Source organism: Ixodes scapularis, unplaced genomic scaffold (assembly GCF_016920785.2).
Source record: "Ixodes scapularis isolate PalLabHiFi unplaced genomic scaffold, ASM1692078v2 PGA_scaffold6__148_contigs__length_123643588, whole genome shotgun sequence".
Classification (NCBI taxonomy): domain Eukaryota; kingdom Metazoa; phylum Arthropoda; class Arachnida; order Ixodida; family Ixodidae; genus Ixodes; species Ixodes scapularis.
In genome coordinates, this window is record NW_024609881.1 from 16,424,301 (window position 1) to 16,496,389 (window position 72,089).

The 72,089-nt window shown below is 44.4% G+C and overlaps 2 protein-coding genes, 2 long non-coding RNA genes and 2 pseudogenes across 4 annotated transcripts in view; 2 read left to right on the forward strand and 4 right to left on the reverse strand.

Moving 5' to 3' along the window:
* LOC8027826 overlaps positions 1 to 22 on the reverse strand; it is an 8,040-nt gene extending 8,018 nt beyond the window's left edge. The window contains exon 1 of the mRNA XM_040214529.1: positions 1 to 22. This exon is cut by the window's left edge and continues 146 nt beyond it. The gene's annotated coding sequence lies outside the window, so the exon portion shown is untranslated.
* A 7,422-nt stretch (positions 23 to 7,444) lies between these two features.
* On the forward strand, positions 7,445 to 12,587 carry LOC120843226 (the record flags this gene model as incomplete). The annotated part of the gene is made up of 4 exons (XM_040214512.1): positions 7,445 to 7,567; positions 7,749 to 7,759; positions 7,930 to 8,048; positions 12,517 to 12,587. Coding segments are annotated over 4 exons (324 nt in total), but the record flags the coding sequence as incomplete, so codon positions are not given.
* A 6,973-nt stretch (positions 12,588 to 19,560) lies between these two features.
* On the reverse strand, positions 19,561 to 21,023 carry LOC115311873 (annotated as a pseudogene).
* A 344-nt stretch (positions 21,024 to 21,367) lies between these two features.
* Positions 21,368 to 23,002, reverse strand: LOC115311878. Its single transcript, XR_005716122.3, has 3 exons — positions 22,939 to 23,002; positions 21,630 to 21,689; positions 21,368 to 21,448 (listed from the first exon to the last, which is right to left on the reverse strand). It is a non-coding gene; the product is annotated as an uncharacterized LOC115311878 (long non-coding RNA).
* Positions 23,003 to 23,108: 106 nt separating this feature from the next.
* LOC120843239 lies at positions 23,109 to 23,913 on the reverse strand. The gene is made up of 3 exons (XR_005716121.1): positions 23,839 to 23,913; positions 23,277 to 23,357; positions 23,109 to 23,184 (listed from the first exon to the last, which is right to left on the reverse strand). It is a non-coding gene; the product is annotated as an uncharacterized LOC120843239 (long non-coding RNA).
* Positions 23,914 to 26,632: 2,719 nt separating this feature from the next.
* On the forward strand, positions 26,633 to 32,236 carry LOC115326639 (annotated as a pseudogene).
* The last annotated feature ends 39,853 nt before the right edge of the window (positions 32,237 to 72,089 follow it).

A 72,089-nucleotide genomic window follows, 5' to 3' on the forward strand; every position in this document is an offset into this window, starting at 1 on the left:
CTCGGCGGTGGGGACGTGCAGTGTGCCGAGCGCCCGCGTGCATTGATCGAAGGGGCCGGACTATATCGGTCGCCAGTGACCGGTCCGGTTGCCAAGACGCAAAGCGGGACCTTGTGTTCCTGACCTGGCAACTGGCACGCGCCTGTTTACGGGCAGCGGCCTTGCACAAGGGCTGCCGCCGCGCGGATCTTTGCGGAGTACTCGCCGTCGACGTTCGGAGCTTTTCGGACGGTCTATATTTACCGCTGCTTCCTCGGAGAGAAGCAAAACAGAAAAGTGTTTTGGTTTCTTGAGGATGTACTTTACGGGGGTTTCTTAGCGATTTATTGATTTATTTATAGCATCCGTTTGCGACTTGCTACAAGTTTAGATACGTTGGAAGCTCGCAACATATCGCTTTGCTCTGTCGCGATCTGTTAATAACTCTGGAGGGCCCAAAAACGTTTCCGGCGATTTCAGATGAAGCTTCAGATTACCAGAAATAATGATTTTAAGCCACTTTGTAACGACACTTAAGCCACCTTAGCTGTGTGTGGACTCACGACTATCGGGAAACACATCCGCGGGACCGATTTTTCGCGGTATTTGCAAGTCACGAAAGTCGCGAAAATTAGGTCTTAGCGAAAATTAAGCCGCTTACGGTATTTAGTGGCTCTACTGTACGCAAAGGGCATGCTCTACATCCCCAAGATTTTGGGTCATTCGCTTCCCCAGAAAAACCTCGTAAATATTGATTTCCACTAGGGGGATTGGCGATCAAGTGCGCTAAATGACCTCTGAAAACGGCAACATCGATAATTCCGTATTGTTTGAAACTTCTAGAAAAGATCCCCGCACTCTGTCCGGTAGCGGCTAATGGCGTACCTACGGCCTAACTACGGCCGATGTAGGCGCGACATTCAACATATTTTGACATGACAAAAGAGTGACCTTGACAGTATTTGTGACATCCTGGCATTTTACCAACTCCTTAGATTACTTAGGCGTTAAAATAGCACACAAAGCCGTGACATTAGGAGCTCCATCGACGTTACAATCTGGTCGTCACACTGGTTATGTAGCCCATATAAAACGAGTTACGCCTAAATTTAAAAGAGAAAAATAATATATACAAAATTTTGAGTTCGAGTCGCACCCGAGGCCGTTGAGGGGCGACCGGAGTGCCGTTGAGGAACCCTCCGGTTCGAACTGCGCGTCCTCCACCGCAGAGGATTTCCATGTGCGCAGTTCGTACCAGAGGGCCCATCGTATCGTATCGGATGTGCGAAAACCGTTCCCTAAAACTCCCTATTGTCATTGCTGCGATGGCTAACCCACAGTGTGCACCGCTTTCTCTGCGGGTCTTGTTGACCTGGCAGGCCTGCCGCGAGTGTGCTCAATCGAGGCTCTCTGTTAGTCTAGCGTGAACGGTGACAAGACTGCGCGCATTAGGAAAGAAGCTTCCATTATTTTATTTTTATTTTTAAAAGGAGAGGAAAAGGGGGAGGGGGTATTAAGTCACGGTTTCTCTTTTTTTTCACAACGCAAAGCCGCGCGACGTAAAGCCCCTCTATCCTGGGAAAAGTGGCGCCATTCATTGTTGTAGACATGCTCGAGGCACGTGCTGCGTGCCACTTCTGGGAAATTCATGGCGTCGGAAATCCAGCTCAGTGCTGCGCTGTGCCGCCATAAGGGCTGCACGTTGCACGTGCCTCGTGCATTCATGCCCCTTGCGCTACTTTTGCGCGACGGAGTCTCGGACCCGGTGTTTCGTCATTGTTTCCAAGCAAGCAAAAAGATTTTTCTTTTTTTTTTTTTTTTTTTTGTAGCTGGATCAATTTTCTTCTTGACGTTTAACCGCAGTGTTTGATTCGCTATTATAACGCTTGGTCCCTCCGTAAAAATATTTAACATATACCACCGAATAGGGCTTACGGGGTATTCACTGGGCGCCCTATTTGAGCGTGATGTTTAGAGCGCATGCCGAGAACGAGCTCGCATTAATAGGCAGCTAAAACAGGCAATCATGATGGGGCGGAATGCACGTTGCAAAAGAACTCTGGAAGCTCGCGGTAAGCAAGCGTTCAGTAGTTGCGCACACAGCTATGGCCGCAAGGGAATACAACCTATAGAAGAGGAGATTGTCTTCATCTTATTATCAACTAACAGCAGTCGCGCACACAGCTATGGCCGCAAGTGGTACAACCTATTCACCGATGTTTGTTTGCAAACAAGCTCACTACCACCCCCTATCGGCGGACCCCTGCGCGCTTCCGGTTTTCCTCTTCTTTTGCATTTGTCTCTCCGCCTTTTGTTATTTGCACTACTTTGTACAATGCACTAATGTTCTTACAAACATACTACAGAAACTTCTCTGAAGGAAACTCTTCTTACCCGACTGCTGTGCGTTGCTGAAGAATAAATAAATACACTACCGGAAGTCTACTGGGGCACCAAATACTGTGGCGCCCTCGTGGTATCAACTCCCACCGAATGTGGTGAATAGAGGAGGAGATTGTCTTCATCTTATTATCAACTAACAGCAGTCGCACACACAGCTATGGCTGCAAGTGAATACAACCTATAGAAGAGGAAATTGTCTTCATCTTATTATCCAACTAAGTACGAGTAAATAAAGAATCAGCTCGGTGGGAACATGTGAAAGTGGCATTTTCGGCTTACATGGTTCGGTAGTAGAAATGGGCGTGCAGAGTTTAGGGTTCGACCGATTCGTTTCAAAATTTTTACGATGTGTAGATTAAGAGTTTTTGCTTTGCATATCGTGGCCCTTTTTTATTTTCATCTTTGTTTTACTTATATCTTCTGCAAAATAGGCTTCGCGGAAGGAAATTCATGACCAATTTCTATGACAACTGTTCGGTTTCTGGGTTGGAATCTTGCATCAGTTATTGATGAAAATAGTTTCGAAAGGTGTGCTGACGTTCATAAAGTGTAGTTCTCGAAGCATTTTGTAATGCTAGTATGAAAATAGAAGAAACGAACAAAAATAGGAAATCGTTGTTTCGTAGTAGAAATCCACTGCCGTTACGTGTCGTCACAAGGTATCCGAACTTCTGGCTGGCAAACTTCAATATATGCTGGTTTGCATAACCTGTCCCTTTTTCAAATTTCGCATTTATATTTTTTGTGCAACTGTTTTAATATGCATAAAAAATTTCATCTTAGGACAAAAAAGGTACATTTAATGCATTTTCACCAGGTCATAGATTATATTAGTGCAAAGAGGAATGATTATTATCGCCTATACAAAGTAGCAGCTTCTGATTTCAGTAAATGTTGCTCAGTTTTGTGTAACGGCAACAAAAAATATAATGGCAGGATCTTTTATTAGTTTTTATTTCCGCTTGTGCCACCTGTTGAGTTGTGATAAAAATGAAAGAACTACTTGTTAAAAAAATTTCTAGGGTGGTGCTGATTTTGTTCTTCGCATATCTGCGCTTATAAATGGGCACAGCCATAACTGACCTTCACTTTGCTTTACCTTACTATTGTGGTGGCGAGACAGGTTATTGAGTCCTACAGACAGCAGTGTTATGTCGAAAACGTTTTCTTGGAATTAATTCGTTACTACCTATTTTAGCGGTTGGACATCTCTGTGAGGTAACAGAAAGCCCGCTGCTGCGACTTAAATCTCACGTTCGGCACTGACCGGACATGGGCGGCTTGAATAAAGTTTTTTTCTCTCTCTTTCTCTCTCTTTGACGCTCAGCAAAACGGTCTAATGAACCCCTTTCCTGCGAAAACAAAATCAGTGCGTGTATGTTTATACAGCCGGAAGTTAGTTTGCCCCCTGGTGTCTCAAGTGGATGAGCAATTTAGCCAGTGCAGTACAACCGCTAGCTTAGGGCCTTGTAAGGTGCACCACGCGGTAATGGTACACAACCACACGCCGGTACGAAGCTCATCCAGGTCGAAGCGGGCAGGGGCAACAAAAAGGCAGGGGTGGGGATTGAAACCAAGATTCCTGGGTTCTGCAGCGCGAGCTTTCGCTCCACGTGCTCCGAGCTGGTGTGCGCTAGCCCACTCGGCCACCGGGTCCCGGCTGAGTACAGGAGTCAGCAATATCCGTAATGTGGCATACGTGGCCTCGAATCGTGATGAGGTTTTCTCCTTTCTGTGGAAGAGATCTCCGTCGTTCAAGTACACCATTGGCTGCTTCACCATGAGAGGTATACATGGTGGCGTAGAATAGGCGGTTCTCGCATGCAGTGCTGCGCAAAACTAAATTCGATTTGTCCGAGATTTAGCGTGACATTCCCCCCAAACTGCCGCATTTACACGCCGACATTGTTCAGACAAAGTTGGCTTTTATTCGGGTAAGTTAGGTAACTCGACATGTTGGGTTGTGATAGGCGAGTCAAGACTTCACCACGCAGTTCGACCAGTACGCCCAGGAATATCTAAAAAATGCTAACAACGAACGATCTCGTGGCAGCATTAAATTAACTGAGCACCGCACTCTCCTAGGGTACGCAAGTTTTCAATTACAAGGCACCGAAATGAAGATGAGAAGCCTTAAACAAACCATTAGGCTTAGCGTGCGTGGAGAAGGCGCGCTTGGAAAAGTCCAGACTTTCGAGCTAGGCTTCTCGGCGCATCGATAATTCCTATATTACCCCATGTGCCCTGGTATCCTGCATTAGACTTTAAGAGGGTAATATTTATAAGCTTTTTATTGTTATAAGGCAATTTTAGGAGACGAATTGTTTTTATCTCAATTCAAACACATGTGTGGGGTCGAATTTTTTTTTTTATTATTATTTTCTTTTGCCCAAAAATACATGTTATTGGGGAATTCTTTAACTGAAACGGCAAGCATGGCAGATTTTTTTTGTTTGAAAGTTATTGATTATTAGAGCGGCAAAAGCGAAAACCAGCGTTTCTCCCACCAGTCGGAAATGGCATGTTTGACACTCCCTATGCATTCAATTCTCACACTAAAAAGCACTAGAACTCTTCAACACTTTCAAGGATACAAATTATGATGCTTAATAAATTAAAAAAAAACTAGTATTTCAACATAATTTAAAAAATGGCCGAACTTTATTCCTTTGAGGTCTTACCAGTTCTTACATATGACCTCGCCGAAAAGCTGAAACCTAGCTCTTTTAGAAGATATAAATTCAATAACATAGGTATAAAATGAAATGTGCTATACAGGGAATGCCCCCCCCCCCCCCAAACTAAAAATAAAAAAACTACAGTTTTCTTTTTTGTTCTTTCCTTCTCCTTTCTAAAGCGAAAATAAATACGCCTTGCCGGACGCTCTTTTTTTTTTTTTTTTTTTTTGAACAAACGTAGTGCTGGCGATCCGAATCAGACACCAAAGGGAAACCAGAAACCGTTATTTTATTCAAAAGTTATACGAAATTTTCTGAACTCTTTAATAGGAAAAAACCACCGACAGATCTTTTGAATACCTGGAGCTTTGTAGGGCCAATTACTTAAAATGGGCGCCATTTTCCCATTGGAATTTCCAGAAAATCAGTTATTCGCGACTCCAGCAGCCTATAAAAAGCGCCACCAAAAAAAAAAAACAACGGTTTATCCGGGTTGCTTGGACGGGTGGCGCCTTCAATTTAGCAGGTTTTCTTTTGTTTAGTGCCCTATCTTATAAGTATATGCGCTGCGACGGTTAAGTGTAGCCGGTGTACATAAACTTGCAGAGAACAGTTTTGTTTTACCGGTTCTTTTTGTTCTTTTCATGTCAAACTTTTGTTTCGGAGATTCCGTTCAAAACCGAAACTAAGGCTCCGGTGAGACGGTAATAAACTCTAATCAGTTTTTATCATCTAAGGAAAGTGGCGACGGCTACAGAATTGTTCCACCGAGAGTAATGTTCAGCTAACTCGCATGCCTCGACCAGGCAACTTTTCTTTCCGCGAGATCGAGCTTTTTTGCGTATCTGCGTTTAAGAAACTGCTCCAGTCGTCTGCTTGGTCAACAACACAGGCTGCAGGAAAATCACCAAAAAATTAAGAAAGCCCTTCTTGAGCCAAGCAGCATGTTAACGGATATTCGTATTTCAATTCAGATTTTAGTAGCATTGGAGAAGTCATTTTGACGAATATGAGGGTCATGCATTATATTACGTACTATGTCCCACTAAAGCGATATTAGTATATTCTTCGGGTTGAAATATGAGCTTAGTTGACTAGCTAGGTGAACTGCTCAATGAAACTATATTTGACAGACAGAGAGATACTACTTAAACTAAGCCAAATGGTTCTAGCCGGCAGCACAGAGACGAATGCGAACAAACTGAAGAGAGTCTTCATCGCAGGTTCACGCAAAACCCCTCTGCATTGAACTTGACTTCGAATGCTGAACGGAGAAATTTAGTATTTTTTGTGGCCAGACAACGTGAGCAATGTAGACGCATATCGCTGCAGGCTTTTACGGGGGTATAATATAAATACTGGAGGCGCGATAGATCATAATGTTGTGACAACTTCTAACTTTTGCGAGTCGCGTCCCCCATCTTTTAAAAGCAGACAATTTCCCTCATTAATCGTACGCAGCGAGCAGGCTTTTCGGAATCAAGTAATTGCGAAATCAGCCCAACTCCTTCGGCGTGGTCCAGAGGTATTTTCGGCGAAAAGCAGCCAAGATGAATAGCCAACGCACTCACTGGCGTGGTTGGCTCAATCTTCCAAGCTAATAGAACACAACCAAACTCAAGAAAAGCAGCTATCAAACCTTCCCATTCACTTGAATGCAACATGGGTGTTCCCTCCAGTGAAATACTTCGCCTGTCGTCCTCGGTCCACTGTTCTACATTCCTATAAAGAAACCACTTATCAGTTACCAAGTAGTCGTAATATTGAATGTCATTCCAGACAGACAAGAAATCAAAACGTTTTTCCGTCCCCATCCAAGAAATCGAAAGCACGCGACCGTGCGTTGTGGAGTAAACGGGCTTTGGAACACGTGATCAAAGGAAACAATCTACTCAGGCTTCACCGCAATAATTAATACTCAAGCAAACTCAAGAAATATTCGGACCCTCATCAAACTACATCGTTCGCCACCACGCCGACTTCACTTGTCCGCGTGACATGGTACCGTTGGAGTACTGACTACTTTCTGCTCCCGGGATATTCCCATTTCAACTTAAATAGAGAAAACAGACAAGGTGGGTTGTATTGCTATGTTGGCAAAGAACGAAGTAAGGTGTGAGCTCTTAGAATCATTCTGTAAAATCACTGACTTCTATGAAGTTGTAACTGTGCGTTTCGGAAATACGTTGCTCTCTGTTGTATATAGGCCCCCTAGTTCGCCTGTCATGCCGTTTCTAAATTTTGTGGAGACCTTGTTTAATTTTGTGAATGATAAAAATTACAAGTCAATTTTGGGTGGTGATTTCAATATCGATATAAGTGCTGACTGTAGCTCGAGAAATTCTTTTTCAAACCTCATAGAGTCATGTGGATTATCAAATGTTATAAAGCACCCCACAAGAATGACTAACACGTCATCCTCTTTGCTTGATCTGTTCATAACCAACTACGAAGACTCGATGGTGACATCGGGGGTTCTTTCAACTGATATAAGTGATCATCTTCCCATTTATTTTTGCTTGCAAAATAAACATTCCAATAAAAACCGTAGCGACTGCGTTCCTGTGGCTAGAGTTCAGCCGATCTCCTCTGACCAGTTGCGCCGTTTTTGAGAAGACATTGAACGTACATCTTGGCAACAAATTTTTTCTACAAATTCAGTTAATTCCGCATATAATTTATTTCTAGATATATTTAGTGCAATATATACTAAACATTTCCCTTTTGTCAACCTCAAAGCCACTAAAAAGTCGCGTAGACCTTGGATCACGCCTATCCTATTATCGATGACACGAAAAAAGAATTTTTTATATAATAATTTTTTAAAAACTAGAGAAAATAGTCGACTTGTAATCTTTAAATCTTATAGAAATAAATTAACGAGTCAGCTAAGGACTGCTAAGCGTGACTATTACAACATACTTTTTGATCCATTAGAAACATTGAAACCTGATATTATGTGGAAGAGAATTCCATCTTTAATAAGCCGTAAGCCACCCCAAAACGTACCTCGTGAGGTAACAGGAAGTGGCGCTCAAATAACAGACGTCACCATGGCAAACGCGTTTAATGATTTCTTTGTAAATGTTGGTAAGTCAACGTGTGTGTCATCCTCCTGTACAAAAGAAGCCCTAGAGTTCATGAAATCGTCGCAGACGAATACAATGTTTTTGTTCCCCACTGATGAGACAGAAGTCTGCTCAACCATCATGAATCTTAAAAATAGTAAAAGTATTGACGCCGATAACATGCCGATAAAATCTATGAAATATGTTATTGATAGAATTGCACCATATCTGACATATATATATATAACCTTGCTCTTGAAACCGGGGTTTTCCCACTTAAAATGCAGGTAACAAAAGTTAGTGTCCTACATAAAGGCGGTGATATGTAGTATGCAACTATAGGCCCATTTCAATTCTTCCTGTCTTTTCTAAACCACTCGAGAAACTTCTACATCAACGACTCCTAACGCATCTTAATAAACGTGCTTTAATTTCTTAATCACAATTCGGATATTAAAATCATCGATCTACTGAAATAGCATTGCTGAATCAAAAAGAACTCATTTTATAAGCATTCGACGCAAAAAAGATAACATTGGGCGTTTTTCTCGATTACTCAAAAGCATTTGATTCAATTAATCATGATATTTTACTTTCAAAATTACCATTTTATGGAATAAGAGGCATAGCGCATGATATTTTGAAACCTACTTATTAAATAGAAATCAGTACGTGGCTTTTCCAAATTTTCATTCAGATAGGCTACGGAGTTCCCCAGGGCAGCATCTTAGGCCCATTGTTATTCATTTTGTACATCAACGACATCGCAAACGTGGCTCAAAACACTGATGTAAAACTGGCAATTTACGCGGACGATACCAGCACTTTTTCTTCCCGTGACCATATCCGCACTTCCATTTCCGCAATGCAAGAGGTGTTAGAACAAATTACTGCCTGGACACTAAACAAAAATTAAAGTTAAATTGTAGCAAGACCAAGGCTATTTTGTTTAAACCTAGAAATAAAAGTATAAACGATCCACTTTGTCTTAAAATCAGTGATGAACAAATTGAATTTGTAAACTGTATTAAAATACTGGGTTGTTGTTTCCACAAGACATGAGTTGGAATGCTCACATCGATTATGTCCAAGCAAAGCTATCCCAGAGCGTTGGCTTAATAACAAAGTATAAAACAATACTTTCTACTCATATTAAATTAACTATTTATAAATCGTTCGTTTGTTCCCATTTAAATTACTGCAACCTTATTTGGGGCACCACAACCAAAACAAGTTTCACCTTTTACAAAAAAGGGATGTACGTGCAATATCTTCTGTTCCCTCTCTCCATCCTACTGCATCATTATTTAAGGCCCTAAAAGTAAAAACAATTCAGCAAATATATACGTTTAAACTTTTAACAATGCATCGTAGGGCTGTTCAGCAAAACAACGTTCATTACATTCACTTAGCTAACCTAAAACATCGCCTCATCCTGCGCGACCTTAGGCAAAATCAGCCCTGGGTAATCCGTCCATCCCGCACAAACTACCTTGATCAGACGCTTCATTTTAATTTGTCCACCATACTAAACACTCTGTACAAAAATAGTATAAATTTAGAGGCACTTTCACATAAAGGGTTAGGAAATTTGGTTTTTTCTCTATGACTTTTTGAATACTGGCGTTGTTTTTATCCTGTTTGCTTTCTTTGGTTATTTGCTGACCGCTCTTGTGGTTTATTGCCGGGTATCGTGTTTTTTTTTCTCTTCTTTTTTTTTCTAAAGTGCTTATTACATAAAACATTTGTACAAGATGTGTCTACATTTATGTAATATTTAGTTGTTTTTTTGTGTGTTCTTTCTTTCTATTTACCTTTTTGCTGTTCTGAACTGCACGGGGGCTGGGACCTTCGTCAAGCTGCTACCCAGCAGCTTTTTCTCCCAAGTCCCCTGTTGTCATGTAACGAGATGTGGCAACAAATAAAACTTGATTTGATTTGATTTGATTTGATTTGAAACGTCTGTGCGTCGTCGCGACCGCGACGCTGTCGGCCATGCTGATTTGATCGTAAGAAGTGCGTAAGACAGCTTCGGAGCTGTCGTAGGATTTCGTCGGAACCTGCGCGAAACTTACAAAAATTTCGTTTCGTAAATACAAATGTGTTCTTAAGTTTTGTCTTACGCACATTTTTGGCGTAAGATCGTTTCGTGAATCTGGCCTCTGCACTTCCGAAAGTCGCACGAAAGGTAAGACAGGCGCAGACGACGTTGCAAAGGGGCAGACGACGCTCAGATAGGAGGTCGCGATCAGCCAATCAGGGCTCGGCGTTCTGACGTCACCGCTACCCCCTGCGCAAGAAGCAGACGAACTTGCCCTCCGCATAGATGAGGCTATGGTTGAAGTTAAAATGCGACTCGCGGCGCAAATAGTGGGTTATTTTAACAAACTGCACTTTGTGATACAACTGACAGATTAAGTGGCGCACAACATTTTTTTGCCTGAGCATGTTTATCTTACAAAATCCATTTTTATGCGCGTTTTTTATCGCACTTTAATTTTATGTGCATCTTCCAGCTGCAAGGCCAGTCCTTATATTACATGCAAGGACCAGCCTTGCAGCCGTCGAACGGACAGGAAAGTACCATATCACATAGTGAAAGTAATACAATGCGTGTTGAGACTGAAAAGACCCTTAAAGGAGCTGGGCAACAATTTTTGTACTGTGCACAAATACCCCTTAAAACGGATCCCTAACGTTAATGACCTATGAAACACGCATTCGTTTTTCACCCCACGCAATAGAAGTCCCAGAAAAAAATTTAAGAAAAACGAGCAGCGTTCACCCCCTCAACTCGCAGCCAGAACAAGCGGCCACGTGATCTGGAGCAGATTATATGCCGCCAGTGTTGATCATAGCCACGCGCTGGGGTTGGCAAAGCGCAGGACACGCGCTCAGTTCCAGACATTGTTATGGCTCGGCTGTTGTCGTCGTTGCAGCGATTGAACACGGGTCACAACCCGAATGCTTCTCGAGCTAGCAATTGTCACGAGCCCAAGTCGAGTGCCCACGCAATGCTCGGGTCCAATCTATGAACCGCATTCAAATATCGTCACTTGGGTGTACTGCGATCCCCGAGTTACGTCATCAAATTTTGCAAAGGAGAGATTGAATGAAAATGATCGCTTTTGTCCTTGAAATTACACCGTAACAAAGAAGTTTCTTGGCCAATGGCGTTGCGTGTGAGTATCCTTCAGTCCCAGGTGTGCCAGTAAGCTCGTGTAGAGAGAAAAACATTCCAATTGAATATCGTTGCACAGCTCCTTTAAGCGCAAAGACAAACGCGGATGTCAGGAAGAGGTTTCTTTATACTTGATGGAGAAAAAAAAATCTTTTAACGAGGTTGAAAGATTCTTGGGCGAATGGGTAGATGGAGCCAGCATTTAAGTTACTGTCCCGGCCAGTGTGTTTGAGAGCGGATTTGAGGTGTTGATGAGAAGAATAGCGTGTGATTATATCTTTGAAATAGTTTGATGCACGAACTCTCTCGCTCCGAACGAATCATTCATCTGCACATTTTAGAATATTTGCTCTTTGGAGACGACGTAAGATGTTGAAAATGTGTGCCATATTCCCATTATGTGATGTACAGTGAGGAAAGCTGTCTCATTCAAAGTACATTATAGGCATGAGAGGCACTCAAGCAACTACAAAAACGTGGAAAGTACAGATGTGCCGCCCAACAAAATAGACTACTGTTTATAATGCATGTACGTTCCTAAGTGCATTTTTGCGCATGCATACTATAAACGTAGATCAATCAGCAATTATAAGCCCTGCTATCTTTAACAAATACGTTCAAGCGCAGACCCAAATGTATCGTGTTTTAGAAGGTTTCGAAGTGCCACCTCAGGCTTCTTCAATGACTTTTTCTTGAAAGCTTTGGGGCGCTCATAATTTGTAAATAACACTTTTTTTGATTTAAGTAAAGCTTGACATTGTAATTTTACTAATCATTTTTTTTTCAGACAAGAGTATTAGTCCAAGTTTGCAGGATAACCAGAAAACAGCACCAGGTACTTTAAAGAACAAACTTCATGAGATCTTTATTAGATGTCCTCACGATCATTATTCGCTTTCTGATATTTATTCTCGCATTATTCCCATGAAACCAAACGATGGCATGACGCGTGCACCACACACGAAACAATGCACTAGTGATGGAGAAAGTCTGAGTATGTTGCGAGAAGATTTCTTTGTGAACCAAGTGTCGGGAAAAAAACTCTGAGAACCTGCTGCTAGAGGGTCTCTCCGTAGCTTAGTTCACAGAGCAGTCTTCCGCGAGTGTAATTCTGAGGTTTTTTTCCGTGAATCAGATCACGGAAACATTATCTGGTAACATGTTTCCAAAATATTTCTTCGTAAAAGCGGGTCAATTTCTTTTACAGCGTGTAATGCCTATCGCTACATAAGTCACGCCAATATAGGCGTGGCGTTTGTAACGCCAATATTGGCGTAACATGTAACGCCACTTTTTACCGTTAGAAAATGGGCATTTTTCTACGCCAACATAGCCGATACCGGACTCAGAATGTAGGCGTTATCTTAGGGTTCGTGAAAGGCGTATTTGCAGAGAACAATAAAAATTCAGAAACTTAGTTTTTATATCCCCGCCTGAATCAATGACGTAAATGGTGAAATTGCTTTTTTGGATAACTTCAGAGTCCAGACCGGTAGTGCCGTTTAATTTCTCTCTTTCCCTTTCATCGATCACGGCAATCACGAGCACTCGCGAGCCTACCAACCGGCCAATCGCTCTCTCATTTCGCTCTGCGCTTGCTACGTGTTCGTTTTCAGCCCGGAGAGAACGTTCGTGTCCCTTTTCAGTAGGAGTTTCCTTTTAAAAGCAACAGCTTTTTTTGACAGCACCCCCGGATAAAATTCGTCTCTGTAACACAAAACAATTGAGCATGCGCGGGAAAGTAGTAAGCCAATAAACCGAGAAGAAAAAACAAAAGTTTAAATGTTCCCGGGAGAAATCGAAGCCAGGACCCTAAGATTGCAAGTCCCGGCAGCTGTTTGATATTTTAGTCTTTTTTTCCAGGGAAAACACCGACCACCGGATAGCCAAAAATGAAAAAAATAACGCTCTTTGCGTTACGTTTGTCAGAGTAATAAGCGCTAAAGAAAATCAGCCATTTTGCGCAAAGTCCTTATTTCGAACTCTTTTTTTCTTTCATGTCCGACCCATTCAAAGACACAGCGAATGAGCCGAAGCACGGACCCAACCTCGCCAGGCCGCCATTTCCTTATGCACGAAAAATTACGTCTGCTATGCTCACCGAATGATAATAGACAATTCCAGACGCGCCCCTGACAGAATATCGTCTTGAAAAGTCAGCGCGGCAAGTAGCCAACGCTTGACGAGCCATAGCGTTGGCGGTGATGACGGTCGACGACAATGACGGCGAACAGGCCAACTGCGACGGCGCGAATCGGGAACCGAATGCATTGCTGAACGACTGCAACAAATGTACTAATTTCCTTTCAAAGTAACCCTACGTATTGTTATTTCGCTAAGGACGAAAGTGAGATGTCCGATTTTACGCGCACTTAGAAGCAGACACCTTTGATAAGCTTTGTGATAACGTCGTATCCTCCCTCCCAAGACTCGGGAGAGGGCGTCACGAGCACAACGGTTCGTCAGCAAATTGCGGAGGCCCTAAAAAAGGGCAGTTTTTGTAGGTAACAGAACTTAACTGACGAGACAAGCGCTTGACGAGAGGTGGGCGCAAAAGTCATCTTTGTGCAAGCAAGCGCCGGGGCGACGGGCTCGGCTCACGGATCACTCGCAGTTAACGGAGTCGTCAAATTTGTCCTCATCTGCACTGCAGGGAAAATTCCTGTTTGCATTGAGGCTGTTCAGTGTGTGGACCGCGTTGACAAACGAATCAAATCTATCAGTTTTTCCGCGCGCCTTCTTTTTCCTCCAGAACATGAATTTCGCGAGGTAACCAAAGAAATGGTGCTTTTCACGCCGTCCAGTTGGGAGAGAACGCTTCGCATGCCGCTAAGTGCCCTCCACCGCGTTGGTGTGTGCTTTCAGTTTTCGGGTCAACGAAGTGCAAACAGTGGTTACCAGTGAGGTTCCTAAAGCGAGTATCACCTGCTAGCTCCCAATATGCAGTCCAACAACCAGTAATTATTGTTCTAGGACGGACCCATTCCGCTATAAGCCCCATTAATGAAATACAGCGCGACTAGGACAAGGACAGAGAGAGGAGAAAACACAACACCAACGCTGACTACGCCTCGTCTTACCTTAGGTTTTTAGCATGGGAAAACATTGGGTGTGTGTATGCTTATACAGCCTAGAATTTACTCTGCCTCAAGACGCGACTTGTCTCTCAGCTGTAGATGAGAAATTTAGCCACTGTAGTACAACCACTAGCCTGGGGTCTTTAACGTGCACCACGCAGTAGTGGTGCACAGCCGCATACCGGTACGATGCTCATCCAGATCAAACGGGCAGGGCCACGTGGGAATTGAACCCAGGATCCCTGGGTTCTTCAGCGCGAGCTTTCGCTCTACGTGCTCCGAGATAGTGTGCGCCAGCCCACTCGGCCACTCATCCCCCCCACCTTAGCATGGACTAACTGTGAAGGCTGTGCCAGCGCAAGCGCATAGCCTTGGCTGCCTTGACTGGCCCGGTTAAAAATAACCATTGGGTCGAATTAGGATATCCAATTGGAAACAATTAGAATCAATGAAATCTAATTGGTTCTAGGTAACCCAATTGGTCATCCTAATTGGTTGCAATGTTTCCAATTGGTTACCCTAATTAGGACCAATGAAATTCAATTGGCACTGGGTCACCTAATTAGTCACTCTAATTGTGTTTCATGCTTCCAATTGGTTACCCCAATTGGGGCCAACAAAATTCAGTTGGCACTGGGTTACCTAATTGGTCACTCTTACATGTTTCCAATTGGTTACCCGATTGGGATCATTAAAGGGACCATGAAATGATTTTAAAATCGAGTTTCATCCACCGCACGTCGTAAAAGGTGTGAAAAGAAACACAAAAACACAAAAATAGGGAGCCAAAAAAAATTATTTGCTATAGAACGTTTAAAAGAAAACTGGACTCTTTTGCGCCTTCCTTCCTTCGCCTGTTCACTACGATGCATCCGCGGAAATGGAGCACGTCAGCCAAATCCAGGTCGCCTATTGGGTAAGAGCCTACCTCACCAGCACCGCGATCGTAAACAATAAATAGCCGGCGAATGTTTCCTAAAAGTTTTGTTAAATAATATTCAGATCCACATTTTGTAGCATAATTAGAGATGTGTGGCGAAAATTGCCAAATTTGATAATGCTGAGAGCCAGGCGCCATCTATCGTGTGGTAAACGAAGCAACTACTGCGCGTGCGCAGTAGGGCAGGGCCGACAGTTACTTGGGTGGCGGCCAGCGACGAACGTTTATTTTCTTTGTTTTCCTTCCTCTCAAAACTCTGACTGACTGAACGTTTATTTTTCTATGTGTTCTTCCCGCGCGTGCCGACTTCAAGCAGCGAGAAAACAGTACTTAAAACAGACCACGACGAACAAGAACGGTGGATCCACCGACTCCGACGAAGCGTATAGGCCTAGCAGGCATTCCGACTCGGCGCTGCGTTGCTTCGTCGCAAGACCGTCTGCCTACGATCGGCTGGCGTGCTAAATGGAATATGCCCGCGTGACCCTTGGGGACCCTTCCCGTATTATAGTTTGATCACTGACCTCAATTCTAGATTAAGAGGTGAGGTCAATCTCTTCCCCTTGTTTTCCGAGGCAGTGTTGACGAACACTCGTCGAAAAGGGACTCTCGTCGATTCTATCTCCTTGTTTTGTGTGATAGAGAGCTGAAATAAACGCCGTATGGATTACCTTCGTAACACGGTATGTACACTTTGTTATTGGTATGCCATTTTTATTCTGACAGACTGCACGTCACTGTCGAGCTATAACAGTTCGTGGGAGGTATACGTACAACCCCGGTCCAACCTTTTTTTGCCGATTGTCGCGTCAGTATCGAGTTGCAATCGTAAAAGAACGGTCCCGAAGCGCTTACAAACAGCGCGAATACAAGACTTCCATCAAGCGCGCGCGTCCGCTCCGAGTGTAAACAGGTATTTACGTGGCTCTTGCTGACACTCGTAGTTCAAACGTATCTTTTTTAACGTCGGCTCGCTCCTGCATCTCCGAGGCCGCGAAAAACGCCATCTACGTCGCTTTGCAAACGACTGACACGGGCCGGCCCTTCTGCCAACAATGACGGGGTGGTTGACTTCTGGAGTCTTCACCGGAAGACTCGCTGCACTTCCCAACAGGCATACCGGCGTATGGGACTAGTCCCATGCTGTCGCTGTAGCGCAACATATCTCATTGAATTTCGCTCAGTTGGCTTCAATGTTTCCAATTGTTGCTGGGTCACCCAATTGATCACTGTGATTGGGTTCAAGATGTTGTGTGTGCGACTGATGGCTGCGTACTTCATGAACATAGTGAATATAGCAGTTGTCTCAAACTCATTTGAGTGTGGGGGACGGACAGCCACACCGGAAACCTCGAGGGAAACCGTAAGGGGGGTGGGAAGAGTGGTCAAGAGATTTTAAAAAGAGACCTAGTGCTCTATGCTTTTTGTAAACTCACAATTTTTCCAGTAACATATTAAGATTTTATTTATTTTATATGACTACTTTGGACCTTGACCTGATGTGATAACAAGAATTAAAATGACACTGCCCGCCAGTGTGCTGGCATTTTTAATAGAACAAGAGAGCAAGTGCACTGTCGTTTTCATTGCTCAATTCACTCGTGAATTAACCAAGCTCAGTTATTTGAGTTTTTGCTTTCCTGACCATTTTTAACGCAGCACTGAACAAATACTTCTCTCTTAATGGTAATAATTTTTTTTTGAAGGCGTGAATTCTGAGCTCATAGCTTTATCTTTGGCAGTATAGCTCTTACTGATTGTGAGTTTGAGCACTAGAGTTATGCATCCAACAAATAGCTCGCGCTTGCAGCCTAGTAGCAGAATTGTTGTACATTACAAAAAGCTTGGAAGCAAAAAAAAAGAAAAAAAAAAGAAAGCGAAACAACCAGCAAATGTACACAGACAAGTATAAACTATGTGAATATCTTAAAACAGCAGAGCTACTTTTAAGCAAAAATTAATTGACGAGATGAGATTACTAGGGCTCACGCTATTTTTAGCACTCGAGGCATAGGAACCGGGACTCGTAGCCGGTTGCCTGCGGGCAGCGTCGCAGCAAGTCGCGGGCTGTGTGTTTGAGACCCCTGGAATATAGTGTGCAATCATCTATACAGAAGATCTTGCCATTTTCTCTTTAGTATTGGTTTATTCCAAAGTAAATGAATTCAAAAATCACATTATTATGTTTAGACTGTTGCCAGATTCCGCAAGAATATTTTTGGCTTGTCGGGATGTTTGTCACTTTACAGCAGGGCAAGCCCTCACATTCTTAAAAAAAAAAAACTCGCATCGCGGTTTTTCACATTCATTTTTATACAGACAAGGTACACAAAGTCACAAGCTAGATATTCATTTCTTTCCACCCATAAACTCATATTAGATCTTATTCACTAATGGATGCAAATAAATATCCATGGCAAACATATGTACATTGGCACGTTTAAGCAACATATCCTCAAGCATTTTATGATTGTTATCACAGCGCATAACACAATAATCGGAAGTTTCTTATACACTGTCTGTGTTTCATTCACAAGAAAACAAATCAAGGCAGTCTACATTTGTAGAAAAGCTGATTTAAAAAAAATACAGGCCATGAGCAGTTCTTTCTAGTAAGCCACGCAGAGAAGTAGAAGATGGACAGTTGATTCGTATGAAAATCTTGCCGACGATTAGCACAAAAAGCAGTATAAAAAGTTTTATAAACTAAACAGCCCAGAAATTTATTTTTTCACTTATGCATGCTTGGTTAATAATACATGGCACGTGTTAGGCCAAAGCCTTAGTTGAGTGGTAGTGATCCCCTGGCCAAATTACTCATCTAAACCAAGGTCACCATAATTAAAATAAAAATTTAGGTGCGCCCTTTGTAATCAAAGGTGGAAGAGGCTCCTGCTTTATTGATAACAAAAAGCATTTCTGGAGGAAAGGTTAACAGTAAAAGAAAAATTAGTGATATGCATATTTAATATAGAATGAAACAGTTCCAGGATGTATAAACCTGTATGCTTTGATATTTTGTTTATAAACAATGGAAGGATCGAGGCACACGGGGAGGGGGGCTCCGATGCGAGAGCGCCGTCCTAAGGATCTCCAGGTGGCAAGTTTGAACCCTGGCCGAGGTGCCCGCAATCTGAGAAAGACTTATTGCAGAGAAAGCTGAGCTTTCGGTTGCTCATCAAAAGATCCCCAGGTGGTCCAAACTAATCCTCAGTGCATTGGTTTGGCCCGCGAAACCCCCAAATTTGACTTTGATTTTTGGAAAAGTAAAGCTGTACCACCAAATTCACAAACCTCACTCCAATTGAGGCACCCCTCCACTTCCTCAAAAAAGCCGCGAGGGTTGGCGCTGGCCAATCGCGATGACGGATAAGCAGCCTAGGCCGCCTGTCCGTCGTCGCGATTGGCCAGCGCCTGTCCTCGCGCCTTCCTTGAGGAAATTGAGGGGCGCCTCAGTCGGAGTGAAGTTTGTAAATTCGGCGGTTAGTTTGTGATATACAAGCCTTTTGGACACTTGACTGAGATGGCGAAGGCAATGAGGCAGGGTGAGCGAGGCAGATCTGTAGAAATGACTTTCAGCGAGTACTTGAGTCACTTGAGCTGAAACTGAAATTACTGGAAAGTATTGAGCAAGCACCCACTCAAAATTTCGAGATAATCATGAAGAGTAGCAAAAACTGGAGACGAGGTCGAAATTTCTGCAAAGTGTGGCCCGTAAAGCTATCGCTTTAAAAGTTGATGTCAGAAATTGCCTTAGTGCCACTTTAAAAAAAAAAAAGACAACTTTCTGAAGATGGAAGAAAGAAACAATAACTGTCCATCCATTTGTGCAGATAATTCTTCTGTTTGAACATAGGAAATTTATCACTTGAAGCAAGAAACTTTTTAACAAAACCGAAAATCAAACAGTGCTGACAAACAGCTTAGAATGTAAGAGCACTGGGCACTGGAGCAAGGTAGGTATCATCAGTGGCCATGAAAACTGCAGGGCTGAGAATTTCCAAACATTTTACGAGCCGAAAGTGCTGCCAACACCTCTGAACTTTAAACAAAGTCGACTTTGACTTGGAATAAAAAGGTACACATTCCAACAGCCTCAGAACCAAAAAGCTTGAATTCTTGTCTAAAACAATCTTCTCAATTACCCCAATAATACAATTAGTGAACTTTACGACTGAGCTGTCACTTTTCTTCTTGCCAACATAAGCAACAATTGTGAATACAGTTCCTCCCTTCACCATCCGCTAGTACTCAAAAGCTTGAGGCGACAAAGCTTGAAGACCAAGCAGGATCCCCCAGGGTCCTTGAACGGACACCCTTTTCCCAGCAAACGCACTCCTTTGCAAGGACCAACAGATTTTTGTGTCGAGTGTGAGTCAAGAGAAGAGCAGTAACTGGACACAGCAGCACTTCTCACAAGTACCTTCAACTCAGAAACTACGGTCTCGATCGCCAGCATCCTGCAAATGTGATGGGGAATCCCCTTGGCAGCCTTAATGCTTAATTTCATTTCGCCATTACCTTCTTCAAAAGAGAAGGCAGAATGTGCCCACAAGGGACCCCAGAGACGAACGCTCTTTACTATATGTTGCATCTGATGGACGTTATAAGTCATACTCTCTTCTCCATAGAGGTGCTGAGTCTTAACAACAAACTCCAGCATCAGGAGATCGGAAAGGTTGATGTCTGCAAAAGAGATACGGTCCTGTAGCATCAGGTGCAGAGCCTCCACTAAGAGAGCCCAGTGAGCAACATACCTCATTGGCATAACTCCAGAGATAACAGGACCACTGTAAAACAGGACACAATTCTCAAGTTCATTGGCTTTCCAAAATTTTTTCTCTCTGAACGATCTCGGCATCCTCCTCACGTCTCTTGGAGGCTTTATAGCCAAAAGCCTACTATCTAAAACATCAGTCTCTCGCCCAAGATAAAACTCTCTGTCACAGCACTCAAGCCAATGCTCCAGGAACTCCCTCGCTACACCCAGTAAGACACAATGCATGTAGTCTGGGACAAAGCCCCAGACTATGCTGAAGTGCTCCAGGTTAATAAGAGGAGAAACAGTTTTCACTCCGCGCACTACAGTCCCAGTTTCAAGAGCCTCTTGCATGTCGTTGTACATTTGTTCGTCAGTATGTTCAACAGAATCGACTGCTTAGACAGGGTATTTCAGAGCCCTTCCTACCCGCGTGCCAGGGTGCAAACACCAGTTACAGCCGTAATAACCATTAAATTGCATAATCCCTTGCATCGGGGCTCTAGCCACAGATTCAACTGCTGAGCATATGCAGAAAGCTCTGAAGGTTTCAGTTTTCCCTTTGAAGCTCAGGGGTAATCCTTCCATCGAAAGCTTCTGCATAATGTCCACAAAGGCCTTCTGGAAAATGTCCATTCGGGGCTTGGATTTCCCAAACCAGAGGGCCGCTAGCACAAGTTTAACAACACGATCCTTGGGAGAAAGTTCATTCACTGACAGCTGGATGGGCCAAATTGAAGTTGATGAGGATTTAAAAACTGGGGCACCATCCGTGTTTAAGGTGAGACTAATCCTATGCCCAGCCTCTGCAGTCTCGTCAACAAATGCACGATACTTGCTCCCATCTGTGATGTCACACATTGAGTGGACATCCTGCAGAGGTTCTGTTAAGTCTAAGAAGTCTGAATCTATCAGGATGCTCTGTAACTGTGACATAATCTCAAAGGTAATAAAAAAGGTGGCTCAGAGACATTCGACATTTTGCATTCTTGACTACAATGCAGGCACTGGAAAGAACTGCAGCAGCCATCCAGTTTTCCAATGTAGTAAAAACAGTGAGGGCAATAAAAGTGAAAGGTTGCACTATTATCACCAAACATCTTACCAAGAAAATAACGTGATTCTGGAAGAATAGGTCGAGAAAAAAAAAACTATTCACCATCTTGACTAGATTTGTCAGAGCGGTAAATGAATGGTTGTTACAAGCAACATACTTTAGCAGCATTACTAAAATGTCACTTTTAGACACAAGGCGTTCAGATACAATCTCTTCGAAAAGCTTGACAAATGATCTTGCAGGCTGAGTTGCAATCGAATCGGTGGCCGCTGAACTTCCATCTGAGATGTCTTCTTCTGACGAAGTCTGGAATTAATCAATGGCAATTTTAAGAACATGGTGGTAAAAATATAGATGCTGATACCAGTTAGAAAGTCCCCCATGTAGTATTGAGCATGTCCTTTAAAATTATATAATTACTGCTCTACAGCTCTGTTCTCCTTCCACGTGCACTGAGTACCACGAGCGCTTGATGAAGGTTGCCTACCGAGGATGAGAGAGATCTTGCGTCATCTGAGAGGTCATCTCCAGCGAAGGAGTCATGTTCCTGAAAGTTTTGGAGACAAGTTGACTGACCAGAAATGTTCATCGATAGGCCAGCATATTTTCCCGAATTCCGTTAGTTGTTGGATAGCACTCTCTCATAACCCAGCTTAGCTTTAAGCCTCTAAAATTTCCCCTCCGTAATTGTAAGCTCTGTAACCTTGGCTTCTCATCCCAAACTGCAAAACCTATGTTTGGGCGGAGTCCGGGCTTTGGTTGGTGTTTAATTTATCTGTGCAGTGCAAGAACACAGCGTGCTTTCTCAGCTAGCAAACTGCATATCACTACTATATGCATTGAAAAATTAAATTCTGAAACTTAAGTAGGAGAAGCATGTAAAGAGCACACCACATTCGGAGTTCCTTAAGGAATAGAGATCAAACGAAGGACAGCACTAAAAAATCACTTGTTGCTTACCTAATTATTACCTTCACATTCTTTTTAGCTAAATCATCCATGCAACATGTAAATTCTTTAATGGTCTTTATATACCTATTTCTACTAAGGTCCATAGCAAAGGTTAGTGACGTAATATTTGTGCAAACCAAGATTTAGGGCCAATCACCTGGGTGTTTAAAACGTTTTAGGAGAGCAATAAAACTTCAAGTGTTCTGGATAGGTTAAGATAAGCTCACCAAATTGATAAGCATTTCAATATTTTTGTAATGCTTTCCCTCACAAACTGTAATAAATCGCGTTAGGTTGTTGGAGGTTCATACAATAGAAAAGAACCAGACAAATATATGCGTATCATTCCTTTCCAAGATATCAAAGATTTTCGTCAGGAAATGACTGTGCTAAATGAGTTCATATAGAGAACTTCGATAGCAGACAGGGAGTCACACTTAGCCCGTGCTCTAGGACAGAAGTGCGCAAACTGGGGGTTGCATGGTCTCACATAGCTTCCGTCCAAAAATATAGATGCACACATCTAGCACAGATGAATGTAGGCAGAGGGTTCTGCGACGAAGTTCAAAATGCTTGAGCACAGAAAAAACAAAAAAGTACGCTCTATTAAAATTGCGAGTTGGGCAAGTTGGTTCTGATACATGATGGGAAATACGCTAAAAAAACGAGGACAGAAAAGAAAAACATGCAGGACAGGGACAGAGCCCTGTCCTGTGTGCCTCTCGTCTTTGTCCTCATTTTTTTGGCGTATTTCACATCATGCAGAGAATACAATCAAGGTAGGATTTTTCATTCAGTTTTAAGATGAGTGCATGCCCGTTGCAAAAATAAGGGAATATATTTACCATGGGAGACGTGCAAGGTCGTTCTCTTGAATCACGAGAGCAGCCAGCCCTGCTACCAAGGTCGTCCGAAGACATACCAGGTTCCTGTATTAACTTTCAAAAAGGATAAGTATAACAACAAGTCCTTCGTTTGTAAAATGACTATTTTCATACTACGAAAATATTGCTTACTGCCCAAGGGGAAGGAACTCCTCCGACTTCCCAAGGCAGGTCTTCTCTGGCCAGATCTTCTGCAACATTTTGCTCCTGCAGAAATAAGTATAAATATGAATCGGTAACAGCCCAAGTAGAGTTTTGTTCTTTAGGGTGATATATTCAAAATAATGAGATATAGTCACCAAAGAGGAAGCATCGGCTGACTTTCCATCTTTGTGAGACAAGTCGGCATCTGCGGCCAAACATGCAGCTGCTGCATCACCCTGGAACGGTTAGCATCCGATTTTCATGGTGGAGTGTAGATGGCTTAGTACGATCAAGGCTCACACTAAGTACAAAAGCTTGAAGATAAAGGAACTTCTAAACTTGATGAACAATGTAAGATATTTTAGGGTCATCAGATAAAATATATCTACTGAAAATGACGGGTTTTGCAGCCCCTCTTGACTGAAGTCATCTAGGGATTTAGGGTCACGCGAACCAGAAATTTAATTATCGTGAATTGTTCAACACTTTCAACAATATATTTTTTTTTTAGAAGTGCGCGGGTCCCCGGTACGTTTTTACAGGCTGTGCAAACTTGGGCCGATTTTTCGCCGCTATCGTGAACCCTAGGCCGGACACAATAATATTTAAAGAATATAGAGCATAAAAATTGATCCAAACCCAGCCTGAATATCTGCATTTAACCGGCCGAACCAGCGAACAGTCAATCGTAGCTTGATTTGACAGCTGGAGACTTACGTGGTTCCCATGTGCAGCGTCTTCTCTCTGGGCGTATCTCGTCGATTTCGGGATCGGAGTTTGAGACCCCGGATGCAAATACTGTTTAAAAGGGCCTCGTTTTCTGGATCGTTTTGGACGCTGTGGATACGCAGCAGATGGGGAAAGCTGTGTTGTCGAACCCTCCATAGACAAAACCAGTTCACTAGGACAAGCTCATCTTCATAAAGTTTCAGAGGAAAACAGCGCGCGTTAACGGAAAAGAGTGTCACATTCAGTCACGCAGCTGCGGGCATGGCACGAGAGCCGCTTACACAAAGTGCCAAAACTACACTGTAGCCAAAACAAAGCACCCGCCCACTGACCGTGTTCCCAAAATCTAACAAGATCTCACTCTGCTAAAGCTCGCCACCCTTGGCGGTCAGAAAAAGTAGAAAAAGAAAAAAAATTTAAAAAAAACCTAGCTGCACTGAGCGTGGTTCTAGCTAAGTTGTCACGTGTCGAAGTAACCAACTCTAACTTAGAGTTACTCCACTAGCTAAAATGCAGCTTTTGGTGATGTCTGCTGCCCTTGCACTTCTGGTCGTCAGGCCTAGTTAGCGGTGTTCCGTTGTCTTTTTTCTCTTTTTTAAAACGTTCTGGGGTAACACCGGCTAGAACCTTCGGCCTTCTCTGGCTACTGGTTCACTGATGCGCGCCTCTCTTGAGAGCAAATTAAACAAACCACATGCGTGGATGTTATTATTTAGTTACCAGAACCAATGCGAAATTAGCCAGAGACAGAGAAAAAGACATCTGTGTTTCCGACATCAACGTCGGAAGCGCAGCAGAGCTCGAGGTCGCTGCTTTGAAACGTTCTTCCACAGAACGAGCGCTAGAAATGCATGCCTTAAAGCCAGGAGCTCGCGCTTTGGCTGCAGTCTCAGGTGAACTATGCAGCAAATTGTGTGAAACCACGTGGTCTGGCAGGAGCTAGCGTACTACTAGCATTTCGTCAACGCCGTTGGAGCCTTCTAAGTAGTTTTCCTTGTCCACGATCGTTGAACTGCCTTTGAGACCCGCACACGCGTCTGCTCGTGCGCGTACGAGTGTCATGCGTATACCTGTCTTGTCCTGACGAGCGAACAGAACCACGACTGCACGAGCGGGATCGAGGCACGCAGTCGGTCCTGCTGATTTTGAGGCACTCTAAACGCGGCTTCAAAATGCCTTAATATGCAAGGAGGCTCGCAGTTATGCTACATCGGCCGGACCACATCTGGTTAGAAAAATATAACTTGATGAAAGCTAACCCGCCCGATGTGGGGGTTCATTACACACTGATTCGCGATGGCGCCAATGTTGATTTTCTAGTCTAAATAAATAAGTAAATAAAGTGGCCGCACTGTAACATGCATTGGTCTAAATAAAGCTTTGGGATCAAGCGTACGGTGAGAAAGATATAGACGCTTTCAGGCAGCTGTGCAAGGGCGCCGCCATAACCGACCTTCAGTTTTTGTTCCCCCTGATTAGTTCGTTCCACTTCATCATTACCACAGCAGAACAGGTTATTGCAATTTTAAATGTTATGTGTCCTTCTCCCCACCATGGGCCCCTGTGGAGACTCGTCAACACTCGCTTTAGTGGATCGGCATCTCAGTAAGACAAAGGAAGGTCGGCTATGGCGGCTCAATCTGGCGCGCGCCTGAAAGCGTCTATAACCTGTCAAAATCCCACGCTGTCGGATCCGACGATTTTCTGACGCGTACATCTGACAGCGCCTGTCTCGTCGTGCAAATTTGTTCTGCCATTTTGAGAATGCCTTTAACAAATTAGAAATGAGCTGCAGATAAAAGAAAATCTGGGCACCCGAGCATATATATACTAATTTCCACGACGGCGCGCGATGCGTTTTCGTTAATTCTCGCATTCTTATTGAGTTTCAAGTTTAATACAGGATAGAGAAAACAATTAAGAATTTGCGGACTACGTAGAAGAGCAAACACGACAGGACACGCGTGTTTGTTCTTCGTAGTCCGCGTTTTCTGAGCTGTTTTCCCTATTATGTATAACGTCACCCAACTGGCCCAGTTCACCTTATTTCGAATTTAATGCATTTAGTCTTTCTCCTGTGCAATACATTCTTAGAAAGACCGGTTCGAAAACGTTGTTGGGGACTTAGAAATCCCACTAACTCGCATTCTGAGCAGGGGGTGCTAGCTTTTATTACAGCGGGGCCCGATGTCACACTCTCCCCGCACCCGTACCGCCCGTACCATATGGGACAGCAGAGTTGAAGAGATCGTCGGCACCACCTTTCAACCTTTGAGACAATAAACGTGTCTGGACGGCGAGAGCCGACAAACGTCAGCTTCCGCAGAGGGCGATATGAATGGCAAGCTGCCCACGCTGCCGACGCAGTCTGAAGCCGCGGCAGTGTACCGTAGAGCCCACAGCGGTATCGATAAAGCCAGCAGCGTAGAGAGCCCGGATAAAAGAGAGGGACCAACTCAAACCATGAGTCTTAAGCAGATTTGCCACAAGTGCGCATGCGTCGCCCTTTCACGTAGCGAAAAAAAAAAGCGGACAAAGTTTTTTGGTGTTTTTTTTTTTATTTTAGCTTTTTGCAATTTGGGCCTTCTAGGCTCTCTAGAGAAGCGCGTTTACTGCTGCCGGCATCTTTCGGTTCTGCCAACCGGACGAGAGCGTCTGCAGGCAACGTTATCCTGCAGGTGAACACTGCATGTAGAAAAACAATTTGCTTTTAATTTTTTTTAACAAAAGAACAGATAAGGTTAATAAACGTTAATAACCTTTCTGTTTTAAAGGACGGACGAAATCTTTGTTCCTTTTCACTCTCTATATGGGACCGTGTTAATTGCAATCCAAAGCCAAGCCGAGCCTTAGGACTTTCCTGCTGCTTCTTTGTTACTTTGGATCCCCGTGCTTTGGATAACTTCGAGTCTTTGGTTCTTCGGTCTTCGTACGGTAATTGGTGCGCGATGACAACCTACGCCTATGTACGTTACGTCGACGATAAAACAAAAGCGATTGTGCCGACATCTTTCATCAAGGACTTCCATCCAAGTGGTCCGAAAGACTATGATGACAAAACGAAGTACTACGTGAAATGGACGGGGGGATGGTGGCAACAGCGACTTCTATAAAGCCCGTATTCTTCTGTTGGGTGGTAAGTTCCAGTGTTTAAAAGCTGCCCGCGTACCACTATCGCGGGCTTTATCTTCCCGCCCTGCACGCGCAGCGCGTGCTGCGCGGTGGGTGCATGCAAGCAGATGCCTGCGGGTTCTGACCCAAACGTCCTGCTTGAAATCGTGTAATATTGTATTGCTTCACGTGCAAATTACAGCATCGATACTCTAAACGACATACTTCCTGTAATTGCGAAGATTAATCGCCTGAATTACAAACCATATCGCTTCCCAATTTCGGAATATTGTGCCCGCGAACATAGGATCGGTTATTAGCACTAGTGGTTCTCAACCACGGGTGTGTCGCGGACACTGATCTTTATTGTATTTGGCTGGGTTGCTGATTGTCTTGGCAATTGCATGCCGGAGGTTAGCACAAACCCAAAATGCCTTCGTGGGCACGAAGGCCGTTGAAGCTCAAAGAAGCAATGACAACCGCCGGCTGCTGGTCATGGTCTCTGAGTCTCGAGCACCCCGAGCGCGGGTGCCCGGCCCTGTTTATTTCACGCGCGGCATCGGCTTCTTTTTCAGTGCCGGCATTATGGGCTATATACAAATACTACACAGACCCACCTTTGAGAACCACTGAGTAGCTTGACTTTGTGAAACCTAAATGTTGGTAGAGAGACAAAGCCAAAAGGTTTTGGCAGTTGGCTTTCTAAATAAGTAATTATCATGTCAAAATTAATATAAACGGTTGTTGAGAGAAACAAATAAATTCAGCATTTGAAAAAAAAAACGAATACTTGTGGAATCTTAAGAACCCTCCCTACCTGTAAGGTTTTGACAGCTCTTTCTTTAGTTATTATAATCAGTCAAAGCTTTTACAAGTGCTCTCCTTTATTTTATGCTGATATATTTCATCATTCTTAGCCTCTGAAGAGAATCTGAAAACCAAGCTGAAGGAGGGACGGCTGCGTGTCCGGAAAGTTATAGATAGCTCCGATTAGCTCCGATTATTGTGAGGACTCTTCAACCACGGAGAAGGAAAATGCCAAGGCACAGAAGGTAGATATATTGCTATGTTGTTCAATGCAGATCTGTGTGTGTGAAACAAATGAGTAACATATGGTCAATTTCAGAAACACACCAAAGAGAGGCAAACCTCAGCAAGCAAGCCAGACCTCATGAAGATCTTGGAAATGGAAAGGAAAAAAAATGAGTGCAACAAACTCGGAGAAGAGTGAGTTGGAACTTCTCCGAGAGAAGTACGACCGTGCAGAGAAGCGAGTGTTGGTGTTGGAGAACGAAGCTCGCCAACTGAGGCAACTGAACGTCAACCTCCAAGAAATATTAATAAAGAAAGTGGAATCCCTGATGAAAGGTATGGTGTTTCCAACTTTTATATAAGGACAAAGGTCTTATTCATTGTTTGATGCCTTCTGCAGGTGATGAAAGGAACTGCAGGTGCCATTCCTGAAGCCCCACCTGCCCTGGGTGCTGCCGCTAATCATGGTGCTGCTGATGTCGTGGCCGACGACCCATGCCTGGTGAATTCCCCTGCCCCAGTGATGAGCCCTCCCCTGGCAGCTGCCCATGCCTTGGCTCCTCGCCCTGCCTTGAGTGCGGTTCCTGCCCTGGTTACTGCTCCTCCCTTGGATGCAGTTCTACCCAGGGTGGCTGCTGCCCTGCCCTGGCTGCTGGCCCTCCCCTGCCGCTTGCCCTCCCCCAGCTGCCAGCTGTCCATGCCCCGGCTGCTAACCTTCAACCTGCAGCACTGCTTGCTATGCAGAATGCTGGCATGGCAGCAAATGCTGATGACATGGTACGTCAGCTGTCTCTCTTACAAAAAAAAATGCTAAAATGTAAGGACAATTGCAGCATGGATAAAGAAATAGTATCTTTTGGGATCTTCAAGCAAACATCATTGATAGTCTCTAACCTTGTGCTCCTGCAACAGGCAAAATTGTTTTTACATTACAAACTAAACCCGGGCACAGTGGCTCACAACCAACTATGTATTGAGGACCCCTCTTTTGGATTGGCACATTATTACGACAGAAGTAATATCTAAATGCTAGTTTAAAGGGAACTTTTTTATTGACCCAGACAGAAGAAAAAACCCAAAAGTGGGGTGTTTGTACTCTATATAGAAGTCTTATTGCCAGGCTTTACTAATGAGTAGGGGTTTGCAGACCTGACAAACGACGTCATGGATTGAGGACCACTGCTTTAGCTTACCGGCTTATGGAACGTACACAATAGTGGAACTCTCTTTTCCATGTTGCGTCTTTTCTATTTACTACAGCACATGGTATCCCAATGTACTGCAGTGCTGATGGCATTATAGCAGTGCAATGGTGCTTCTCTATCGTCATTGTGCAGGAAACTGGTTAATCAATAAGCTCATAGAATAGCATTATGCTTATTGCTGACATCACATACAGGCACATAAACCTAAGTTGCAAGTGAAGGAAAAGGAGCTTGCACTAGGCCTCAAAGTAGCACGTTTACATTCTGCCAAAGCACTTGGCTCAGGCATTGGTGAAACTTTGGCATGTTGCTGCAAGGCTAACTGAAAGCTTCTTCCCATTTTTCCTAACAGCTTTGTCCTTGCTGGTATGAAGTTGGAAGTGGTAGTGTTTTAGTGCCAGTGATCTAACCTAAAGATGCGAAAACTGGGTGTCGCGACCCTCCGAGGTGTTACAGAGTGATGTCTGAGGGACTGAAAATTTCGGAATAAATGTATATGCCCGTAACTAGCACAGAATATCTGGGTGGGGGTCGCCTTACAGTTTTTGGATTCCTTTAGGGTACCGAGGCCAAAAAGTTTGCATGCCTCTGATGTCACTGACACTATCGCTTTTTAATGGTGTCATTTTATTCCTCTCGTGACTTCAACTATCTTGATTTTCAGGTCGACATCGGAAAAGGAGTCTTGATTGACCGTCCTGCCTGGCTGCAGGCGGTAGCAAAGAGGGACACGGTGTTTGTAAAGGACATGGCCGTGGCTATGTATGGACCTAAGGTCCTCTTGGAAAGCTCGGTGCTAGGTAAGTACAGACGCTTTTAATGCTTATAGTATATTGCACTGCATTACTTAGTGGTTAAAAAATCCTTATAAATATGTAACATAAAATCTCATTAGATGCTTTTCTAATTTTTTTAAGGACGTCATTGCTCAAAGTTCCCCGGCCGTGAGAAGAAGCAGCCCCTCTGTCCCCTCAAGTTCGGTGTCCTGAAAGGTTAGTAGTTATTGTTTCTATTTTGCATTGAGTTTGAACGGCTTGTTTTTTGTTGTTGTTTTTTTCAAATCTAAGCAGGTGCAGAAAAGTAGTGCAATGCATCGCAGCCTGGCGTGACACTTACATGTAATCTTCGCAAAACATCTTTTCCGCTTAGCCTTATACCCAGCCACATTGTCCCGATATCTGCTATATGTGCCGAAAGAAAAAAGGAATCGATTTCAAAGCAGGACAAGTAAAAAAACATGTTGGGGCATAACAAGAATGTGTGATGGCTGCAATTTAAACAATAACACGTTCCACTGGCAGTTGAGAGAAAATCAATGTTCTCTTGCATACCTGAAGTTCAAGAATTCAAGATGGTGGTACCCGTGTAGAAAATGTGTAGACTACTCTGCTGATGCAGCGAAAACATGGTGTGCTTTTTTGCTTAGGAATTTTCTCAGTTACTTTTTCTTTATTGCTTTCTCTTGCTGTTAAATTTTGCTGAAATCGGGCGACATATATTTATAGCAATGACATTGAAACAGGGGGGAGGGGCAAGGAAAATATCATATCCTTCTAGACATTTCTCATAAACAATGAAGGCGGGAGTGATCTGTCCCCGCTTCGCATTTTTGCCCGATATCTCCTATAGACTTCAGACGTGAACCTGTGTCCTTGGTGGCGATTCATTAAATCTGTATGGCTCACTTAACTGTAGCATGACGACTTTTGTCAATAAATGGTCTTTCATATTTGTTAGCCATCCAGAAAGGTGACATATATGTACGAGACGTGTGCCAAAGCATTTTCGGTATGCAGCCCCTAAGGCACCTGAATGCCAGCCGCGGCAATCCCTTGCCACCCAATTTGTGTGCTGGTTTGGCATATATGCTTTTTTTCGAGAGCTCTCCGAGACTCTGCCATTTCCCTTCAATCCTCCGGGGGTTGCGACCTCTACATTTTGCACCTCTGCTTAACGATATAGGTCAGAAATTTTCTTTGTGCAGTATGGCTGCAACCCGGTGATCTTTAACATGCTGTAATAATACACGACCACACACCAGTATGTAGCTCATGCAGATTGAATCAAGGGCATTAGTGGTGATCGAATCCCCTATTCCCAGGTTCTGCGGTGCGAGTTTTTACTCCACGTTCTCCGAGCTGGGGTGTGCACTGCTAACCACTCGGCTACTGATCTCCATTGAATGTTCAGCTTCCTTCTTTTTCAGCTTCCCTTTTTTTCAATTCAAATTGCTGCCTGCAGTGCAAAACATGTTTGCTAGAATATGTCTGATAGTATTTACTGTACTTCATCAATGTAGTCAACCTTCAATTATGTTAGTCACCAGTCTATGTGAGTTTTGATGATAGGGCTTGTAGACAGATTTGAGTAAAAGAGCTTATTTTTCAGATCTTTACGTGGCCAGGCTTGTTTCCGGCGGCCTGCCCGTGATCTTTGCCAAGCCCTTGGCCAAGGATGTTACCAAGCTCGTCAATGAAAAAATTGGCGAGCTGAGGAGGGCGGAAACGCGAAGGTACATTCTAGTTGCATTATCCTTCACTCAGCTATGCCCATCTTTCTATTAGCTTTTCTCTGTGGTGGCTTACGCGGACTTTAAGCATTTTCCAGGTGCACCGGCTTTAAAGAGATGCCTTTGAATTGACTGTTTTTCTCCTTGTAGCAAAGAGTATATCTCAATTTGCTCAAATGAAACTTGGTAGCCTTAAAAGCATCCCATATGCAAGCTACCAATCTGGGCAAAAGCTTTGTCGCGTAATGTTTTACTAAACTGTGCCAGTCGCCCAGGGATGTTTTCCTTATAACGCAAGGCCTGAAGGTTTTCGCCACTCAGCTAATTTCTTTGCAGTTTTTAATGCAATGCCTGCAGGTTTTTACCACCGCAACTAATCTCTTTAGAGCAAAACGTTTTTTCTAGTATTTTTCTAAGCTTTATTTTATCGTTTATGTAGTCCCGTAAGTCATTTAACATATATTTATCTATTTGTTTTAGGGAAGCCGCAGCTGCTGCAATCCTGGACGAAGATCAGCCTGAATGCTAGGAATGATTTTTGATTAGTTAAATAAAAACTGTATTGATTATCTACCTTTTGATCCAGTTGCAACTTTTTCTAGTTTGTGATATGTAAAGACTCCAGTGAATGTCCCAAATGGTATCTATGAATAAGATTTGAACAGTTCGGACCAATGCTCTTTTTTTCAGTTTGAAGACCGTAGAATTCCGAAAACACAAATACATTTTGCCAATTGGCCATGCCTAATTGGTTGCATCCAATTGGCAATACCTAATTGGCTCCATTCAATGGACAGTGCACAATTATTTTCAATTGGTGATGTTCAATTAGATTTCGACAATTGAAACCAATTGACTTTTTCTAACTAGGAGTCCGAAATCACAGATAGGATTCCCCATTGGTTCTAATTGTCGAAACTAATTGGACCGAATGGTTATTTTTAACTGGGGAAGCACTCGCTGCACGAGGGCTCGTGCAGCCGTTGAGGCTTCATCCAAAAAAAAATAGCTCGCGATTTTAGCATGCGCGGCTAACAATAGTTCATGGCAAGATGAGACGAAGTATGGACCTTACTGAAAAATCATGAGCCATTCCACCCTGTGAAGGTGCATGACCAGCGAAGCTGTTTAACACACGACACTTTTGAATCAATCTGGTGCACAGTCACGTTACCTGATAGCTCTTCCTATGTTCTTGGATCGTAATACCGACCACCAAATTCGGACCTTAGTACGATCCAATCGCTATACGACATTGTTTCTGAGGCCTCAAGCTAAATTATTCTCTTTCCGGGAGACTTTAATTTGCCTGACTTAGAGTGGAGGGATGGCACTTGTGTATGCACGATTGGTAGCCGAATTAATCTTGAAATGAAAAACATTGTGGATACGTTTGGGCTTCAGCAGTGTGTGAGTGAGCCAACAAGAAATAATAACATTTTAGACCTCTTGTTTTGTAGCTCTCCCTATCTTATTAACACCGTTAATATTATTCCTGGTATCAGTGACCATCACGCTCTTGTAGCAAATATCCAAACTGAAATCAACCGAGCAAATTCATGCGAATCGAGGAAAGTCTTTTTCTTTGAGAAGGGCAATTACTCTGGTTTTCCTGAAGAGCTTCTTGACCGCCTTCCCGTATTTGAGTGCCTTTCTGAGGAGTATGGTGTCCATAATTTATGGGATGTTTTCAAAAAATGTTGCTTCAAATAACGGATAAATATGTTCCTTGCATAGATTCTAGAAAGCTAGAAAACGAAGAAAACCATGGATAACTTCAAGTACTCTTAGGATAATTAAAAAGCGAAGAAGAGCATTTGATAGATATAAGAAGACCAAAAGTAGTAATCACCTTGAAACTGGCTGAGCTTACGCGTGAATATAAAAGGAGCATAAAGGGTGCTAAGGAACAATATCTTTATACACTCAATGACAGGATAAAAAACAACCCCAAGCTTTTCTGGAAGTATTTAAAGGGATGTGGATCGAACACAGTTGGAATAAGTGAAATTACATATAATCAACAGACAGTTTCGGATGACACAGAAAAGGCAACGTGCTTAAATAATTGCTTTCGGTCTGTCTTTTTGCCCAAACAAAACTATGTTAATCCATCTACTGTTAGTACGGTGGAATTAATGCAGCCAGTTGAGCTTAGCATGAGTAGTATTGAGAAGGCGTTAAAAAACATAGATGAGACAAAAGCAACTGGACCGGATGGTATTTCTCTGCGCGTACTAAAGCGATGTGCTTAACCAATTTCGGTTTACCTTTATTTAATTTTTCCAAGTCACTAGACATAGGATTTTTGGCAGATGACTGGAAGGTAGCTCATGTCCCTTTCCATCAGGGGGGGGGGGGGGGGGGAGGGCAAAAAAAGATGTCGTAAATTATAGGCCCATTTCATTAACTTCCGTCTCATGCAAAGTCATCGAACATATTTTATATTCAGAGGTAATCGGTCATATGATAAGAAACAACTTACTGATTAAAGAACAACATGGTTTTCGTAAGGGGTTTTCTTGTACTACGCAACTTGTTGAATTTTATCATGGCCTTGCATCTGATGTCGACGAGGGAGGGCAAATAGATTGTATATTCTTGGATTTTCAAAAAGCGTTTGACACGGTCTCACACTCACTTCTTCTCAACAAACTAAGAATGTTAAATCTAGACTCGGCAGTGCTTAGATGAATAGCAAATTACTTGTTCCAGCGTCGTCAATGTGTAGTACTGAAGGGCAAGAAATCCGATTACGTTGATGTAACATCAGGAGTTCCACAGGGCTCTGTCCTGGGTCCACTTTTGTTTTTAATTTATATTAATGATATTTCTATTGGAATTTCCTCTTGCATTCGACTGTTTGCTGATGATTGTGTAGTGTATAGAAAGATTAAGAGTTCAGATGATGTCGCCCAGTTGCAAGTAGACCTTGATCGTATTCACAGTTGGTGCTCTACGTGGAAAATGAATTGAAATCACAAAAAGTGTGTTAACCTTTGTTTTACAAAGAAAAGGAAACAAATTGAATCTCAGTATTTTATAAATAATAACCCTACAACCAAGGAACTTACGTACAAATAGTTAGGTGTCATATTGTCACCTGACTGCTCATGGAATGCCCACATAGCAGAAGTAGTCTTAAAAGCTGGCAGGGCAGTGAATTTTATCCAACGTAACTTAAAATGCTGACAACCTAACTTAAAAACAACTGCTTATTTAACATGTGTTAGACCCATTTTAGAGTATGCATGTGCGTTCTGGGACACAGCCCAAAAAACGTTGATTGATAAGCTGGAGAAAATACAAAACAGGGCGGCTAGGTTTGTTCTTGGACGATACGGGAGGAAAGAAAGCTGTACAGAAATGAAAAAAAAATGTTAAACTGGAAACCACTTTCCGTACGTCGGGAGAAACTGCGACTAAAATTTTTATACTCAATAGTTCAAAATAAAACAGGAATAAATAGCGAGACTTACTTAAAAGAACCCTATTATGTTTCTAGTCGTAATGATCATAGTCTTAAAATTAGAGAGTACTGCGCTAGGACATGCATGTCTGCAAACTCCTTTTTTGTACGAGCAATTGCACAGTGGAATCGGCTGTCTGAAGAGCAAGTGTGCTGTTTCAATGAAGACGTGTTCTTTTCATCCTTGTAACCCCCCCTGCTGTAACGCCCTCGGGCAGTGCGGGGTAATAATTGAATAAAGGATAAAGAATAAAGACACAAACCCGCTTCCAGAAGCCGGAGGAAACTAGACACGCGCACCGCTACCCGGTGGAGGGGCTTTGGCGGAAATTCGACACGCGATAGGGGGATTGGCGGCCGATAATATATATATATATATATATATATATATATATATATAAAGAAGGGATCGGGGGCCGAGTGGGCTAGCGCACACAAGCTCGGAGCACGTGGAGCGAAAGCTCGCGCTGCAGAACCCAGGGAACACTGCACCCAGGGATTCTGGGCTCAATCCCCACTCCTGCCCGTTTCGATCTGAATGAGCATCGTACCAGCGTGCGGTCGTGTATCTCTACTGCGTTGTACTGCGGTTGTACTGCGCTGGCTAAGTTTCTCATCCTCAGCTGAGACACCAGACGCTAATTGGGGCTGACTAACTTCCGGCTGTAGAAAAATACACGCAACACAATAGACCTATTGCTATATTACCCAAGCATCAAGAAGAATGCAGGAATTAGTGTTCCACGCGCCGCAGGTGCTGGCGTCAGCAGTAGTAACTTTTGTAAAGCAAATACTGAAAACAAATGGCATCTTGCACGCGCGTTCGTCAACGCTTTATTTTGGCTATTTACTTCGAATCTTTTATACGGGGAAGCATGCGCGCGTGGCACGTGGAACACCATTACCTGCATTCTCCTTGGTGCTTGGGTAATATAGCAATAGGTCTATTAATTAAAGTGCAAGCCCTTTTTAACACAATTTTTTACGATGCCCTTTCATTTTCCTATCAATGCCTTCCTTCTTTTCTTTTCTTTTTTTTTTTTACCTGGTATATGCATTGCCCCATAGGTCAATCGAGGGGGCTTCAGTTATTATCGGAAGTGGCGGCGAATATTGCGTGAAGTGGCCACAGACTAGTTGCTCTACGTTCGCTAACAAACCACTTAACGCAATCAACTTGCAAGGAGCTTATTTCTATCGTTGTTATAGCCACCATCACTTCACTCAGAGTGGAATGACCGGATGACGTCTCGAAAGGCGATAGTGTCTTTTCACATGACGATACTGCATTTTTCTTTCTTTTTGCTAAAGGTTGACGACGAATAGTTTTGTGATACAAGTTTAACAATAAATATGGGATGAAATGTACTCTGAAGTCGGGAGTCGGGCTTTCCTCGGAAAGTACCAGAAGAAAATTATTTTATGTATAGTACATACTCAGAAAATGTACTTCAGGTAAAGTACAAGTTTTCTAAACCTATACTTGAAATAATAGTTTCTGTATACAATATACTTAAAGAACTTCCCAACACTGATAGTAGAAGTGATCACCCTTCCAGAAACACTTCGCGTGTCTGGAAGAAATGATTGCGGTTATGAGATCGTCCTGCGAGCCTGCGACACTGCCCAGAAGATGCGCTCGAAAGAAGGGAAATTATAGTATTCATTTTTCTTCGTAACACCCACTTCAAGGGATCGCCACCCCAGGAGAGCGGAGAGAAGAAAAGCTAGGCACGCAAGCGCTTGGAACGACAACAGGGAGAGGGCGGTGCGAACGTAGACATGGCCGACGTGGGTCGCACAGCGGCAAATCTTTGAGAAACCTTTAATATCTACCTGAGAGCCTACGGGTCTTGTAAATGGTGCCTATTGCTAACTAATCAACTGAAAAGGCATATCCAAGTCGTGAGACGTATACGCTCTTGCATAGAATGAAGCGATTTTGTATCAAATTCGGGACCTGAGGTTTTGTTGACGCACACGGAACACCCACGGAACCCTAGCCATAAACAGCTTCGCCGTAAAAGAGCGTGCGGCCGGTGCCATTTTGAGTGTTAATGCGTATGGCGCGAGCTTTGCTCGCTTTCCGAAGCGACGAACACGCACGAACGAAGTTGTGACGATCGCACGCTGGACTTTGATTTTGTAAACATTGGAAAGGTCTATAGCAACTGATTTTTATGAAACAAAAAAAAAAACACCTAATGTAGCGCTCGGTTAGCGCTTCAGCAGCGCTCTGTTAGCACTAGAGCCACTAAATGAGCTGCGCTTAGAGTATCGGCACTCCGTTCCCCGACATTGTTGTGGGCGCCGCCATTTTGGCTCGTATGCAGAGCAGACGCAACTGCCGATCGTCATGATTCAAAAGTGCGACTTCTTCAGCATTAGATTCGGTTGTGGAAAGGTCACGCAATATTGCTTTGCTCTGTCACGAACTATTTAAACATTTGTGGAAAGCGGAAAGGCGTTTCCTGTGGTTTCAGATAAAGCTTCAGATAACTGGCAACCATGATTTTACGACACAATATGGCGAAGTGTCATTACTCTGAAGCGTAGCTTATTTAGTGGCACTAGTTAGCACTACAAAAGCGCTTTGTTAGCGCTCTCACGCTCCTTGTGCCATGCTTGCTGCTGCGGAACAGCACCTGCACGGCAATTCCGTTGTTGTTTTTCCTTTGGTGGTGAAAGAAGAGGAAGTAAAAGAGCCGCTCTCTAAGCAAACGGTCGGGCAGGTGATCCAGAGTCATGGGCTTTGAGCGACTAATTGATTTGGTACGGCCTCGTCGATTTCTATTCGACATGCGTGACCCTGGTTTCAAAAACACGCAGTTAAAAAAATAAGCACTTTCGAAAGAACTCTTGTCTCCCAGCCTGGGAACAAGGTTCGTCACGTACCCGTCGGCATCTCGGTGGCGAAAGATTTTGCGCACCCAGAAGGCTCTTCTGGGGGTTAAGCCATCTACACACCTATGCACTAATTGCGTATGTAACAGCTTTTGTCGCGTTTCTATTTCAGCGTCCCACATGTCCGCCGTAGTGCTCCTGATGCACACCCAACCACAGGAACCGGAACTGCAGTGCACGCGCTATAATCCGTAGCACCGCGGTACAAGAAGCGCTACTGAAGCGCTATCAAGGCGCTACTGAAGCGCTAACAAAGCGCTACAAAAGCGCTAATCACGCGCTATATTAGAACTAAGTCACGCGCCAGGAAGCGCTACATGAGCGCTGCTTGAGCGCTCCGCTGTATGTGTGAACAGGCCTTAAATCCAAGAAGCTAATTCCGTGGTTCGAAGCCACTGTCGGCTGGCTCACACGCGATGTTCTGTTTTGTGTGATGTAGTATGTTGATAACTTTCCGGTGTAGTTGGTATTTGTGTGGGAACATCACTGTTGTGTTGGAGAAAAGGGGGTGGCATTCGCTGTCACAGCAATGCATCGCGAGGTGTGAGTATGCGGTTCCTTTCAAAGAACTATTGTGTTCTCGTAGTATATTCAGGCAACCCTCTGTCCTATATATGAGCGCCCGCATGGAAAACGGGATCTTGTAAACAGCGCCTCTTACGCAGCGTCGGTCCTTCATTCCTTGTTTGACGCTGCACCCATTGCGAGTCGTTGGACCCTCTTTGTTTGCGCGTTTGTTCACTGTGGTGCATACTTTGCTTGTTGCAGGCGAAACAATCACCGTTCTCACCGAACCACGTGGCACCTTTTTTCAGTCCGTGGTAAGAGCGGTGGATATATTAAATGATTTATATATGCTTTAACCACTGTCCGCATGCTGATGAGATGGCCGAATCAGGGAATCCCGAGTCCTTGATCCTCTGTATCTGGGACATGAAGCTGTAACTCAATTTATGGATTCGGGCGCAAGATGATGCTAATCTCAGACAGAAAATGCGCTGCGTTGTTTGATGAGTTTGGAGTGGGCTGATTGATAGTTGAGTAGACCCTTCGACGTACTGGTATTGTACGCCCAGCAAACGTGATCCTCTTTCGCCTCGACGAGTAGATCCAAGAGCTGAAAAAGGATGCTTATGGGGTCTCATGGGTGAAACGAAGCCCTAGAACTTTCTTCGTGAAAACGTTCAGCACATCGTAAACCGTGTGTTAGAAATTTGCCCTCTCAATGAATACTATATAATCGTCCATATATCTAAATACTTTTCTGGTGTCATTTTCCAAGGAAAGCTTGAGATTTTGCTTGATTCTGTCTAAGAAAATGTTGGTGAGCACAGGGGCTACACTCGGTCATACTCCGGGCCTCTGTACGTACACCTTGTCCTGCCTTGCGATGGCTGTGGATTTCAAATACACAGGCAAACGTTTGAGGAAATCTTCTACTGTGATCCCGCATAGCACCCTGAAGTCTCTTTCACCGTTGTGTTTCAATATGCACTCCTTGACACTCATCATGATCTCGGGGTGAGGCATAAAATAATACAAATATTCAACATCAATGCTTAATGCGCAACACCCTGCTGGGTTATTGACCTTCAGAAAGACAATAACCGCCTTGGAGTTGGGGAAACACTTTGGTTCGACAATATGTAGGGAGTCAAGGTGTCTTGGCAAATATCCTGATATTGCATGTAACCATGTGTCCCGCTTTGACACTATGTTGCGAAAAGGGACTCCTGGTTTATGGGCTTTTGCCGCGTATTTTCTTCCTTGTCATAGTCGCACTGTATTTCATTATGAACGCACCTCGACTCGCACAACTGTCCATCCAGCGTTTGGTGCTGGACCTTAACAGCACTGAAGTGCCACTGAGGCTGCACTGGATGCCCTTTATGTACCCAAAAAGGTACGTAAGGTCTTGGAGCCCTACGGAAACGTGACTGTCCTTGCAGGAAAAGCTTGGCGGGTTGGAGGTTTTGAAGGTGGGCGGCGACGACCAGATTAGCCAGAATGTAACTGAAAACAGGTGTAAACAGCGCTGATATATATATATATATATATATATATATATATATATATATAACTGAGAAGAAAAAACCCTTGGTTAAAACAGCAACAACGAACGATTTATACTTCTACATTTCGGACGGAGTCCGGCCTTCCTGACCAATATATATATATATATATATATATATATATATATATATATATATATATATATATATATATATATATATATATATATATATATATATATATATATATATAGGGCATGGTGGCGGGAGGCCGAAAGCGCGGGTATATAACTGGGAAGAAAAAAAACCTTGGTGAAAACCGCAACAACGGACGATTTATCCTTCTACCACTGTACTTCTACGTTTCGGCCGGAGACCGGCCTTTCTGACGAAGTAAAGGACGATGAACAGAAGAGTAACAATGAGCAAGCGTTCGAGGTTGCGACTTTGAACGTACAGCCTCCGCAACACCCTCAACACAGTCATTCATCGTCCATAGTAAAACGGCATCAAAGTATCTCGTATAAGCGATGGAGCTCAGTAAGTTCCCCTACCTCTGTGCTCCTTTCTATCCCCGAGTCTGCTTTGGAGCTTCGCAGTGGACGCAAAACTGCCACCACCATGGCGGACTCGGAAGCCAGCACATCTCAGCCACTCCTAACCCTCCCCTCCCCTCCCCCCCCACCCCCCCCCCCCCCCCCCCCCCGCACAACCGTGTCAAACACTGCCAGCGGGACCCTGCAATCTTACGCGGTTCTTCCGATGTCGACGATTAGCGAAAGCAATACGACCGCGCGAGCATCCACAACCACTGGACGATTTCTATATAAGCAGGCGACAGCAGTGTTGTTTTTATTTTTCTAAAAGGCACAGCGCTTCAGTGGTTTGACAACCATGAGTGCGACATAAACTATAAGGAAGGTTTCACAACCGCTTTTTCGGAAGCATACGGCAAACCTGAGAGCCGCAAGCAACAGGCCAAAGACAAGCTGTCCCGCCGCTACCAAATACAATTCGAGTCATCCACCAGCTATACCGAAGTTTTCAGTTTCTGTCAACGCGTCGATGAACAGATGACCAAGAGAGACAAGATCAGACAGCTTTTTTAAAATGGTTGTCTCACGACTTATCTTCAATTGTAGCCCCCAAGACCTCCGCCACCGTAGAGCAACTAATATAAGAACGCAAAACGTACGAAGAAATACTGAGCTTCCGTATCAAAAAGTCCCCTTTTGGACACCTACCCAAGGTTTCCCTTAACTTAGTGAGCACCACAAAGCTCCCAGAACTGATCCGCACCATCAGCTGGGAGGAGCTACGACGATACTTCAGCCCACTACGCATCACTGACAAGCCATCGAGACGGAGACCATCCAGAGAGTAGTAAAAAACGAACTGCGTTCCGCTTTCCGGCCTTCCACTTCTCCGTGCGCGTACACGCCTACACCGCCCACGTCCCAGGCGCGTTCGCCTCTCTGCTCTCTACAGCCGGCGCAGCACTGCTACAACAGACCTTTTAATAACCACGAGCCCCAAACACCACAACGCCGATCTGACCAGAGAAGAACGGAGGACAACGGGCCGGTATGTTTTTACTGCCGCACCCCTGGGCACATCGCTCGCTATTGTCGCCGCCGGATCAATCAAGAGAAGTCTCACCGCATGACAGCAATCCCATCTCGCTACTTCAGCTCTGACGACAACCACACTTTCTTTAACCGCCGCGCAAGCGGACGGTGGGCAAGAAGCTCGCCGTCTCCCATAAACAAACCATTGAATTGCGTTGTTGTCGGCGTCGGTGGGAGTTCCCGTGCAATTTTTCGCGTTGGAATTGTTGATTCTACGTCCTCCTAACAATGTCTGACTACTTGAGCGACTTCAGCAAAATTAACGAGGCTCGTTACGCCGCAAAACTTTGCGTAAATAATGTGACGTGCGGCGATTCATTTCACGTGGACGCCGCAGAATGGGCGCTAAAGCCTGACTCCCACGATGAGATTAATCTCGCTATTTTCAGTCGGGACGTCGATTGGGCTGCAAATAGCGTGAACCGTAGCTGAGGTGGTGGGCGTCGATACTGAAAACCGCAAGTAGAATCGGGCATCACAAGTAGGTGACGGCCACTGGTAACAATGATCAACATCTTCTTGTATCTACTGTTTACGCTTAGAGTACTTACCCGAACCAATCTTCAAAAGTGTTTTGAGGCCTGCACTTACTTCTTACCGCAATTACCGGGACAACGTTTGGTTTACGGGCCGCTGTCGTTTGAACGAGCTGACGGCAAAAAGCAGACAAGTTTGAAAGAGCAGAAGACAGTTCGAACGGATGCGCAATGGAATGCGGGAAATGTCATTATGTAACGGCTACTATCTACGTTCTCGGACGAACGGAGGGGGCAGAAACACAGGAAAACTGATCTTCAAGCCTTTCCAGACTCTCTTTGTACAGCCCCGTCGCAGCATTTTGACGAGAAGGCAGGTCTTCTGTCTGGTTTCTCCCAAAAGAACGCAGGAATACATGTCTCGCACCGCGACTTCTGCCAACCACCCCAGACCGGAAGTGCGCCCGACGCGCCACCACCGCGGCGTGACGTAGGAGAGTTGAGTTCGTGTATGTCCTGCCCGTCATCGCTCAATTTCTCCGTTTAAAAACGCTGCCGCTCCCTCTCATACGCCAAACTAAGCGCGGCAGCGTGCAGGGACACCGGAGGTCAGGCTGCAAACTCGCATATTGCTGAAAATCTTCCGCCCATCGGGCCTACGACCATCATCATCATCATTTATTAAAACCTTGAAGGCCATTGCTGGCATTACACAAGGTGGGTGTAACTGCTGAAGAAACATATAAAGGAACGTATAAACGTTGAAATTGCCGCACACAATTTTCTGCCCTAGTCGACACTGGAGCTGCATTATCTTGCACCTTTGATGACGTCCGCAGACGCCTACATGGACCCCTCCACGTGGACATTTTTTGGCGTATCGGAAATAGTGCTATTTGTCAGCCAGTTGGATGTTCAACCTTATCAGTGCTCGTCGTTGGAACTCGTTATGGTATTTTGTTTACCGTTCTCTCGAACCGCGCAGCAGAAATTATTTTTGGATTAAACTTCATGACCTCAACAGACGCCGTCATTGATTGTGCCATCCGTGAGTTGCACTCAATACTTCTGACGCGCCTGAAAGAATTACCTGACCAAACAACTGCCGTTCATTTGGGCTGAATTCGCAACTCCAACGCCCTATAGGTGGCGGGGCGGTAGTTCCAAGATGGCGGAAGAGACGGGGATAGATTATCCAGGATATCCCGTGCGCCTGCTCGCTGACGCTGTTCAGCGCGCTAAAAATGGTTTATTTGTGTACAAATGCGAAGGGGTTAGGGAGGGATTATATTACAGGTGACAGAGGTTCTGATGCACGTTAGAAAAACAAGCATGCTGTTATTTAGAAGTTGCAGAAACCTCAGATTGCGAAGCTTCGTGGCGAGCGAGCGCGTTTTAGGCACCGGTCACGTTACTGTTTGTGGCAGAATATTTTTTTAGGTTGAAGATATCGTGTTTGCCCTTTGCCTGGCGATTAGTGCTCTAAAAAGGGAGCCGCGAACGGTGATCGTCAAGCTTCGGCAGAGCAGCGTTCACAGTGTTGGTGTCTTCGCGTCACCTCACAACTCGCTGCTCATCGTCTCGGTTTTAGTGTATTGCAGCACGTAATCAAACTGCTTTTTGGTTATTGATAGAAAGTTTGTTACGGCAGGCTACCGTTCGGTGTAGCGTTACAACCGCAAGCTCGCGCTGCGCCTTTGAAGCATAATTTTCCGTGAGCGCCAGAAGCGTTGCCGTGCTCATCACCCTAAAAAAATGTTGCAGTCCTTCACCCCTTGTCACATATACGACACTCCAAAGCTTCAGTTCGCCGTGCAGCCCACTGACGTCAAACTGACGGCCCCAAATTTTACGAGAGGCTTGATGACGGCGCAATAAAGGATATTAAACAGCTAAAGTACGCATCAAAGAGTACGAAAAAAAAACAAAAAACACCGAGGTTTTGCAGTAGGGCCAAGAAAACCCGGATTACTTTTTTTTTTACAGTCATTTACACTTATTTAAGCTATTTTAATAAGTTGCACAACTCGGCTATCAAGCCGCTTGTGAAAGTTGGTAGCGCCGGTTGAACGTCAGTGCGCTGTACATCCAACTGAAGTTTAGGGGTGTCGTATGCTATGCATAAACCGCCTATTAACATAAATAGCGTGTATAGGGTTTTTATTTATTGTTCTATAAAAAATAAATATTTTAATGTACCGTCCATTTTTTCTACCGTGTTATTTGCAACATTGCGGTCCCTCTGGACAAAACTGCGCGTTCTAAGCTCTCCTCACGAACGGCTAGCTAACACAGACGCTCTTAAAATGCTTCGAGCATTTCTTTATTTGCTTTGTAATTACCTGAAAGCAAGTACGGGTATTCTGTCATTTTAAAGTGCTTGGAATAAATTGTCATGTTCCTTGTAACTTCCTTAAAACGCGAATCCATCCCGATTTGTATTGCTCGACATACCGTTGCGCGACGAGTTTTCTCCTACTTATGGCAAAGAATAGACTTTCCGTAGACCGTAATATAGAGTTCTTCATTATTAGCGGGAGTGTTTTCCGTCACGTTGAGCACAGATGGACGCATCGAGGCCGACAGTCCCTGCCACCGTTTCCGTGCCGCCGCCGCCGCTGCCGTCCCCGCTCCTCTGGTTCTCCGTTCGTCCGCGGGAGGGCGAGCGGCACGCTGGAGTTGCGAATAGATGACATATATATATATATATATATATATATATATATATATATATATATATATATATATATATATATATATATATATATATATATATATATATATATATATATATATATATATATATATATATATATATATATATATACAGGGATGGGCAAAATACATGCAAATAGGTATCGAAATACAAATACAAAATACTTCGTCAAAAATGTATTTAATTACAAATCTAATTACATTTGCAAAAAAGCATTTAAGTACAAGATACAAATACAACCGAATGTATTTGGTCTCCTCCAAATACTTTTTTAAATACATTCCTCAAAATTTGCGTCAGCAACTTCAGGGCAGCTGCAACGGGTTTCTGGAAATCTCATTTTAATTTTGCATCGCACACTCGGGATTTAGTGTGCGAGGCTCTAGTAACGTAATAGAAATATAATCGCAAAAAAATGTAATCAGCTTGGACGTAATAGGTTAAAAAAGTACAGAGCTTCAAGCAGCTTTTTTTGTCGATTACATTTTAGCATTAGATCAACAAAGAACCGAGACGACCAAGACGCGGAGCGCTAGCTAGAGAATTTTTTATTGTTGCAACTCGCGCCAGTTACGAAAATCTGGATGACCCGCACATTTAGAATGTTCCAGAAAAAAATATGGATGAAAATCAGGCTGGAAAGCATCACAAGTTGTCACAGGCACTTATTTAGCCAGTCTGCCTGTGAACGTCGATTTCGTCACTATACTTGCCCTGGACTAGCACCGTAATCACAAAGTCACTAAACGCTTGTGCTCGATTGAGGGACACTGCATTCGGTGCAGAACGTAGTTTTCTTCCTTTCTCTGGACATTGACAATAAATTTCAGGGATGTATTTTCGCCCACAAAATTGTATTTAATTACAATTGTATTTGAAATACACACGTTTTAGTATTTAAATACGCACGTCAAATACATTACTCAATTTGTAATTAAATACAAATTCAAAATACACAAATTATTTGAAATACGTATTTCAAATACTTGTATTTGAAATACTGCTCATCCCTGTATATATATATATACATATATATAACGGGCGTAGTGGCGGGAGGCCGAAGGCATGGGTATATAACTGACGAAGGCCGGACTCCGGCCGAAACGTCGAAGAATAAATCGTCCGTTGCTGTTTTCACCAAGGCTTTTTTTCTTCGCATATATATACATGGGCGTTTTCATCTCAAATCGCGCAGGCAAAAAGGGGCGAATTTTTAATTTCGCTGGAAAAAATATGTTATGGCGTCGTCTCTAAAAACGCAGTAGCCACAAATTGCAAGTCCGTCGGATTTTTTGTTCTCGATTTACGAATTTTAAAAGAGGCCGCGGCTGAAAGCAGTGTTTTTCACATCCGTCATGGGTCAGATGTTTTGCTCGATCTCCCGCCGTGGATTTTCAGTCCACATCATATTGACTTTTTGCAAGCACTCTGTGAGCACACTTAAAACGCTCTAATACCATGAGATAACTTTAGGCGTTTTGCTTTTTTTCTGTAAAAATGTCAAAAACGCCCCCTCGGTCAATTGTTGACGAAATTTGACTATTAAATACTGGCGATCTACTTGCGTTGCATCAATATTTTTATGTCTACAGAGAGCCCAAAACAAGCTCTTTATATATATTATAAAATTACTCAGCTGTATAAAATATCCTTTGCGGGACGTTTATGTTAATGTTATGCGAAAACCAAAAAGTACCAATTTTAAAATCAATTTTCTCAAAAAGGCCATTTTTAATTTTTTTTTATTTTTTTGTTAAAATGTAGATATGGTAGTTGTCTACTCGAGAATTGAGTCTAGAAAGTGTGTATTTTGTTTGTATGTTCTATATTTAACCCTCAATATTGGAAAACAGCCGTCTTCGTTTTGCAAGACCTAAGTCAGACATAGCGACCCGTGCGTTTCTATGAATTGTGAAAAACGTTTCTTTAATTTTTGTCTGCGTTTAGTAATCAATTATAAACGTATTTCATGGTATTGAATAGTTATTTATGTTTTGATAAGAGCGGGAAACCAGGAGAAACATATCTAACCAAATCAGCAGGCCTAGTAGACCTTCAATATCCAAGAGGCGCAGACGTTGTATTGTTTCGATTTATAAACCTTTCACTGTAAACTAGCATGACTAGTTATTAACTGTCATATTACTTAGACATAGAAAGTCACCACATCATTGATATATTATATACAATTCTTTCCGAAACCAAACGCTAGGGTTTGTTCACCGCACATCGTACAGATCACCAGCTAATATCCTTTCACTTCCGTAACACACAAAAGTGATGACACAGAAACAATCCGAAACACACGGAGAAAGTATCACGGAGTGGGGTAGGGAATAAAAATAAATAAATAAGAATAAAACTACCCAACTCCGATCTTAACGAAAATTGCGTTAAAAAAATAAAAAGATTTCGGTTCGAGCGGTTGCCAAGGCGATAGGTCCATGCCTGGTGGAGAGTCAGACAAAGAAGTCGACGACACGTAAAAGTAAAACAAAGGAACAAAGATTTAATAAAGACGGAAAAACTCAGCCGCCTATGACAAGAACAAAAACCAACTCCTCCGGGCATTCCATAAACGGGACACAACCGAATGCGTGCGAACACGCTCTCTACAGCTCCGTCAGGCCGCTACGCCATGACGAAATAAACCCAACAACTATACAATGCTAACCAACAGTTAGTCATAAAACATTTAAAAAAAATACGTTCAGCAAAACCGCACCCGAGAAACAAAGTTCAGCGGGGCAAAAAAACACACACGAAATAAAATAAAATAAAAAAAAAGGCTTAACTGACCGACGCCGAGTCCAGTCTCACGACACTGAAGCCTGGCAGGATGACGGTGTCCAGATGATGCTCAAATCTGTTCTTCACTCTGTTCCGCACAGCCACAACGGCTGTGCGGAACAGTGGCTGAGCAGAAACAAAGTGAAGAATAGATTCGAGCAGGCGATGCGCGAGAAGGTAACCAAGACGTAACATGCCTCGAGCCTCATATCGGGAGGGGAGCTTTCGAGGTAGTTACTGCAGTTACTGAAACTTTCTCTTTCCCCTTCCCCTTTTCAAAAGAACACACCAGCCGGCTCTAACTTTTCATCTCGGGAGAAGGCCACTCTTCACAAACGGTTATAATTGACAAGGAGGCTGACTTGGACCCAACTAGTCTCCGGGAAGAATCAACACAAGTATATTTACCAAGACGTTCTTTTTTAATGTCAGTCTCCGGGCTCTGCTGTTTCCAAAAGAGATAACCCTTTGGGGCTATCGAATCTCCGCGGAGAGAGGTGTTCGCCGCGTCAACGACACATTCGTACCATTTCACTCCTCGTGACACAGGGTGCGCTGCTTGCTTTACTGTCACGGTCCCTCCCATCCAACACAACGAGCACGAAAGGTCGTGGTTATCTGCTGGTTCCGAAAGGGCGGGACGTTCATATAGGCCAATGAAGGCCCCGAATCAATACGACGTCTGCCGATTTCTACACACTAAAACTTTACGACGCCTGCTGGTTTGTTCAGAAGTTTTGCTTTCTCTTTTGAACTCCTCCAATGTAGTTTGCCGCCAGTAAAGATTCTTCCTTCCAGGAGCGATGGTGGTTTTCCCGGCACTCCATCGTCTCCCTCGGGTTTCGATGGAGCCGGGTGACCGTGGAGTGTCGTGCGGTGGTGCGGGGATCTGCTGTTCTCGCCAGTCAGGAGCCGGAGAACTCGATGGAGGTTTTTCGATTGATATATTTACAAAGAAGAACGAATATAGTACAAGGCTGTCACGCTGCTGCTGCCGCTCGCGGCAGCCCGACGTCGACAAAAGCGCCTCAGCGCCAAATCCGTTGCCGCGCACGGCAAGTTCTTTGCCCCGCAGGGCAAAGTACGCGGAGCCCTCGGGACCGCGGGAGAATAACGTCTTGCTCCGCGCACGGGCTCGTTCAGACTCAACTTTTCCAAAAAGGCGCACCGACATTCCGAAGGGAGGCCAGACCTCCCTCTCTCCCCCGAAGTCGCCGACATGGCCCCGACAAGGTCGCCTCCCCAATTACCTCGGCGGCAAGGGCGACCACCCGCGAACAGAGGTTTGTTTACTTCCCACGCGGGGAAATCTGCTTCCACTTTCGGGAGGGAGCTGGCCTCCGCTTGCCGCCAAAGGGAAAGACAAGACATCGGGCGCCTCCGAAAGACGCTTCGGGTGACCGCGCCGCCAATTCCCCGAGCTCTTTCGGCAAAGCCCCTTCGGCCATCCCTACACCGCCTACAAAAAAAAAAATTAAATAATCAATAAATAGAACAGGGTAGACCTACTGTACTTCATTTTTATGTGGGAACGTTGAAAAAAGGCAAAAATATTTCACCGTTTGTGAAGGCGCGTAATTCGCAAGTCCATTTCGAGCCATAAAAACACGTTTTTGTACGATATTGATGCTTAAATATAGAACATACAAACAAAATACACAATTTCTCGACTTGATTTTCGTGTAGACAACTATTACATCTACATTTTAACAAAAAAAAATAAAAAAATGGGTTTTTTGAGAAAATCGATTTCAAAAAGGGTACTTTTTGGTTTTCCATAATATTAACGTAAACGTACCGCAAAGCATAGTTTATACAGCCGAGTTATATTATAATATATATAAAAAGCGTGTTTTGGGCTATCCGTGGACGTAAAAAAATATTAATGTAACCCAAGTAGATTGCCAGTAATTAATTGCCAAAGTTCGTCAACAATTGACCGAGGGGGCGTTTTTGACATTTTTACAGAAAAAAAGCAAAAAGCCTAAAATTATTTCATGGTATTAGAGCTTTTTAAATGTGTTCACAGAGTGCTTGAAAAAAAGTTAATATAATGTGGACTGGAAATCCACGGCGGGAGATCGAGCGAAACATCCGACCCACGACGGATGTGGAAAACAATGCTTTCCGCCGCGGCCTCTTTTAAAAGTCGTAAGTCGAGAACAAAAAATCAGACGAACTTGCGGTTTGTGGCTACTGCGTTCTTAAAGACGACGCCATAACATATATTTTTTCAGCGAAATTAAAAATTCGACCATTTTTGCCTGCACGATTTGAGATGAAATCACCCATATAGATATATATATGTGTGTGTGTGTGTGTGTGTGTGTGTGGTGTGAGTAAATAATACAAGGTATAGAAAAAGAGGCGAAAAGGGGCTTGAATGGAGGCGTCTTTTTTATCTATAACAACTTCAGCGCCTACATTGCGGGCAGTACAAAAATAATATTTAAAAAATCTAGAAAAACAACAAAACAAAATTCGGAGAACGCGGCACTAGGCGTCACGAGGGCGCTGCTGCGAAGACATAAAGAGCAACCGACAAAACGATAATTTTAAAACAAAACAAAAACGCACGCAAAAAAAAATTTTTTTTTTACGGCAAAGTGGACGAGAGTGGACAGATGAAAGGGCAATGGAGAGGCCTTTGTATTTCATTACGGCCGCATATCTTTTTCACCCGAAAGAAGCCGCACTGCGCGCAATTGAGACTCCGAGTCTCAACGACGCTCTCGGTACTCAAGATATTTAAACGAAGTAGACTGCCGTCCCCACTAAAAAAATAAAAAATAATAGGGAAGTCGCCGTTCCTTTTGGTGTGTTTAATGAGTCGAATGAACACCGGCGTCATTCCGAAGAAAGAGTCGCTGACAGCTAAAGAATCGACGGATCATTATGTTCACGTTTTTTGCTTCGTTGTTCGGCGTCCTTATCGACAGGAAATCTCATCGGGACTACCTATTCACTGGCGGCCATTGCTGCGTGCCCGGCTGCTGAGCAAGCGAAAACACAGCGCACGCGCACTTGCCACTAATCTCGCCAGGAAGCATCCACCATCAAAGTGCAAACGCCCCCCATGGTTCGATCCTTTCGATTTACACTCTAAGAAATGCCTGCGCGTCAATTTACCCGCAAAACACTCGAAGAGCCAATCTCTGCGATCTATGAAATCCGCTCAGCGAATGGTAACGCGGAACATCCGTTTGGACCTAAAAATGAAGTCTGCGCTGTGGCATTATGCAATGCAAAGCGTCATGCTTGCATTGTGTAATGCCACAACGCAGGCTTAATTTTTAGGTCCAAACGGATGTTTCGCCTCATCATTCGCTGAGCGGTTTTCGTAGATCGCAGAGATTGGCTCTTCGAGTGTTTTGCGGGTAAGTACACGAGTAGGCATTTCTTAGAGTGTAGGCTCTCTATACCCTGACGCCTCTATAGGCTCTCTAGAGCTTGATTGTTCGTTGTGCCCCGAGGTTAATCAGGGGCCAACCAGCAACAGCAAGGGGTGTGGCACCAGTCACAGGACCGTTTACGCCCAATGCAAAAAGCATGTTATTTACCAGATGCCCCTGACATGCTGCCGCTGTTACATTCGACAGAACGGGCGGTTTATCAAAGGACTCGGGAACATGCCAATAGTTGAAAGAACTTGACGGCAGCGACTGCAAGTGCAAGGTAAACTTAGACAAAGTTGCTATTATGGGGCACCATCGAAACCGGTTTGCACCAACAAGCTAAACTACAGCCTGTTGCACGTGAGGTTTTGTAAGCTTTAACCATAGAAGAGGAAGACGACATGTGTGTTAGTTCACCATCGATGACCTTAAAGGAGCGATGCAACAATTTTTGTACTTTGCGCAAATACGCCTTAAAACGGATCCCTAACGTTAAGGACCTATGAAACACGCGTTAGTTTTTCACCCCACGCAATAGAAGTCCCAGAAAAAAAATTTAAGAAAAACGAGCAGCGTTCACCCCCTCAACTCGCAGTCAGAAAAAGCGGCCACGTGACCTGGAGCCGATTATATGCCGCCAGTGTTGATCATAGCCACGCGCTGGGGTTGGCAAAGCGCAGGACACGCGCTGAGTTCCAGACATTGTTATGGCTCGGCTGTTGTCGTCGTTGCAGCGATTGGACACGGGAAGCACTACCCGAATGCTTCTCGAGCTAGCAATTATCACGAGCCCAAGTCGAGTGCCCACGCAATGCTCGGTCCAATCTATGAACCGCGTTCAAATATCGTCACTTGGGTGTACTGCGATCTCCACGCTACGTCATCAAATTTTGCGAAGGAGAGATTGAGTGAAAATGATCGCTTTTGTCCTTGAAATTACACCGCAACAAAGGAGTTTCTTGGCCAATGGCGTTGCGTGTGAGTATCCTTGAGTTCCAGGTGTGCCAGTAAGCTCGTGTAGAGAGAAAAACATTCCAATTGAATATCGTTGCACAGCTCCTTTAAAGGGGTCATGAAACGAATGTCCTACTTCTTCCTCCTAGCTTTAATCCTCAACTCAAATGCGAATTGTGAAATCACGTGGTCGTGACATTCCTTCGGCACCGGTGCAATGACTCCTAGGTTCCACCGTGCTTTTTTTGCGCACCATAGAACTTGTCATTCCCCAGTGACAATAAGTTCCGTCAGGGCTCTCATTGGCCACGAACGCGAATCCAAATATTCGTCGACGGATTGATTGTTGACGAGCGCATACGTCCGAGTGACGCAGTTCTCGTGTCCAATGCGTGAGCTGGGCACTGCTGACGTCAGTTTGGCGCCGGTGACGCGCTTTTGGAACCGCGGATGTATCATAGTGAAAAGGCGGAGGGCTTTCGAAGGCAAGAAGGCACAAAATAGTCCGCTATATTTTCAAATGTTCGTACCGAAAAGCTGGCTTTTGACTTTCTTGCCTCTATCTTTTGGCCAACTAAGCGATAAGGAAAAGGTCAGGGCTGGTGTAGTAAGTTCTGATATTAGCGATCATCTGCCCATATTTATGCTAGCCGATACAGCACGAGAAGTATGTGAACGTAATTCAGATACTGTGACTGTTCAAGGCATTCCTCAAGCTACTCTAGATACATTTAGGCAGAAATTAATGACTACAGATTGGGACGATGTATTCCACTCTGATGACGTAGATAGCGGCGCATACAACACGTTTATTAAAAAGTTTAGGCAGCTCTATTTTGACTGTTTCCCAGATAAAACCATTAAACTTACCAGAAAGGGACGAAAGCCATGGATGACCCCTACACTTTTTAAAAAGACACGTAGAAAATATCAACTTTATCAAATACTTCTTGCAACTCGTGAAAAAACTGCACTTGAACAATTAAAAATATATAGAAATCAATTAACTAGGGAAATCAGAAAGTCGAAAAAACTCTATTACTCTAATCTATTTGATGTGGAATGCCTAAAGAAACCAAATTTATTGTGGAAACGTATAAACAGTGTTCTTAATATGTCCTATAAATCAAACAAAATTGAAAACATAAACCATAACGGCGAAATATTGAGTGGTTTGAATTTGGCAAATGCATTTAACAGCTATTTCGTGAATATAGCAAATAGCTTTTACAATCCTAAAGCGTCAGATCACATTTCGTCAATCTCGGATTCACTATTTATCTACCCTACTGATGAAATTGAGGTTTGTTCTTCTATTTTGTCTCTTAATAATAATCACAATCGTGATGCAGATGACTTGCAAATTAAACCTATCAAGTATGTGATAGATATTATTGCTCCCTGTCTAACATACATATTCAACCTCGCAATATCATCTGGCACTTTTCCCCAAAAAATGCAAACTGCAAAAGTTTTAGCGTTGTTTAAAGCAGGTAACAAAAATGAACTAGGGACCTACCGTCCTATATCTATACTTCCTGTGTTCTCAAAAAGTCTAGAAAAAATAATTCACTCTCGTGTTGTTAACTTTTGTTATAAGCACTCTTTAATTACTGATTGTCAATTTGGATTTCGAAAGAATAGGTCAACCGAAACAGCGTTATTGGTTCAAAAAGAAGAAATACTTAAAAATTTCGAAGAAAAAAACCTTAACGCTTGGGATATTTTTAGATTTCAGCAAAGCGTTTGACTGTATAAATCATTTTATTTTGTTAGATAAACTATATGCTTACGGCATTCGTGATCTTCCTCGTGCTCTAATCAAATCTTATTTAGAATATCGTACCAAGTTGGTGCAAATTAATATTGAGAAATCAATTCCATTAACTATATCAACTGAGTGCCCCAAGGAAGTATTCTAGGACCACTTCGTTTTTTGTTGTATATTAATGATATTGTGAACGTTGATTCAAACTGTAAATATATAATCTATGCGGATGACACGAGTATCTTTTTTTCTGATATATCCGAAGAGGCCCTCATAAATAAAGCTAACGCATTTCTTTCAAAGTTAAAAGTATGGTCTCAGTCCAATTGCTTGACTATAAATACTTCGAAAACAAAAGCAATAATGTTTCGCCCACGCGACTCAAGTAACCGAGTTTACACTCCTCTTCATTTCGGGTCTTCATACATTGAATTTGTAAATAGCATAAAAACTTTCGGAGTCATTTTTTCCGAAGACATGCTCTGGACAAATCACGTAAAACATCTCTGCTCTAAATTAGGCAAAGTCGCAGGAATTATGAACAAGCATAGGCACGTTCTTCCATCCAGCGTAAAAAAAGGTTTTGTACAATTCCTTATTTTATTCTCATTTATGTTACTGCACCCTTATCTGGGGTAACACGTCTTTCTCAAACTTGCATATAATACACTTATTAAAAAAAGTGTTGAGAATGATAGGTAACGTTCCCTACATACATCATACTGATTCACTGTTCAAGTCATACAAGATTATTAATATTCACCAAATCTATAACTATCGTTTAACGATGGCGTATAAATATGCGGCATTAGGACGCTCAAATGTAATTCTTCAACTGTCTGATTTAAAAGAAAAAAGTGATTATTATTCATCGAGAAATCACCAGCCCTGGCAAATTCCGAAATGTAGGACAAACTATGGAAAACAAAAAATAAGTTATGCTTTACCGTCTGTTCTGAACGGATATTTTGTTAAAAACGTAGATATTGTGCAATTGTCCAACAGCCAAATATTCAATTTGTTCATTTGATTTTTTTCTTTTTTGACCAGTGTATTGTATGTACTCCGTCGTAGCTGCTGAATGGGGGGCCCGGAGCCTCGTCAAGCTGCATTTATGCAGCTTTTTCTTCGGTCTCCCATTCACCACTTGTGTTTGTGGTGAAAAATAAAGTTCGTATCGTATCGTATATGCGATTAGTAAAGTCCCAATTTAAAATCATTCATCCCGACCCAAAATTTGTTTCATGGCCCCTTTCACCAGAGGAGAGAATATGTTCTTGCGAGGCGGAAGTACTTCCCGCAAGCAGACAAATGAGCAGGATGCCCTAGTTTAAAAATAGAAGGGAAAAAAAAGAAAAAGTGAAGCAAGCTATGTTTTTAACGATCTTAGCCAGTCGATGAAGATGAAGTGTCTCATAAAACGCGGTTGGTAGTCCAACGGTTGAATGCGTCTCTCGCGTTCTGCTCTCATTTGTATGGTTGGTTTGTTCAGCTGGTTTTCTTTTAAATGTTTTACCAACGTGCTCAACGCTTTCCGGTGGTTAGTTATCTTTCTAGTTACCTGAGCTATTTTATGTTCAATTTTCACCTTATCGACTCGGCGGGGCTAAGTCTCCTCACCGCAACCCACATTTGCGAAGCAAGGCTGCTCACACGCTGCATACGGAAGGAGATGATACTGGAGGATGTGCAGGCTTTCTTTGGAGCGGTTAAGCCATCGCGAGGACACGTCCAGTCGGTTTTAAAGATCCTTAGGTGTGAAAAAGGGTGGCAAGTACGTCTTCTCACTGATTTTCTAGGTGTCGAATCCCAGAGCCACTCTGCCTTTTCCTATCACCTGAGAATGACCAACGACACTACGGAGGACCTATCGGCTTCGCGCTTTCTTCTGTTCTGGCGTTGTCATATTTCTTTACATCCCAAAGACCAGAGGAATCCCAAAATGTCTCCACTACATTTCATTGGGGATTATGAACTAACCGCGCGGACGAAGCATGTTTTGGAGCATGGACCAAACTATGCCATTGCACCGTAGCTTGAAGCGGTTGACCAAGTAGCGCTTGTAAGGAACATAGCTGCCAAAGGAGCACTTAAAAGATGCCCGCAGGTCATTGATGAAGGCACTCAGGAGTTCGCAAACCTTAAACATCAAGCCCTCCCACGTCTCATCTTTAGACCTATTATACACGAACTGAGAAGTAAGGGCCTGATGTTTTGCCTTTCAGATAAGGAAGTATTTTTTGTAGTTCCAGACTAAATGGCTTTTGAAGAAAAAGCCCCACAACCCATGAACAAAAATTTCGTCTCGGTTGAAGTTAATAGAACAAATGCAACAAAATGAGCCATTTTTACGATATTAGAGAGTAACCATCATGGTGGGTTGTGCTACAAGATCAAGGCAGCTAGAACTGGCCAGTTAACGGTGTTCTTTTCAACTAAAACGCACAAAGAGAGATGTCTGTTCCGGGCAACTGTTTCAGAGAGAAATACGTGGAAAGCTTGCGCGTCTAAATTTCTTTCTGAAAAGATCACCCTTGCTACGATGCCAGACCCCTTCCGGATACCCAATTCTGAAAATGTTATATATTTTCTTATAGAAAAGGGAACCTCATCGTGTCTGGGTTTTCCATGGACGTTCAAGACACGTTCTACTCCATCCCGCATGCGCGTCTCCTACCAGTTTTTCGGTCTATCATCGAGCACTAAGGCCTCACATCATTCCAGACTGCGGCAGGGATGCAAGTGGATACCTTTTAGAACTTTTGCGATATTTCCTCTCAGTCATGGTGGTGGCCCATCAAGATCGGCACTACGTGCAGAGAAGTGGCGTGTGGATAGGATCCCAAGTTGCCCCGCATTTGTGTGGAGTTGTTTTCGGAGCGTGAGGGCGTGCCATACAAGAAAGTATTAAAGATTCCAGAATCGCGGCGATATTCAGGTATGTAGTCAATTTACTCATTTTATGCATTACAGAAGTTGTTGATCAAATGGACGGGTGCCTGAACAACATGCTGAAGAGTTTTCAGCTGTAATGAATGGGGCTCTCTTTCACGCATAATAGTACTTCACAGAGCACAAAAGACAACCATCAAATCACATCCACACAAAGAAACAACACTCACGCAGCGCCCAAGCTGAAGTATTCACGCATGAGCTTCCAGTCAGGAAGACCATCAAGATTCTTGATTTGGTTTTGGAATTCAGAGCAGGTCATGTTTGCTGGAGATACCAAGCCCGTCTAAGCAAAGGGTTTCTTCCCTTCTCGTCGGAGCATTCAAAAACAGTTAAGCAGGCGGTAGCTGTCACAACTCTGTTTTCTAGCCCGAACAAATCATGTGAGCATCAGATCTCCTGAAGCTTCGAGTTACAAACACTCCATACTGGAGGATGTGGGCTACCCACGACACGTAGTTGCCTCTGTGTGCGAAAGAATTTGCCGCACCATTAAGACGACGTGTGAACACAGTGACCCTTCCACACAGCAAAAGAAGACAAAAAGTTATTTTGTGGTTGTCCATCACATCCATGGGATTTCACATAGGTTAAAACAAGATGGCAAATCGGCACGAGGTACAAGTGCTATGTTCGGCGCAAAATAAAGCTGATATATTGTGCCTCAAAGTTAATCATGGGCCAACCACCAGCCGCAAGGGGTGTGGCACCAGATACAGGACCGTTTACGTCCAGTGCGACATGGAGGTTATTAGGGAGTTTTAGAATAGCGCACGCTAAAGCTTTGCGCACGCAAAGAATAGCGTCGTCGACACTGCGCCTGCTCCGAACGCAAACCAGGTTTTGCGCTTTGCGTGCGCAATTTTAGCGTGCGCTATTTCTCGGAAATAGCGTGCGTACGCAAAGAGTCTTTGCGCTTCTCCAAGGAGGATTCGTGATGACAAGTTGGCTAAAGCCAAGACGAGCAGGGTTAAAAAAATGGCGGCTTGCAGGATTATGCTGGCGGCTGCTTTGGCGGCGTCGTGAGTGCAGGGTCGGCGGCATCCTCGCGACTGCGGTTTTCAATACGGGGTGACTCGGTTTGGCAACGATCACCGGCAACTTGATGCTTGCGACGCGCGAAAATTTCTCGGCGAAGGTACGATGTGCGAAGCAACGTTGGTGCGAAGGTCGGTACACGAGACCTCTCTTGCCGAGGCGACGCAAGCGGACACGATCGGTCAACCGCTCGCGTCGCGTTCTCATGTTTAAACAAATTAAAATGCTACTCTGGACCAAAAAACTCTTTTTTTTTCTAAAGTTACACCATTTCGTGTGTGAAATAAAAATTTTTTACTGTATCTTGGTGGCGTCGCAAGCGCGAGATGCTTGGGCTTTTGCGTCGCGGCGGAGAAACGCTATTCTAAAACTCTCCTGCGTCGCGTGCGCTAATACAAGCGCTAAATTTAGCGCTAGCGTGCGCTAAAATTGCGTACGTTATTCTAAAACTCCCTATTTACCACATCGGACAGACCGGACGGTTATCAACAACAGGACTCAGGAACATGCCAATAGTTTAAAGAACTTGACGGCAGCAGGTCATTTAGTCTTGCATTGCCGCGACTGCGGCGATGCAGGGCTAACAAGGCAAACCTAGACAAAGTTAATATCGTAGGGCACCATCGAAACCGGCTTGCACGTGAGGTTTTGGAAGCTTTAACATTAACCAGAGGAGACAGTATGTCCTTGCCAGGGTGAAGTACTAGGGTGCCTCAACAAATACTTTACTAGGAAGAATACATTTCACTCTGCTCATTTGCATTATTTGCATTAGACAGAACGCCTACAGCGCCGAATGACGGAGGGGAGGTCCGCGTCAGTACACGCTCAAGTGCACGTGGATGTTCGCGGCTGCCGCGGCGATGTCGTCTCCGATTCCACTTAAAGCCCTTTCATGTTTCAAAAGTAGCGCGAGGTGCGTCGATGCACGAGGCACGTGCAACGTGCAACCCTTGGGAAGATCATGGCGGCACAGTGCAGCAAAGTATTTAGAGCACCACTGAGCTAGATTTTAGTCGCCCTTTTATTCATAGAAGTGGCGCGCGGCACGTGTCTCGCGCATTTCCGCAACAATGAATTTGGCATGTAGAACAACCACCATCAATATCATCATTTACCACCCGATAGCCGAGACCTCACTGACGATAGATGGCTCTTGCCAAGCCCAGAAAACCTGTCCGCGCCGAGGCTATTGTATTTGAGAGGAGTGAAATGTATTCCCCTTATACTCTGTTTCACCTTGTGCTGTACCGCAGGAAAGACCACAAGCGCGAGCTCCTTGCTCTAGGGCACATCTTGACGGCACAAGCACTCGTGCAACAAGGGCAGCTGCCAACGCTATGAGCTCGCGCTTCTGGCCTTCTCTGCGGTACAGCATAAGGTGAAACGGAGTATAGTAAAGTATTTGGCCTCAATGTCCTTCTGTTTAGGGTGATGCTACCCTTTGTAGTACCCGATGCCGACAGCACGCGCTCATGGGTAAAATAAAAAGAAGTCGACGAAAACAAAATGTCGCCATAGCACAGTCAGCGCTACAAACACGTGCAGGGACACGCTCTTTCACGCGCTACTGAACAAAAAAAAATAAAATAAACGTGTGGGACAAAATGGCCAGATGTCTCCACCCTAGGCAATGCGCACATGAAGGCACCCTATGGAGTACTGACCACAAGTAGACAAACGAGCAGGTTGTCCTAGTTTAAATAAGAAAAAATGAAAAAGTGAAGCAAGCTATGCTTTGAATGATTTTAGCCAGTCGATGGAGATGAAGTGTATCATTAAACGCAGTTGGTAGTCCAGCGGTTGAATGCATCTCTCACGTTCTCCTCTCATTTGTATGGTTGGTTTGTTCAGCTGGTTTCTCCTAAATAAATTTTAGGAATTGTTTTTCCTGCGATTCCCGTGAAAACTCAGCCACTGTTAAAAGTGAGCACAAAATGACCGAAATATCACGCTACTCGCACGGGCACGGACAAACGCAAGGGAGCAGTAAAATGCCTTTCATTTTGGTCGCGTTCAACAAAGCCACGGCTTTGGCTTCGGCTTTCGCCGATACGCAGCGCCTCCAGTATCCGTCGTGGCAGACGGAATAACTTATCCTCCTCACGAACGCTCTTTCGATCACGGCAGGAATCGGAAGAGGGGATCGAGGGGCCTTGGCTGTGTAGTAAGCACAGGAGATGCTCGGCGTTGGCCTTTGTGATGCGACGGGCGGGGGTGCCCAATGAATGGATTAAGGGTACAAGAAGCTAAACCCTTAGTACTGGGCGGTAGCTTGTTTCATGGCAGCGGAGCGGTTGCAGAAGTTGCCCTCGGTATCCCGTTCCGTGTCAGCTTTCTCGGGCCGCTCGGAAACGTTGCCGAGACTTCGGCTAGCGCGCCGCTCCTCTAGCTCAGATCCGGGGACGCTCCCGGATCTCGCAGATCCGATTCCGAGGATTGGAGCGCTGGAAAACGAGCCGCCTAATATATACCGATAGGGATACACCACATGATAGCATGACACATCGTCAGTGACGACTTCGGAGATCCCAGTACCCGATGTAGGCAATTACGAGCCGCAAGGTGGTTGACTTATCTGGTCTTAGTGAAAAGCGCAAAAGCGACGATCGCCATAACGAAGCACTGTCGTCGCGGCTGAATCACCTACATCGGATGACGGCTTCGGGTGCGGTCTTAATTTGAAACGGAATATAGACCTTTTCAAAAATCACCTTGTGCTCGCTTGCCATCTTCGTCTGATGGGCTGTGGAATGCCTTCTGGGCATAGGCAATTGATATGATGTGCGCTATATCGGACGCTGCACATGCGTCCACCGCTCAGTGACTAAGCAGCTTTTGCAATAATGAGAAGCGATGCGAAGGTCCTGTAGCATTATGCTAGCAGTAGAAGAGCACGACTGATGGGAAGAAAGCTCCGCGACACGAGAATCGATCAGCAGTTGCGACCGGGATCCAATCTGAATATGTGATTAAATTAAATGTAACTTTCCCGATTCCTGCCAGCCCCATCGCGCCTACACTCTATAAAAAGCCCACGCGCCTACTTTCCCGCACAACACTTAGAGGGTCAATCACCACAACTTACGGAGGAAGCTCAGCGAATGACGATTCCGATACGTATGTTTAGACAAAAAAAAATGCAGTCTGAGCTGTGACATTAAGCAATGCAAGCGTGACGTTTTGCATTGCTTAATGTCACAACTCAGACTGCGTTTTTTGGTCTAAACATATGTATCGGAATCGTCATTCGCTGAGTTTCCTCCGTAAGTTGTGATGATTGGCTCTCCGAGTTTTGAGCGGGAAAGTAGACGGACAGGCTTTTTTTAGAGTGTAGGAAGTAGGTGGGGTTGCAACAATCTCAGGTCTTACCGCGCGCATTCGCTCTAGAGAGAAGGGTCCGCGAGAATGCACTTTCCGCCAGAGCAAGATACAGCGAATCGCGGTGAACAATTTGCAACTTTCGCGGCCAATAGCGGGCGCGTTAGGTCCTATCGAAATGGCTGTCATCTGGATGATCGTCGTAGAACGGCGGTACGAGGTTGGATCTGTGACGCGTAGGCCGCATTCTTCGTGAAATACGGGCGAAATAAGAGCCGCACAGATGCCGATGAGCCAATCGCCTTGCGGGGGTTTTGGTGGGAGTATCCCTTTGTGTCTCGATAGCAGACAGAGAAGGCAAAAGCTCTGCTCCCCCAGGATACAGCGACTTTTAAAATTTCGTATAAATGCCCTCCCCCAAAAAAATGCCCATCCTTTCTTTCTTTTTTTGGGGGGGCTGAATGTCCATGACATACAAATTTCGAAACATCGTTCACCCCCCGATTCCTGTAGCAAGCGAGACCAGCGAATGACGACACTCAGATTATGATATAAAGAAAAGGCGATGCGAATTTTTTAAATTTTTGTATTGGATTATATTGAACATTGCGCATGACATTTCACACGCTCACTGTCTCTCCGCACATCGCACGTGGGCCGATATAATCGTATCCTAGGTTCTTCCTTCCCTAGGCCCCTTCTATCGCTCGCCGTGATTGGCTGTGAACTCGCAGACGTTTTTTTTGAGAGTGTTAAATAGATGCATGCTAATGGCTGTACCCCTTATAACGGGCGGTAGCTGGTGCCACCTAGCCTAGAAACCAAATAAAGAAAAGGATACATTTTTTCACTCTCATAGAGTATGTTCGAAGTATGTTTGCTTCACACGTATGTACACTTCGAACATGTGTGCGGGCTATTTTTTGTATAATGTATGCTCCGTGTGACTCCGAGGCAGAACAGATCAAAAGCATCGAAACAGGTTGAGACAGGTGGCCACAAACACGGGCCGCATTAGGCGTCAGGCGGCCGTGTGCCAAGTTTTAAGGTAATTCCCCGTACGACTGAAAATTAAAAAAAAAAAGTGAAAGCCGTTTACAACTTCCTGTAACGCCGAATTGGAGCGCAGCTCTTGAGGAGGAGGAGTGGAGGGTATATTCCTCCTTCTCCCTCGTGATCATGCCTGCTAGTCCTCCTCCCCTCCTGCTCCCCCTCCCTCTCCTTTACCACCTTTACCGGGCGGGAGAGGAGGGGGAAGGAGGAGGAGGGGGAGGGGCGACGCCGACGCCGACGCCAACGCCGACGCCGCACAGGCTGGAAACGGGTCATGTGACCCCCTCCCCCCGAGGAGGAGGGGGAGGAGGAGGAGAGGGAGGGGCGCGGTTACGCCGACGCCGACGGCGACGCCAACGGCGACGCCGACGCCGCTCAGGCTGGAAACGGGCCCCTAAGAGCTGGGCTCTAAAAATAATCCTAGATAAAAGTATTCGATCGAGATAATGTTATCGACTGCGGCGTACGTCAAAATGCCAGGGTGAAGCGATGGCTTACAAACTCTCTGCCTAAAATGTAACGAGCAACCTTTAAACATTCGCCGTAGCTGGCACAATCCGATTAGAGATGTGTTGTCTGACTTCAAAACAAGTCGCAGCACTCGCAAGAATTCGCGCAACTAAAATCTGCTCCGAGATTGTTGTTGTTTTTTTTTATTATTATTATATGAATACTGCCACAAAAGACTGCCGTCGCCCCCCCCCCCCCCCCCCCCCCCCCCGTTTTGCACTCCCCAACCGGAAGTGGCCTCAGTCTCCCCAGCATGGTGGGATGGTGAATCCCTGCGAGCCAAAGTGAAAGCGGCAGAGGAACGAAACTGGAGCCATCTCGGTCCCTCTGTTTTTTGCAGGCACAATAATCCTCTTACTGTCCTCCTCGTCTAAGCTGCGAGGTAAAAGGGAAGGGGAAGGAGCGTGTCGTATTAGAAAGAAGGGTCGCGGGAAAACGTGGAAAGCGGAAATGTACGTCGCCCTGTAAAATAATTGTCGCCAGTCACCGTAAAGCATTATCTGAAATTGCAGGAAACGATTTCCCGTCCTCCAGGAATACTAAATCAGTCCGCCACAGCGCAAAGCAATATCTCCTAAGCTCCCTAACACCGCATCCAGAGCTGAGAAAATCGCACGTACGAATTATGACAATAAACCATTCCGGAAATACGCAGAGCCTCCCACTGTCTTTCCGACACACTACGACAATCCGACGAACGGCAAGTTTTGCGCATTATTCATACGCGGCTCGAAGTAGTTCTCACGAGACTTGGTTGTCGGAGGAAAAAGCGAAACTTTTGGCTTTTGGAACGCGTACGTCTTGATAAGATACCGTATATCTAACCTACCTGTATCTTAATTCTCTAGATAAAGAGGGAAATCAGTGATATTCCGCGAGAAGCCGGACTTTTTTTACTATGGTTCTTGAGGTGAAAAGGGGTATAGCATTTCGCGATTTGAGGACGCAAACAAAGCGGGACGATAACAAAACAGGGTATCTTGTCGGCCTCGTCATGCATTCGCTCTGCTTCCTTCGTGTTCTGAGCTCGTAGTGGTAAGAGAGAAGGAAACGAGCCGCTTCTAGGACGTACAGAGCGCACGAGCTAGTCCAAGTGTACATCGAAGCGTCCCCACAATTCGCTGTGCCACGAGGTGCAATATGGGCGTGACGAGAGGAATATCCCGTACAAAGGCCCACCGGACAAACGCTCAACGGACAAAACCTCATCGTTTTTGTGTTTTTTTACAGACCTGGACAAAAATTTACAGCTCTTACTCGTGAGCCCGGAAAAAAAGCTCACCTGAATAAAACTGTTTGCATCTGTACATGAGCTCGAATAAAGTGAAAAACTAAGCGACGCATTTTATGTATGACTGTAACTACAAAGCCGGGGTCACACTGCTCACACATCATACAAAACAAAGTCTGCCTACAGATTCGAACGCAAGTCACAGCGAGATGAATTGCAACAAAATGGTGAGTTGGGCCAGTTGGTTCATAATGGAAAAAGACAAGCGCCGAAAGACCAGGACAAGGTAAGACCAGGACAAGGTAAGACCAGGACAAGGTAAGAAGCGCCTTGTGTTGTCGTCTTCTTACCTTGTCCTGGTCTTTCGGCGCTTGTCTTTTTCCACAGCGAGATCCGTGCTTCGAACGCCGCATTGCAGTGAGTTGAAGGAGAAAACTTGGCTCGCGGCATTCGAACCACGGAAAGTGCGGTGACTCGTCTTTGTAAACTGTCTTTTGTATTATGTATGAGCAGTGTGACCCCGGCTTAACAAGTTACCATTTCAATTTCGTAACTGTAACTGCACCAGGGTTACATTTTGTTTACCGAATAAATGTAACTGTAACACAGTTACATTCTAGCAGTAACGTGCCCATGACTACCTAAATCGCAGAAAAGGCAAGTGCAACTAGTAGTGTTGTAAAGTTGTCTTATATAGCACCCACATCAATGACGAACAATAAAAAAAAAAAAGCGCAGCCTCTAGAAGTTTGATTTTGGTTTTTGAGTTAAATTATCCGAGTTCAAAAGGATAGGATTTTCGATATTATCTTTACAAAATTCAGTTACTTACGTGGAATCACTTACGTGACCCCGTTGAGCTCACAGTTTTTCCCAGCCTATTTTATCCGGAGTGAAAGGTTTCGTTCGGATTATCAAAAAGGAAGGTGAGCTTCTGTCCCGGTCCGCCAAAGAATGAGTGAGCTCTTGTCCGGGTCGACCAGAAATTGAAATGAATTGAATTGAATTAATTTTTATTTGGACACTAGGTTCGGGTAACAGGGTCCATGCAGATTGATTATGCATGCCTTACGTGGCCCTATCACACCTGAATAGACCATTCCGGAAATAGGCCGCGCCTCCCATCATCTTTTCGACGCACTACGACCAACCGACGTACATAGACAGATTTAGGAGAGAGAGGAGGAAAGGGTTAAAGGGACACTGACAGGGTGTTTATGCCCGCCGAGGTTTTTAGTTGTACATGATATATGAGAGCCCAACTACCCAGAACACAATTTGCGACTCGAAATTCGGTTTCTTTCCGCCCGAAAACTGCCGATCAAGAACTGGCCGGTTCGAGTCTCGCTCACTCTCTTTTCCGTGGTCACGGGCCGTTTTCTAAGGTATCGATGCGACCACCAAATTTAATCAAAGTCGTGGGTCACTGAAGGCACACACTCAATATTAAAAATAGAAAAAAATATGAAACCCATTTTTTGTGGCTTCTAAAAAGCTGCAAATACGTTGATTGGAAAAAAAGTTGCACAGAGAACCGGAAGCATTCTGTGCGTGCGTCGTTTCGCGTATCGTGGGACTCGCGGGGACGGCGATGGCAGCGGACGACGGGCGTTGGACCTCTACTTCAGAACTGTCGTTCGCGGTACCGGCGAATTCTGTCTGCCTTTAAAAGAGAAATTTGGGACTGATCGAAAGAATTGGTATTCATCCCCTACAATACGCCCGACCACCAAGCCGATTTGCACGAAGACGTCGCCGAGCCGTCGCTCCCATCTCGTGGCTGAAGACATCGCTCGCGCAAACGTCAAGCACGACGGGTCTACTTCGGGTTGAATATGCACGCGTACGATTTCTTTACTATGTCGCCAATACGTGGTGCTTCCCGATTTCGACCCGGGAGTGCTTTTGCTGGATGAAAATCGGCAGCAAACTTTCCAACTTACAGTTTACCGGCTGCATTGTTACTAAGGGAAGAAATCACCCATCAAAAAGATGTCCGAGTAGCTCAGCGAGAAAGAAGAAGACGCCGTTTAGAACGGTCGTGCTTTCATGTTCTCCGTCGAAAATCAACAATCGGCCTCAGGCCGAGGAAACCCATCTACCTCTGCTTCTTACACTGGTAACGAAAATCGCAAGATGTACTCGGAGAACACTGCAGCGGCACCCGTGGCCCCAAGAGACGTTCCTTTTCCGGCAACCGGCCAAGATGAGTATAAGAGGCTCCGGAAGTCTTTCTTTGGAGGGGGGGCTCGACATCCCTGAAATCCTCAAGGTGAGGTTGGTTCCAGGTTGACATTATAATTGCCATATTTGAATAAAAATATATTAATGCAGCGCGTTCACATATTCACGCACTTATCCATAGAAAACAAAGTAAAACAATGGTTCAGTAAAATAACAGTAAGAAGCTTGCACTGACAACTCATACAATGACTGGATAACCACTTAAATCAGCCGCCCCATGTGTTCTTCATTCTTTTCTTTTCTATACCAACTTTTACATATCAACCGCAGCCAAATTGGCTATGTCTAAAAAGGAAAACGTACGTTCTTTTAGGGATTCTCGGGGAACCATGATGTATTAACGCAGACGTAGACAAACTAGTGTTAAAAGTTTTACACAAAACCCCGAGACTCGCGGAAAAGAAAGGACAACACAACACGAGGTCTCAAACACAGCAAGTTGGACCATCGAATTCTCAACTGGAGGCAGAGATTGCGTACATCGGTATGTGCCCCAGGATCACGTACATCGACCGTGATCGCTTCGGACTCCTGGCGTCAATGCAAGTGGGGGGGCATCACAAAAGGAAGGCGCTGAAGGATAAGAGCTGTGTTTGAGACTTCGTGTTGTGTTGTCCTTTCCCCCCCCCCCCCCCCCCCCCCCCCAGTCTCGGGGTTTTGTCTAAAAACAATATTTTAGCCTGAATGAACCGGTTGCATCCACCTAGTGCTTTCAGGTTTCACGATACATGAATAGCATCGATCACGCATCTTAAAGCTAAGGGCGCTAAGTGATACTGTCAATATTGCCGGCTTGTAACAGCCTTTTTTTACTTTAGTTTGAAAAAGGAAGTCGAGATAAGGATAGGTAAATACAGTGCTCCTCTCCAGCCTCAATCACGTCACTTGATTTCCCAGTTATTGAGATATTGCCGCTTGCTAAGAGATAAATCGGACAACGGACCAGCTTGAATGCCTCCCCTGGATAGGGTACACCGACAAGTCAAAGTGTCACCAGAGAGGGCTATCTCGTGGCGGCGTTAGGGTTGGGGGAGGCTGTACAAGCCAGTCTCCTTCCTGCGAAGTTTCCATTCATACTCGAAAACCCAAACCCCTTTGGCTTTCGTTCGTGCGGAAATCCCCCTTTATGTTGTGTTTCGTGACGCCTTCACAGTTTAGTAGCCTCCGCGTTCATTTTCTTGCAGAACAGAAGGTTCATCCAATCACAGCGAACAACGAAGGAATTTGAGCTAACAACGAATGTCGGAATAGATGCCTTGCATTGACGTAATACTGTACTGCAAACAGGAGTCCTTCGCATATGGCAGCGTGACGTTGGGCGTGCAAACGTATTATGATTTGAAACACTCGTTGAGGCAAGTGACAACATAGCTTCCACTGCATTAATAGGGCGCTTGGTACCAAAGTACGACGGTAAAGAACGTCGTACGTCACGGGCAAGGCATATAAACAATTAGATATAAGAAATTCAAACCACAATAGGACAATCATGCAAGGAAAACGTCATGCCCAGTGTCGCAGCGTACAAGGCATTGTGAAGTTTAATCTTATTCCAATCGTGGTAATTCGCTAGAATTGTTCAGTTGTTCCTGGTGATTTTCTACCGTAACCGTCATCATCTTAATACATTTGTTTGAGACCTGCCTTCTGGTCGGTGAACCCCCGCTTTTCGTGGAAGTAAACGCTCTGTGTTTTCTTTTATTTTTTTTTTATTTTTATACCTATTCTTGTATTCCGAATCCTTGGTTGTAAGTTGTTTTGAAACATGTAGTGCTTGGAGAGAATATAATTAAAGAATCGTCTCCAGCAAAAAAAAAAAAAAGAATTAAGTTGCAGCGCGAAGTGTGCAGCGCTTTTGAATCCGACGGTTGCAACGAGAGAGTGGATCATTCCAACCATTTAACTACTTACTGATTTCCGCCTCAAACGCATTTTCCTAATAGGATGTTAAACTGAGGTTATAGAGGCGAAAAACAAATACCAGAAAATCATGAGCTCGCATCGCCACTGCCCAGTGGCACGCACACAGATTTTTTTATCAACGCAGCCACGACTGGTGATAGCGCTAGACTTGGATAGTCACTGTAAAAACCGATATTCATACACTCGTGGGCTACCGTTTTTAACTGCTTAAGTCCTCGTGTGCGCATCGGGTCCTCGTGAGCGCATCGGGTCCTCGTGTGCGCATCGAGTCGGTTCAAAACACTTTATAGAGTCTAAGATTTTGGCACTGCGCAGCGGCTAAGCGCGGCCGATAGATATCATTTCCATGCGTCCACCGAAAAAGGCATCCACCAAAAAAGGACACGACGGAGTAAAAACGGTGGATGCGTGTTATGTGAGATTTACAAGCTACATCACAATGATCTCGCGAAATAATAGCATCTCATTTACGCAAACACAGAGCTCCAGGCCAGCTACCAAATTCCTCTTTCCTGTCGGCTTTTCTCAATATTTCTCCTGAATTTTGTAAACACGTGTCACCTCATACCTCACCCCCCTGCGGGCACAACGCCGCATGAGCGCAAAGCTTTCGCCATCGAAGGCGCCTTGTCACAATTGGAAGCTCGTAGCCTTTCGCCTCTTCTAAGCACTCCCAAATCCCCACTCAAGCTCACCAGCCCCCCCTTTCCTAATGATGGCCTTTAGGCGCCGCGGTAGTACCGCCTGCCTGTTTTGTCCCAGGCCAGAAGCATCATGCATCTTCTGGGTTTCTTGCTTCCACACGGGGGAAGCAGACAAACGCTCGCCGACGTCGTCTTGTCGGAATCCATTCAGTTCGCTGTCCCCTCTTTGCTCGCTCTCAACTGGTTGTCAATCAGGCTCATGAGTCCTGCCTGTCATTTTCTTCTGCTTTTGACTTTTCAAGCAAGTCTCTCCATCGCCCCGGTGCTTTTCGTGCTTGGCGGAGATGAGGCGGGTGGTAGGTCAGCATGCATAGAAGGGTCATTTCATTTTCATTTAATTTATTTCGGTTCAGGAGAGACGGAGGTACAGCAGATAGGCCGAAGGCCCATAACAGATAACCTGCAAACACGCGAACTAAAAAAAAAAAAAAAGGGAGGGGGAGGGGGGGCTCGGCAGCTCGGTCCTGAGGACAGGAGGGGCTCAAGCCCACCCTGCCCCCCCGCTTCCGGAGCCCCTGAGTATAAGATTATACTTCCACGTTTTCCACCTGGAGCCTTGTGCGTAAACTCGGTCTTCCTCCACGCTAACCTCGCGGGTCGGCCCTACCGTGCAGTTGACTTTCGCGATGGACTTAGAGGGGTCGTCGACCTCAGCGAAGTGGTGTCTCTCGGGCAGTTTCAGATGAGCCATGTGTGGATGGCGACGCTGGCTAGTCCAGAAGCCACCGAAAAGTTGACAACCGCGAAAGAACTCAGCGTGAAAGGGAAGAAGTGTTTAATCATCGACCCGAACTCAAAGGACGTGAAGCTCAAGCTACTCTGGCTGCCGTCATACTTAGAAGATAAAAAGGTCGTTGAAGCTTTAGCACCGTTCGGCACGGTTCGAAGCATGGCGCGAGAAAAGTGGCGCGTGCCAGGAATGGAGAACATGGAGACGTTGAACAGGGAGGTCTGCCTAACGCTGCACGACACCGTGACGTCGGAAGACATCCCTCACCTACTGAAGGTTTCCGGCATACAATCCCTTCTGGTGATGTCGGGACGACCACCCTTGTGTCTACGATGCAAGAAGGTCGGTCATATTCGACGACAGTGCCGTACTCCGAAGTGCGCGCGTTGTAATCGATTTGGGCATGAGAGTGACGAGTGCTTTTCAAGCTATGCAACTGTAGTACGAGGCTCTGGCAACGACCCTGACGCCAACCCGGAACTTTTGATGGACATCTCCGAGGTCGTGGATGCTAGCGGAGATGTTCTTTCCACTCAAACGCAGCCCAGAGAGGCAGTACCCCAGAGTTCCGGCGAGAGCGAAAAGCAAGCTGAAAAAGAAGCTTCGGAGGTACTCCAAGACACAACATCGACAGAAACCGAGAAAGAAGCTTCCCAGGAAGAGCCGATCAAGGACGCCTTGTCAACATCGGAAACAGAGGCACCGAAACAGTCAGCGGTGTCTGCAGACGGACTTACAACGTTTGACAACAAAAGTGACCCGTCAGCAATGGACCTGAGCCCCAGCACGTGCAAGGACAATAGTGACACCAAGAGGAAAAAACACCCGCCTGACACCATCGCGAGTAAGCGAAAAACCTCCCTTGCACACTAGAGTACATGAACAAACCCCACCCTACCCCCCTCCCCTTGCCCCTCCACCTCCCTCTCCTCTATCCTATCCTCACCCCCCTCCTCCCCTTCCATTAACTTTAACTGATATCCTTCGTATTGTTACCCTAAACGTAAGAGGATTTAACTCACGAAAGAAACAATATCATTTGAAACGTCTACTTGAAGACAAAGAGGTAGACTTTCTAGCCGTACAGGAAACAAACTGTCAACGGTAGAACAGGTAGAACAGGCCATACAACATTTCCTGTACGACTACGAGATATGCGTTAGCCATGCTGTAGGTCTCTCCGCAGGATGTTTATTGTTTATTAGGAAGTCTTTTCATTTGTCTGATTTAGCTGTCACGACAGACCTTTGCGGGCGCTTCATTATGTGCGACTTCCGAGTTTCCGACATAATGTGGAGAGTGATATGCGTGTATGCACCGAATGACGTGAATGCTAGAGTAACTTTTTTTGATCACCTGCGACCTTATTTACTTTGTGATAGGATGGTAGTGCTGCTTGGAGACTTTAACTGCGTTTGCGACGGTGCAGACAGATCACCATATAAACTTCGAATTGACAAAAGTGAACGACTGCTACAGGACATTGTGGACGAGTCTAATATTTTTGATGTCGCAGCATTTCAGCTAAAGGAAAAACACTTACCATATACCCATTTTCAAAACACATCACACGCAAGACTTGATAGGATTTACTGCTCTGTAGACCTTATTAACAATTTAAATGGTTATGCCGTAGATCCAGTTTTTTTCACAGACCATTGCATGGTATCAATAACAATTGGAAGGAAACGAAGAAAAAAGTGTATAAACAGGAAAGTATGGAAACTTAATAATCAACTGTTAAAATATGAAAACTTTGTCGCAGCTGTGACCGATCTTTTTGAGCGAATAGGGAGAACAACTGAACATATATCTGTTAAATGGGAGCTTTTTAAACAAGAATTTAAACAGATAGCAATTGAGAGAGCTAGTGTTTTAAAATTCCAAAAGTATGAGACCGAGAGGACGCTGATAAGTAATTTCCGTGCCTTGGTTCAACTTGAATGTCAAAACTCTGGACAGGGTTTGGAAGAAATTATCCGCATAAAAGCTGAGCTCGATAAATATCACCAAGAGCGTTATCAAGGCGCTGTTATACGTTCTCGTGCTGTAAAATATTTTTTGGGAGAACAGCCAACAAAAAAGGTTATAGGGGAGGAGAAAAGGTATGCGATGACTAAAGAAATAAAAGAGATAAGGCAAAACAACATGATTATTAGAAATAGCGAAGCTATAGTCGAAGCCTTTTCTGAACATTACAAAAAGATATTCGGCACAAAGATTGCCTCCACAGATATATAATATCTAAAGGAACTTGTAACATTGCTTCCCCAGTTAGATAAGGAACACACAAAAGAATTGGAAGAAGCGATCAGTTTAGCTGAGGTAGAAAACGCTGTGGATGCCCTTCCAACAAACAAAACCCCAGGACCGGATGGTATAACGGCAGAATTTTATAAGCTTCGCAAAAACACTTTATGTCCTATCTTGCAGGAGATATTTCAAGAGGCCTACAGAAACAAAAGTCTTCCGCCCTCATTTCTGCATACACACACTATTCTTATTCCAAAGACAGATGACCAAAACAAACTTTCACAAGTGACTGGCTATCGACCAATCACATT